This window comes from Homalodisca vitripennis, chromosome 4 (assembly GCF_021130785.1).
Source record: "Homalodisca vitripennis isolate AUS2020 chromosome 4, UT_GWSS_2.1, whole genome shotgun sequence".
NCBI lineage: Eukaryota > Metazoa > Arthropoda > Insecta > Hemiptera > Cicadellidae > Homalodisca > Homalodisca vitripennis.
The window spans coordinates 878,380-950,468 of record NC_060210.1 but is presented as its reverse complement, the minus strand read 5'-3'; the positions used below and the strand labels follow the sequence as shown (position 1 = coordinate 950,468).

Genomic DNA, 72,089 nt, shown 5'->3' with positions numbered 1-72,089 from the left:
CAGTTTTTATATAGTTAATTTGTTAATAAAAATATAAAATGGTGGCTAAACGAAATGGAAATCGGAAAATTTTCTTCATTTTTAGCTTAGAATCTCACATAAAATCTTAAAATGCCAGCCCAACCTTTTCGTTATACACCGTATAACATTTTCAACGATGTTTTTTATAATTTACAGTACGTAAATATACTCTTATATTCTAAATTTAACGTAAATAATATTTAATAAGGTGCAACTGAAATATAAAAGCCATTAGGCGATTTTCATGTCTATTAGTAGAGATGGGATGGAGGGATAAGGAAACTAAACCGATGCATACCATGTAGGTTTGCAGCTAACTGGAAATTTTAATGAAAAATTGCATTTAATAGCCAAAACTGTACAAGGGAGAAGAAAAATGTATACCATTTTTAATCGAACTTTACTATTTGTTCCAAATACGGTATAACATTGGAAAGTCTGTCCTATCCTTTTTGATTGACTGAGCGTCAGCGAAGCGTATAATACGTGGGGATGAAAAATTTAATTTATGTCTGTCTGTCCGCACGACATCTCGAGAACGTAATGACCTGCCTGAAAGTTTTTATTTCTTTACTTCTTTTTTTTCTTTACTTGTTTATTTTTATTTTTATTCTTTGTTGTAATCAGAAGTTTTATAATTGCTTGTGTTATCTTATTATTTATTGGTTGTTAAATATTATAAATGTATTTATTGCTTGTTATAATATATTATAAGATACTTTATTGCTTGTTGAAACTTCATATTCTATTGCAAGTTAGATTTAATTATACAAACATACATATATACGCACACACACACCTCACCCCCCTTCGCAGGCACCCCCCCCCCCCCCACTCACATACATTCATCGTTGCTATGACTATTGCCATATTTTTCTATATGTTCATATAGTTGTTGTTATTTATTTATTGCTTGTTATCTTTAAATATATTATTGCTTGTTATACTGTATTATAAGATAATTTATTTCTTGCTGAATCGGATTTAACATTTGTTGTAAAAAATGGTGTATACCGTATATAAATAAATATACAACCAACATTGAGTTCGATGATTTGAATGGCTTACAGCGATCATCTTTACATTGGTCTTATGGGTAACCGTAATGGCTACGAGAAAAACGCAGTTTAATTGTGTAACCAAACTGAGTACAATCATATGAAATTTAAATGTGTGACACTGTGACACATGTAGCCTAATAGACCTTAAATCGTAAATGCAATCCCAGCGTAGCGTAACGTAATCCAACCTTGTTTTATCCGAGCAATTGATTTTTAATACTGGTAATTTACGTGTTGCTGGTTCTTCCTTACTTATATCTTAAGTGATCTAAAGAAGAAAATTGACTTGCGTTAAACTTTTAAAATACTTTTAACGAAAACATGCTGTTACTGCTGAACTCTAGTGACTGTCTAAATAATCATATTAGTGCTATAATTGATACTATTTTTATTCCTTTGAAATTATTTATAAACTTAATTAAAATGTATACAAAATTACTGTAACGTGTAACTTGTTAAGCACATTATTTATTCCAGATTTATTATCTTACATATATTAATATGTGTAATTATAGTTGTTATTATATCATTTATATGAGTATTTACAGTTAACAATTAATTCACAAAAAACTCTATTTTGGCAAACAGTCTCAGTGCAGTGTTTTCATTATCTTACAAAGTTATCAGTTGGATCAACGAATAAAGAGATAAATTACCAAGAAGAACTATTTTATTCAAAACTAGACTCCAGGAATCGCTTCTATAAATAACCGTGTCCACAAGCAGCTCGTTCTGATTGCATTGCACGGGGATGAAGGCCATTCAGGAGCGAGATTGCGGGTCGCAATCAACTGGGTTTCGGTTTGTTTTTCATCGGTCCGGAGCAAACAGATCCCTATCACATTTGTTTACGACGTATGTGTCCTGAACAACGAGGTGGAGTGTCCTTATCATTCTTGTTCCTTATCGCCTTTAACTATTGAAAATTTGGTAATCTTAGGTGGGCCACATTTAAATCTCGAAGGGTGTTGGATTTGAGCCCTCTAAAATTTCTACTACGAGTATTTAGTATCCGAATTAACACGTAATACTCAACTTCATTACTAGATACAACCGAACCGGAATTTTGCACACTAAATCTCTGTTGAGAGAACCCAAAAATGTTTTTCTATACGCGTCTTCAATATGAATTAACAGTAACTTTAACCGTTATTAGCATATTTATCACTCTTGGGGCTGGAAATTTTAACTTCTGTCAGTCTGTCCTTATGAGAACAAAGTGATATACTTCAACTTCATTTCTACATTAGGAAATATCGACTTCTATAGTGTTGCATGTCATTCCGTAGGATTCGGCTGTGGTTTAGTGAACATTTTTACATTGGTCTTACTGGTAATCATGATGGCAGCGAGACATTGTATTAAAAAAATATGTAAACCATCTGAGTACAATCTTATGACATTTTAACAAGTGATATAATTACAAATATAGCTATAGACTTCAAATTTTGCATTCTAACACAGAGAGGTTTATTAAGAGACAAATGGTGTGGAGTATTCTTATTTTGTTTATAACAACACCTTCATAATAATAATATAATTTCGTATAGTAACATTTTTATTATTAATTTGGAAGTAATAAAGCCACTTTGACGTCTTAAATAATTTACCCTTTGTTTGTCAAAGATAACTGAAACAAGCACTAATTACAATATTTACTTTTCAATCTTGATCATGTGCTAGGATCGTTCAGAACCTTCTTCTTATCGTGCACGTTCTCACGTAAATGTGTGTGATTTATGTGTTAGTTTCCCGATGTTCACTAAGTGGAATACTTACAATTCTTATTACATGTATTCCTTTGGCATCCCTGACACCTTAAACCTGTGCGTGCAATGTTTTCAGTGTAACGGCCCTGATGACGAATTATTCGGAAATCTCAGGATTCCAGTTCTGACGTAGCGAGAGTGGGTGGTTTGCAGAAGTGTGGCGTAGTGTAAATTCCTCACAATATTCGCAACTGACCTCACTGAGGACTGACGCCAGCCTGCCATCTAAATGCGTGTTCGATCACCTGTATTACCTACGATACACTTACCTGAACTTCTCATTTTATGGATTTTAGTAACCTAAGAATATTTTAGCTCTGTTATAAAAGCAACACAGCTTGATCGTAAAGGTTTCAAGAGATTGCTTGCCAGGTTGTTCCTCTAGAATTTTTTTACGGCCCTGTTATGGACGATATAAAAACGTGAATGTCTGTAGGAACTCGAACCTCTCAAACGGCTACCTTTTCTCAAAAGATTGCATTTACCTGCTGGATCTTTATGCTTATACCATCTTTAATCCTGATGTTCCTACTTAATAGATTTCTAGTGCCATAAATAGCAAAGGGCGAAACCTAAAACCTGATAAACCAGATATCCACGTACAGGAACCCATTAGGATGTGGACTCTTGATGAGTTGCTTTTGGTGGATAAAGATGATTAAATGGCTAAATAGAATGAGTTAGATTTCCTAACAAGAATGTTATTTATATGGTTCCTGGATGTACTTGTGATGCGATCAAGCATGTATCTTGTCATATTACCCATCTTCAGGCACTCGTTAAGGCAGCAATGAGAACATGGCGATGAGACGATGGGCAAATGCACGAATCGAAGTCTCATAGAGATATTATATGATGGTATCTGCAATAGACGTGATGATTGGAATGAGAAATACCTCATGTTACTGTAATGACAGATTATTTATATCCATTGTTGTTGTCCATCCATCACATCTTGACCTTGTTGGTTATCTAGTGCATCGGGACAGTCATCTGTCCTTGTCTCGGAGGCGTGGTTCTCCATTCTCTATGATCCGGTTACCTGTGAAGTCTTTGGCCGGATTAAAGATAATAGATTACACTTATAGACTATACCTTACTCAGATTTATCTGAAGACACAATTTCATTATAGAAAATCACAGAAACTCACCTACAAAAAACAAAACTTTAACATACCTTTTCTGCATCTCTATGGCGACATCTCGAGAGTCGTCCTTCAAACCAACAACCACAATAAGACAAAAGACAATCATATACAATAGATCACACCGGACATTCGGTGACTCCTCATCTGATACATCAAAACCCGACGAACTACAATCGGTGGGTGTTAAAACTTATAATAAAGTCTTCTGATTCACATCGCGTCAAAGAATTCCTTTTATTATTGAACTGTTTCGGCCTCACTGTGAGCAACCTTTAGTGCAAATAATAAGCCGTTATCTGTATAGGCGAGTTGAAGGATTAGTTTTCTCGTCAGAGGCTGAAGCGTAACCAACCACTGACCAGTTATGATGATCAATATACCTTCTTTATGATCGGTTGCCAACATTTATACAGTATCTCGCTGTCTTCTTTGTTGAATTTATTTTTGTTCTGGATTATCTCCAAAGTATTTCTTGTTACCTTTGGAAAATAAAAGAGAATTTTCGTCAACTAGAAACCTTTTTAAAAATAATTTTATTTCCAGACACGTGTTTTGGTACTAAACTATCATCAGTGCGAACAATAACCTCTAAATAAATAATAAACAATTAAATACACACATGTGGACCATTTAAACAAATTTTATATATATATATATATATATATATATATATATATATATATATATATATATATATATATATGTCACAGTTGTAATGTTCATTAATATTCTGTATATAATACTTTAATCTTTTCAAAGATTGGGTTTGCCTTATTTTTTAGATTTCTATTTAAAATTTTGTGAGGATCTTTGTTATAATTTACATAGATATGTAATTGTTCTTTCGTGTTTAATTTTTATCCTTTCCTTTTGTTCGATATCCAAAATCTCCATATTCTTTTCAATATTTGTGCAATTATCTCACAAGTCTCATTGTCTCATCAAGTATATAATTCAGTGCACTAAGATATGATAGACACGATCTCTAAGCACGCTGGAGCAATTGTGCCTATCACATTGTAGTGCATTCTATTGTGTACCTGATGAGACAATGAGACAACCACTTCACCTATAGGTGTCTCTGATGTCGAAACGGTGTAAATATTTCGTTTTGAGCTTTTTCGTCGTCGACTTTCTTTGGATCTCTCCAGACAAACATGACTCCAGATTCCAGAAGTGAAGTCTGAGACAGTGCCAGATACCTGATGCTGCAATAAAAGGAAGGTAAACTGGAGCTAAACTCAAAATTCAATTTAATCAACCCTTCCTACCATAGCTACGTTATGTGAAGAAAACTTTTAATCAGACAGTTTATACGTAACTGTTTACTATAAGCTTAAATCAAATATTTTGTATCATAACAATAATTTTTTCTGAAAATCATACAATACTATGAGGAATAAAAGTAAATAATCGTTAAGTTCTATCCACCTATTAATCTATGGAAGTTATAAAATAATATCTGTAGGCTGATGATAAAAATATATCTCAAAATAAATGTTATGAGTTAGGTCTCGCCACCCTCCACAGTTATGGCGATTTATAGACATTGGTTTTTCTATGGCCTCCTGTATGGTCCTGTTATCTCGCTGCCCAGCCATTCTTTGTAATGGAACTACTAACAGCTCACCTACATTTTTTCAAAGCCTGGATTAATCCTGCTTTGAAATGTAATAATATTAAATAGTATTGGTATAAAACGTCAACTTATAATTATTGAATTATGAAAGTTCTACTATATTTTAAAGAAAGTTCCATATTACATTGAAAATAATATTAAAACCTATAGCACGGTACCATTATTAAAAACATTTAATCACAATATAATTGCAAATCAGGTGATATGTCCTTCTTTTAATGAGTAAGAAATGGAAGCTCCTGAATATAATTTTTGTGTATTGTTTCAATTTCGTCTGTCTTTTAGGGATCAATCATTTTTGTTGGGTATCTGTATATTAAAAGGTTAATCCTAGAATACTGTATCTCACTGTAGCCTATGCTAGTGTGATGTGCGATTGTGATCCTCGTACTTGTGATTTGTGCTCGGGGCTTGCATCCTGTGCAGTGACGCGTAGACTGGATTCCAAGCAGCTTTCACCTTTTTCTTTCGCTTCTTTAGTTCTCGTTGTTCTTTATTTTTCGATGTATATTAATACCTCACCCACCTGAAGAAGAGGGTAGATTCCATTCCTCGAAATGTTGTGTTATACCTTTTATAACGTATAACGATGACAAATGTCCGAAATTCTGTTAGCCTTTCAATCCTTCCATCGTCAATAACAAACTTTAAACAAAAAGTAATTATTAATATTTGATATTATGAAAATTACAATTAATATAAAATTTAGCCTACTTTGACGCATACAGTTACGATTGCTGTATTAAATTTTATTATTGTAACATAAAGGTGTTCAAAAAACCTCTTTATAATTATTATTTCCTGTATTTAGTTAATAAATTTGTTCTTTTTTTATTATACTACTTCATTTTTTAAACGGTTTCCCACAGAAACAAACTGATATGAAAGTATTAGATTTTATTGTCTGAACTACTCTAATAAAAGACTGTTCGAGAAATGCTATCTTGTAATTGAAAAGCCACCAGCCATCAGCGCAGGCTTTGGGTGTCCCGCGCTTATGGCGACGAACGAAAATCATTCCTCGAGATAATACCTATTAGTAAAATACTAGAATGTACTTTCATATCATTATATTAGTATTTGAAAGCCGTTTAATTGCATATGTGTTTTTAAATTGATGTCTAAATTTAGACACAAAATTACCAACAGTTGATTCTATTGGTTAGAGTAATTTAATAGCTTGTGTTGCTAAACTTTTTTAATATACTATATTCTGCATATATGTTATTGAAGATATTTTTAAGTGTTTATATGTTTTTGACTGCTGATTTTGTTTAGTCGAAAATATATGATTGTATACTTAAAAAATAAAAACTTCTTTTCTGCTTTTACGTAATGAATTTAGTAATGAATTTTTCAGCGAAGCGGAAATGGCTTACAAATTGGGTAAAGGTGTCCAGTAGTAATTTTAAATTTATTACGAAAATTCTTTTTCTTATTTTATTTTATGGTACTATTCATGAATGGAATTTAATTTAATTCCTACTCTTGTAGTGCAGTATCGAAATTTATACCCGAATACAGACTTATTTCAAAGTAAATTACGCTTAAAACGCTAATTGATGTGTTTAATTGATGGAAGATGTAGTTTTATAAGCACAATGGGCTGTTAAGGCTCTCGGGTATTTATAATATTGTAGACTGAGCTTATTCTGTTCTGAAACAACTAGTGAATATCTACACAGTTAGATACGTCTCATAAATATCTTGTCAACAAAATCCACCAAAAAATATAATAATCAATAATAAATAAATAAAAGTTACAAGTATAAAGGCCATAAGCCTAAAATGTATAATGCTGCTCATAACTTTGAAATTATCTTAAAAAACTGAACTGCATTAAGCATTAGTGAAAGAACTGTTTAAAATGCCTCATAATGCTGCTCGCTCAACATTGACCTACTGACTGCGAGTGTGAGAGAGTACTAGAAGACTAAGTGACATTTTCATGCAAATTCAGGTTCATGTGGCATTATCCCATGAATGACTTGTGTGAGGCGAGGCATGCGAGGTCAGGAGAACCTTTTACCTTCACTCTCACTTGCTGTACAAGTAACTCTTGGACATAAAAGGACAATACAAGAGTGGTCACAGTTCTTACAGAGTTATACAGAGTGTCCCGTAACTATCTGGACAAATGCGTATTCCACGTTAATGCTCAGTTCAAGACAAACATATTTCACCGTATGAACATGAGTATGTGATTCTTAGTTTACCTCCTGTCTATCTGTATGTGTTTTTTATTTTAAAAAATTATATCTTAAAAACTAAGAAGTTCAATTATACCAAATTTTGTTCAAATATTTATGATAACAAGACCAATTACTGAAAAAATCATCATGAAATGATCTTCAGCATTTTCACAATGCCGACCAATAAAACTTTTAAACTTTAAATATCTTAAAAACTAGCAGTTTTTCTCAAGAACTATATGAATAACCATTTTTAGATAATATTATCACAAATCTAAAGACACCAACATTATTTAAATAGCATAATAAATAACTGATTTAGAGCAGATTTACTGTGACAAGACATGGTTTGAGTATAAAAAACAAAACGTATATGTTTAGATTCATTGCTAAGAAAACATTTATAGAAGTTCAGAAATTAGTGTCACTTCCTACATGTAAATGACCCCATCAACTTTGTTTTCAGAACAGTACAAAAAATATAGTTTTTCATACATACCTATTTTCACGATACTCATAACGGAATACTCTTAAAATGAAATTGCTAATAATGCAGCTCTCTAAAAGTTTTGTTCGAAACTGAAACCATGAGAGTGGCCACAGGGATCGTTCCATGTTTACGAAATTGCTGATATAAGTATTATTATTTTATTCGTTTAGATATCTCAAGATAACCATAATTTTGTTAAGTATTAACATACTATTGATCATGATTGATGATTTTCTTGGAATATGTCTGCAGCAGAACAGTGACATATTTTGACATCGACTGGCGTCGAAGAGGCTTACATTAAATAAGATCAGCAGTCAAAAACATATGAACACTTCAAAATATCTTCACTAGCATATATGAAGAATATATATTCCAAAAGTTTAGCATCACAAGCTATTAACTTATGCATAAAAATGTATTGTTCAAGATAACATTTATTAACATTTTTATTATTATTAAAACAGTAATATGTGTAATGCTTTTTGAAAAGTGAATAACCTTTCAAAATAACTATAACTCTATGCAGGAAATCTTCATAATCATGTGCTGAAGAGAGATTAAAAGGATGCTTAATTAATTATCCAATACTATCCCTGCTTCTAGAAAATTAATTACATTTTTAATTCCTAATTCATCAGATAACTTCGTAAACAAACTTGTTATTAAAACGTAGTTCACATAGTTAAAATCAACTATTTTTAAATATCAGATGTATTAAACAGATTTCAAATTATTCTATTTATATTTATTTCTTTTAAGTTACTATTCGTTTGTTATTTCTTTATTTAACTACACATTCTCCAAAATAATACAATGTGATAACCGAAAGTTGAATTACCGACCACCTAGAATATAAAAATGTTGGATGGTAACACATGTGTTGGTAACAGGCTGCGCTGAGGTTGCATATAAGACTTCAAGTCTATAAGCGCATTTCATTCGCGAGATGTCCTGCGGATGGACAGACAGATATTGAACACTTTTTATTCTACCCTGTCAGACAAAGGACAAAATGTGCCAACCTACTGAATGATAGGTTTCAATGAAACTCCAAATACTATGGATGGACATGCACCATCATAAATTTCATTCTTTTCGGTATAGACATGATTTTTCATGCTAGATATAGTCTTCATACTGTCTGTCTCTAAATATTTTATGGGTAGTTAGACTTTTCAGTAAGGCACATATTTAAATTATATATAATCAGTTGCACTCAGTTTGTTTAAAAATGTATTTATTCTGTGATTTTTTTGTTGCCATCAAGATTACCCATAAATAAGACCAATATAAAAATGTTCTCTAACACCAAGCTAGCGTGGCATGTACTTTCATCAAACTCTATGTTGCCTGCGTATATATGAAGCTTCATATAAAATTCCAAGTATATAAGTCATGAAGGAAACAGGATTTTCCGGACATTTGGACATAACACATAATTACAAACTAGGCTAAAATAAACAAATCATATCAGAGCGTTGTGACACGAGTAAGTCAGGAATCACAACCACCATGTTGTGTATTCAACTTCACTAACTCTAAAACATGTACTTAATGAAAAACTAAACACAACACTAATTATTAAAACTGCACTACAGAATACAGGTCACAATACGTCTGCATTCGTCGATCAACCACCTACGACTGACCAATAACAAATGGCGATCGTCACGGTAGAGACAAGATGGTGGCAATGAAAAGGAAGGGTGACAGGATGGGCCTTATATATATCATGATAACTATATATACATATATATGGTATATATATATACTATATATATTATATATATACGTATATATATATATTTACGTATATATGTACGTATATATATATATATATATATATATGTATATAGACGATGTTATTATAAATATAATGTTATTATTAACAATCTAGAGTATACAAAATTAACTGTAGTGACTGTGAAAGCTATTATAATGGGCAAACTAGCAGAAATTTTAGTAAAAGGTTTAAAGAACATACACTAGGTTTGAAAACAAATAACATGTCTACAATAAAATCAAATTTTGCTGAACATTTATTAGAAACTGACCATAACTACACAAACATTGAAAAGAACATGGAAATTTTAGTTATCGAAAGGAAAGGAGAGCAATTAAACACAAAAGAAGAGATACACATCTATCTAAATTATAATAAATATCCTCATAACATTTTAAATAGTTATCTGAAAAATAAGACAAATCCAATTTTTGAAAGAATTAAAATATTAAATACAGATTACTAATCAAAACTACAACTGTCATTTCAATTAAAAATATGTTTAAATGGGCACATGTGTATATATTTAATTGTTTATTATTTATTTAGAGGTTATTGTACACTGATGATGGTTGAATACCGAAACACGTGCGTGCATGGCAATAGAAACATTTTAATAAGGGTTTTAGTTGAATTTTTATTATACTAATATATATATATATATATATATATATATATATATATATATATATATATATATATATAATATATATATAGAGCCCTCGGAGTGTGATATATCCAATTTCCCGTGTACTAATGCAGAATACTCGATGTATCCCCAACACCCAGATGAAAACGCAATAATTGACAGATCAAACAATTCCGTGTGGGAATATAGTCTGGCATCACTGCGCTCCAGGTCTGTCTGTTAATGGGAAATATTGTTCCATACACCTGTCTGTTGTTATTTTTCCCTGTATTGGGTACAGGCTTACAAAATATTCCATTTTATAAAGTGCATTCATTGTTATTGGCTTTTTTAGATCAAAATATCATTTTTACCAAAAGATGTCATAATTACTGTATGGGTAGGATTATATCTATATTACACTATAAAACTTTAACTATCCTCCATTTTAAACGTTTTATCTATGTTTTGTTATACATTTGAGAGTTAATTTTTTTTATTTTCAAGTATTAATAGAGGAAACTATTTACTTGAATACTGAAAAACAATTCCCTAAAGCTGCAAAATTTGTTAGTGAAATTATCTCAAATCTCTTGCCTTAAACAAATTTTCCAACCGAAGATCTTTCAACAGTTTAGAAAGGAATCCATTTCAATTTTGAATAAAACCATTTTAACAATGTATTTTGCAGATTTATTAGTGTTTGAAATGTTTCTAGTCATTATGACTAATCGCCCATTATGTATGTCTGGTTATTATGATTAATGACCAAACTCACTAGTCAAAGTGATAAATATTAATTTACCAAAGATTATATAACTAAGCTGGAATATTTTTGTTTGGCTGTTATATGTATAAGAAACATGGCATATTGTTAGGGTAAGTCTTAGAAAAACTCACACATTTATATCAAGCTAGAATCAAATTTAGAAGCTAGTATGTATATTCAATAGCTCTGGATTTGAAGATTGTTGGCATAGGAAGACTAGCATTACATTGTAGACATTATTTAATAGTAACGCATAAGTTAAATGCAGATTACAATCATGCAGATTACTCATCAATTTATCAAACAAAAGTTTAGCTAATTTAATGCAGAAAATCTCTACGTTTTATTATTGTTTTATGTATCATTTATGAGCTTTCAAGCACTCAGCATATTAAATAAATGGATTTGTGTTGTAATAAAATTTCTTTTAGTGTTATTATATTTAGAACAGGTGAGTTACTATTAAAACTGCACCCATTTCTTGTTGGAGGGTTATGTAAAATAATAATTTTTCTTTCGATATTACACGTCTATTTTTTATGTAGTGTGTCAAGTATCCTTGTTTTAGTGTTCATGTAAATAAGGTGAGAATTTGTAATAAAATACGGACAATTTCGGCCATTCTGAATTCGTTTGTAGGGTTTTCAACAAGTAGGCTAGGTCAACCACACACATACTGTAAGTAAGAGACAGTCTTCGAAATTTAATATTACGTGTATGCAAAATATTCTTGATAGTTTCAATTTTAAGATTCGTATTTCTTACCAAAACTTTTTCTATTTGCAAAGCTATAAAAGTTACAGAATATAAATTTTATAAAATGTTATATTTAGGCTATAAACTTACAAAAGGATTTAATCGTTACAAAATAGTGTCCTTTGCAAGTTGCAATGTATGCCTTAACTTAATATGATATTAAAATAACTAATTACTGTTTATGAATAAGGCTGTGAGGAGTTATTTTCCTTTTATGATTTTATTATTGTATATGACATCACATTTTAAGTATATTTAACTTAGGTTAAATATTTAACTCAGGAGACGATTATTAGTTTATTTATCCACACACAATCATGATGGATGCAAACCACATGTTAATTGAACTGCTGAAAAGATTTCATGATATCAATTAATTTTCTTATGCTTCTGTACTTTGATGGAGTAGGAATACAATTTAAAGAGAGAGAGAGAGAGAGAAAGCGAGATATATAGCGAGTAGCGCAAGGTGCGTGTTTCTGATGTTGATTTTTCATGTTAAAGTGCCCCTTGGAGACACTCTTGTGTTAAATTACTCTTCGTTTCTCTTACAAATAAATAAATCCACTTTACACCATTTATCAATTCATCCTTATTTATTATGTATATTTTCTACTGTTTTTTTAAGTATATAAAAACTATTTTCTGTCTTATCTTCAGATTTTTATTTAAAGAACATTATTTCAACCTATGAGTATTAAGCCTGTATATATCTAGCGTAGTGTCTTATTTATTACAATATACAACACAATTTTTAATTAAGCGAAGCAAAAACACGACTGTGGTTGAAAGTGAAATACAGAAACACTGGACTGGCCAAGTTCACAGTATAACGAATAGTTGTAGAACTCTCAACTTCACGTAAAGATTTGTGGTAATATTGTTTTACATTTGCTGCGCAGTAACACAGATGTTTGGGGTGAAATTTTAATAAGTACGGGGCTTGAAAGTGTTATATAGCAATACTGGACTGGCCAAGTGCACAATACAACGAATTGTAGGACTCTCAATCACACGTAAAGATTCATGGTAATGATTTTATATTTACTGCGCATTAACATAGACATTTGGGGTGAAATTTTAATAAGTACGGGGCTTGAAATTGTTATACAACAATACTGGACTGGCCAAGTGCACAATACAACGAATTGTAGGACTCTCAATCACACGTAAAGATTCATGGTAATGATTTTATATTTACTGCGCATTAACATAGACATTTGGGGTGAAATTTTAAAAAAGTACGGGGCTTGAAATTGTTATACAACAATACTGGACTGGCCAAGTGCACAATACAACGAATTGTAGGACTCTCAATCACACGTAAAGATTCATGGTAATGATTTTATATTTACTGCGCATTAACATAGACATTTGGGGTGAAATTTTAATAAGCACGGGGCTTGAAAGTGTTATATAGCAATACTGGACTGGCCAAGTGAACAATATAACAAATTATTGTAGAAATTATGCGCACAGTGTAGCGGGTACAACGGTTGTCGCAAGAAACAATGTATATCATCAAATATATGGTTTGTTTATTGTTGACCTAATTAACAACAACAAATACCTTTCAATTAAAACAAAACCAGGAAAGTCTGCAGAAGAGGGGGTAGATCCAGACGATGCAGTATTTCGGACAACATTTACGTAAATAATAATATGAGGAAACTGATCGAACAATTCGAAAACAAATTATTGTAAAACACTACTAGGTTAGAAAAGTGTTTCGTTATTTTTCTTATTATATATAATCTTGTATATTATTGTGGTTTTTTATTTCCTTTTTTAATCTCTCCTATCATATTTTTCTTTAACGTCAACTTTTGTTAGTTCATATCAGAGGTTTATATAACGGTTTGTGTACGTTTCGGTAAAGCTGTTATTCTACTTTCAAAGCATATGGAAAAAATAAACATGCGTGACACGAAACGAAAGTTGTTTACCCCGCGCAATACGATAGCCCGCCAAACGAAGTAACCACTTCAACAAGGAGCGACATTTACCTCTCACTAGAGCGCATGGATAGTCACTGAACAGAGAAACGCCCTGACATCAAAATGTCTACGATAATCCCGCCTCTAGCAGCTACAGAGTGAACAAGCGTGACGTTCCGTGATGAGAAAATGAAAGTGTTACCCCGTGCAAAACATACACCCATAACCCGCCAGAAGAAGTAGTCACTTCAATAACCTTATATTTTTCTTTGTATTTTAAAATAGAAAGCATACGAATTTATACAAAAATATTTTATTTACTTTTTGCCAGAAATGTTAATTTAATAAAGTAAAACATGAAATTTGCATATTGTTGCTTCACAATAATAATACACAAGTTACAGTTTTACGAATATATCCAATTATATTGATTTCCCTTGCAGCTAATAAATATCTTATTCCAGAATCTAAGTTGGCATGCCTGTCTAGGAAAACAGGCATTGTCGTGATACAACTAGGCAATACAGACGCAGTCTAACCAAGAATAATACGTTTTCAGATCCCTCACTAAATTATAGTTCACGATGATACATGTTACGGACCTTAATTATTACTGTGCTGTTGGTGCAGAGCTAACCTTGGTGACTCGTTTTCTTGGATATTCCAATCCACTTAACACAAGATTGACTCGACACAGGATAATTCAATGATGTGTCTCTGTCTCATATATTCGTTTATTTTTCAACACAAATGAGGCAGCGGCGTACATCATCAGTGTCAGTCATATATGCTATCTGTATGGTATGTACCAACACGTATCAAGTAAGTACGCAGCTACCGTCGCAAATAGTCTAGTGACTTAATCCCATCTTTATGAATTATTCAATATGGCAACTTCAAATTATGTCTGAGGCAGTCTCCCACATATTTCAGAACAGGTTTCATCGACCTTGTCTTGACCTTGTTTTGATTCCTTTGATTCTAACTTGAATAAAATAACAATAGTCATATCAAGGTATTGAGACATAGACAATTTTCTCCTTCGTTCAAAACCACCTATTCAGCTTTCCATGAATTTTCATCTACATCTTATCTTGCACGTACTTTATAAAAGGTGGTCAACATAGTCCGACACCCAGAAGTATACTTCCTGACACAGTCAAAGGAGACACCGTTGGATCGAGTCTAGTAATCACAACAAGCACAAACAAGCTTTGCAGGCTGCCAATCATGAATCCAATAATGGTAAAAATGAGGACGTTAAAAACACAGTAGGGCACTGTAGTATGGAAGCCCCCCCCCCCCCCCTATGGACTATCATCTATAAACCGAAGCAGGTACACTAGTACCCACTCTAATACCACAAAATACCACCAACCACGTTATTGTTACGTCACAAAGTTAAAATATTGCTCTTTCAATATTTCCGATTAACTAACCGATTAATCGTCCTCAGAGTCAAGCAGGCCACATTCATAACCTGAGGGGAAATGTAAAAGTACCAGCTGATTGCTGTGTTTTCCTTATAGCGTTCCCGATTTCCCTGAAATTATAGCATACTCGCTGACGTCATGAAATGACTACAGTGATATTCCAACCGTAAATCCCCTAAGTGTGACTCGTACTGCGTCATTGATTCTATGCTTCCTGAACCATGCAGCCCTACATAGGTTTGCTGTTTTAGATCATGTTGTTCTCACTGCTTTTATGGTTAACATTTTTCTATGCTATTTTTTTTACTGAAATATAAATGGCACCGTAAACCGTCTTCATGATAGTTACAATATTTGATAATGTTTCTTGTTTCCGAACGAACTGACACTCACGCTAACGACGGTAACGTGGCGAACAATTAAAACATTCCTCGAGATCTTAAATATAGAAATATATGTAAGCACACAAAAAGTTAAAATTCTTCAGCGTCTGATCACGAATAACTTCAAAATTTAAGAAGTATTATAAACTTAACTAATCATAACTTCTTAGAAAACGTTTTAGTTTCGGGGTATATTACGGAATCTAATCTTCTTTATTTTTGACTAATGAAATGTACTACCTAAAGAACCGGTAATTTATATTCAGATACAGAAAAATATAAATATTAACAAGTTTGACTTTCAGGTTGGTGGAAAGGATGTACTATTAATTCAATAACTGAATACATAACTATAATTTTAATAAAGTTTGAATCACAAGCAGTACTTGCACCGCCGGAACTCGTACCCGGGTCTCTCATTTTCCGGGTGAGTGCGCTACCACTACACCACAGAGCCCTTAGTATTTACTACTCAATTATTTTTATTTGGCCGTTTCTGTCGCCTTGAGTTTAAATAACTAAACAAATGGAAGACCAAATACCTGTCAAACGACTGTTTAAAACATTTATTACCTTTGTTTAAACGCCTAAATTAACTGTAATAAAGACTGAATGATAAAAAGTACTTGTTCTGCCAGGACTCGAACAATGGTTTCTAATTTACTGAGTGAGTGCGCTACCACTACACCACAGAGTCCTTACCTTTTACAATTGAGTTACTTTGTATTCAGCCGTTTCTGACATATATGCATCTCTGAAATAGCATATATAAGTGTAAGAAAATCACATATCCCAAAAAAGAAACACTTTAGTAGTGGCCTTAAAAAGCGAAAGTTAAGACCACTATTATATGCCACTAATGACGTCTCTTTAGAGGCATTTTCTTTCAAGCAAGGATTTCAAATGCTTTTTAAATCGCTTTTTTGTAACTTTCAGTGTTTAAATGGAGAGGTAAAACGTTGGAAAGCTGAATGACTATGTAAAAACATACTTATTAAACAAAATTTTGTAGAATGTTAAGGCATTGTTAGATTTGAATGATTATAAAGTGAATGTAAAAGTGTAGTTGTAATGTGGAATTAATAGAATTTTCTATATATAGTGAATGCAAATATTAGAATAGAATAGAATATATCCTTAACTCTTCGTCAGTACCCTGAATGTTTTTTTTTTTTTTACTTTGTTTAAGTTGTATTTTGTATCCAAACTTAGAAAGCAAAAAAGTGCTAAGTTTGTGTAGTAAATTTATATTATATAGTTTTAAATATATATACACCAAGTTGATTACATAATAAATAAAAGTAAGAAAATAGTAAGTAAAAAGTTAAGGGATACGGAGGAGAATATAGAAAAAGATATTTATACTATCAAATATTTTCAAAAATAATACTGACAACAATTAAGAAGACAACTAAGTTATGTTTCAAACAGTCTTTAAATGAATAGTAAAAGTTTGACTTCATTGTCTTTTATAGCACTGGTAGCAGCAGTTCACTGCTGCTTTGCACGCAATTTAGAAGGCGCTGCACGTGAATGACTACAGCTGGATCGAGTGAATTATATTTCCGACGCTAATGTTGTTTTTGCCTTGTTTCCCGACCAATAAAATATATATCACAGATCAGAGAAGCCTACTTCTGTCAAAATTGAACTAATATGGATTTTAAATCAGTCTTTAAATGCATAATAAAAGTTAGATAGTAAATTTGTCTTCTAGATCAAATAATTATTATATTTGGTAAAATATAAAGTTAAAAGTGCATTAACAATAACACTACGCGTCTGTTTCTTTATAAACCGAAAAATATTTTTAATATTTTAGAACATTTAGAGCTGGAATCGATACCTATATTAGTTTTAAAAGCACAATCCAGAAAACTTTCATCTAGCATAGTTCTTGCCGACCGCTTCAAAGGGAGTTAAATTCCGACCATCTTTTGTTTTCGGAAATTTGCTAAGGTAGAGTACTCACCTAATCGCTGAAAATCTAAATACGGGTAAAAACTGATTATTGACTCCTAAGGGAATTTACACACTAAATGTGAACTAATTGAAAATAGTGGTTACATTAATTAAACATATGGTTGTCCTGTCATAAAACAATGTTTACATATAGTTGATTACATTTAACAGGCTATTTTAATTAATATATCACAACTTTTGAGACAAGATAGGATCCTTCGCTATTTTAAAAACCAGCCTAGAGATTTTAGAAATAAGAATAGGACTATATCACGGACCGTAAGAATGTCCATATAAAATTTCAGTACATTTGGTTCAATAGTTCACGCTTGGAAGCAAAACAAAGGCAATTTAGCATTTATAATATTATTATCATGTGCAGAAGCTTTTACTGGGTTTGTTTTTATTGGGTTGTTAACCAACTACAGTAAAATGCCATCGTTTAATACATCTTAAACTTGATAACTGAAAAACTAAGGACTTCGACTTTACTCTTCCTTTGGACTTAAAATTTCTCCACACTGGCCTGTAATAGTTTAATTGTTACTGAAATCGTTGGAGCTAATCAATGAAATGCCATGTAGTTAGAAGGAAGTTTATACTTAAATCTAAAATGCTTCAAGAGATTGGAATAGCTTTCAGTGGCTGTCACTTACATCAGGATTATTTGGAATGACATTCAAAAATAATATGCTCGTGGTGCCCCTTTCTTCAAAATGAAAATACGTGCAAAGCCGCAGGTAATTGCTAGCTATCAAGAAATCTAAAGTGGCTGATAATTTTTCTATTATTGTCACAAACTACTATTAACAACCTAGCCGTGCCAAAAATTATCCAGTACTAAATTTTATACTATTTAATATTTAAAAAATAGTTGTCTATAAATTAATAACGTGACATAAATCCATACCTGACGTGAACACTTGACTACTTGTAATTATATAAATGTAACATTAAACATTTTAAAAAAATAACTAAGTTACTCCAACACATTAACGCTAATTACGCAACAAATAAGATAATACAAGTTTATAAATAGTTCAACCAACGGTCTAGTTGGAAAAGCCAGGTGATGCCTACAATACATTTTGAATGATAGCAACGCATCAAAGATAGCAGATTGCAAATACAAATATTGAAGGCGCATCAACAGGACCGGGTTTAAAGGGGGAGTCCAAACGCTATATAACTCGATGTTATCTTAATGCAAGATCTGTCTGTAACCGTTTAAGATAGAGCATTGTTTTTGTATTGTCTTAATACCTAACTAGATACATATTCTTACACAGAAATTTGTAATTTTACAAAAATGTAATTTTTATGAATTAAAAAAAGCTTGTTTTTGAAGTAAAAAGGTAAAAAAAATTTTGCTATTAAAAAGTTCAAATATTTTTAAAATGCCATTCACTTTCATGACTCCACTGCTTCCTAGCTTGACAAAAATCTTCACGGACTTTGTTGTTCCTACCTGGACACTGAAAATACTTGACCATTACCGTTATGTCTAATAGTTTGCCAGTATCAACAGATGGGATAGAAATTACGCCATTCAAACAGTTATGACCTCTTTTCTGCCACAAACCGTCGGTATCAACACATAATTTTCCCTCCTCAGGATCATCACATTCATTTATGACTTCTTCAACTGCCTCTATCATACATTACGTACACTGTTTTTCACACACACGTTCAAAAAAGGCCTCATTTTATTTTTATGTAGTTGGGGAAGTCTGTAGGTTTAAAATTTCAAGTCGGTAGGTTTGTCCTCCTCCGTAGACTAATGGATATAGTCTCGGCTCTCTAACTGAGAGGTCACGGGTTCAAATCCAGGAGGTCCAATCAGGCATAGACACGATTGATAGAGTACTATGCAAATAAATACCAGTGTAATAAATCAGAGTACTTTGCAAATAAAAAAAAATACCAGTGTAATAAATCAGTGCACATTGAAGCCAGCATAGCTTAAAGCTGAGGCTTAAAAGAGAAAAAAAAATTTAAAAAAATTCAAACTATTTTGAGCAGCGGTTTCACCCTTACCTATGACCTGTAGACCGGAAACTATGATAACGTAGCCTCAACACCACAAATCAACAAGATAAAGGGAGAAAAGTTACAGCCATCAAGATCTGGGTCAGATATGTGTTGTCAACATTACCAACGCCAACAGGCTGGCATTTGTTACATCAGTTTTTATGATAAGATAGCAATAACGCCACGAGTCAAGAGGATAAAGGGAGGAAAGTTACAGCCATCAAGATCTGGGTCACATGTGACATGTGTTGTCAAATTTACCAACACCAACAGGCTCGCAATTTGTTACATCAGTTTTTATGATAAGATAGCAATAACGCCACGAGTCAAGAGGATAAAGGGAGGAAAGTTACAGCCATCAAGATCTGGGTCAGATATGTGTTGTGAACATTACCAACGCCAACAGGCTGGCAATTTGTTACATCAGTTTTTATGATAAGATAGCAATAACGCCACGAGTCAAGAGGATAAAGGGAGGAAAGTTACAGCCATCAAGTACTGGGTCAGATGTGACACATGTTGTCAACTCAACTTTAGCAACACCAACAGGCTTGCAATTATTACGTCAGATTTTATGATAAAATAGCCACGTCAACACGGGTCAAAAGGATAAAGGGAGGAAAGTTACAGCCATCAAGATCTGGGTCAGAGGTGTGTTGTCAACATTACCAACGCCAACAGGCTGGCATTTGTTACATTAGTTTTTATGATAAAATAGCCATAACCCCACGAGTTAAGAGGATAAAGGGATAAAGGGAGGTAAGTTACAGGCACGAAGATCTGGGTCAGTTGCGACACATGATGTCAACTTTACCAACACCAATAGGCTGAGAATTGTTACATCAGTTTTCATGATAAGATAGCCATAACGCCACGAGTCAAGAGGATAAAGGGAGGAAAGTTACAGCCATCAAGATCTGGCCATCAAGTTGACATGTGTTGTCAACTTTACCAACACCAACAGGCTGGCAATTTTTACATCAGTTTTATGATAAGATAGCAATAACGCCACGAGTCAAGAGGATAAAGGGAGGAAAGTTACAGCCATCAAGATCTGGCCATTAAGTTGACATGTGTTGTCAACTCAACTTTAGCAACACCAACAGGCTGGCAATTGTTACATCAGTTTTTATGATAAGATAGCTATAACGCCACGAGTCAAGAGGATAAAGGGACGAAAGTTACAGCCATCAAGTGCTGGGTCAGATGTGACACATGTTGTCAACTCAACTTTAGCAACACCAACAGGCTTGCAATTATTACATCAGATTTTATGATAAAATAGCCACGTCAACACGGGTCAAAAGGATAAAGGGAGGAAAGTTACAGCCATCAAGATCTGGGTCAGATGTGTGTTGTCAACATTACCAACGCCAACAGGCTGGAATTTATTACATTAGTTTATATGATATAAATAGCCATAACCCCACGAGTTAAGAGGATAAAGGGATAATGGGAGGAAAGTTTCAGTCATCAAGATCTGGGTCTGATGTGACGCATGTTTTCAACTTTACAACGCCAACAGGCTTGCAATTCTTACATTAGTTTTTATTATATAATAGCCATAACATCACGGGTCAAGAGGATAAAGGGATAATGTGAAGGAAGTTACAGTCATCAAGATCTGGGTCAGATGTGACACATGTTGTCAACTTTACAACGCCAACAGGCTTGGCAATTATTACATTAGTTTTTATGATATAATAGCCATAACATCACGAGTCAAGAGGATAAAGGGATAATGGGAGGAAAGTTTCAGTCATTAAGATCTGGGTCAGATGTGACGCATGTTAGCAACTTTACAACGTTAACAGGCTTGCAATTATTACATCAGTTTGTATGATACAATAGCCATAACATCACGAGTCAAGAGGATAAAGGGATAATGTGAGGGAAGTTACAGTCATCAAGATCTGGGTCAGATGTGACACATGTTAGCAACTTTATAACGTTAATACCACTGCCATCAGGCTTGCAATTATTACATCAGTTGTATGATACAATAGCCATAACATCACGAGTCAAGAGGATAAAGGGATAATGTGAGGGAAGTTACAGTCATTAAGAACTGGGTCAGATGTGACACATGTTAGCAACTTTACAACGTTAATACCACTGCCATCAGGCTTGCAATTATTACATCAGTTGTATGATATAATAGCCATAACATCACGAGTCAAGAGGATAAAGGGATAATGTGAGGGAAGTTACAGTCATCAAGAACTGGGTCAGATGTGACACATGTTAGCAACTTTATAACGTTAATACCACTGCCATCAGGCTTGCAATTATTACATCAGTTGTATGATACAATAGCCATAACATCACGAGTCAAGAGGATAAAGGGATAATGTGAGGGAAGTTACAGTCATCAAGATCTGGGTCAGATGTGACACATGTTAGCAACTTTACAACGTTAATACCACTGCCATCAGGCTTTGCAATTATTAAATTTTTTTCGATAAACTCGCTATGCATCCACGAGTACAGAGGAAAAGGATGTAGAGAGAAAGGGAGGAAAGTTACAGCCATCAAGATCTGGGTCAGATGTGACACATGTTCGCTAACTTTACCACCGCCAAGAGGCTTGTGATTATTACATTAGTTCTCTATCTTGTGTTCGCCGACAATCGTGATTAAGTTGGCGTTCTGTTTAATGGCCATTTAGAGAAATTCTGGCAATCGGAATTGTTGATTAAATAATTACACAATGTAAATAATGAACAATAAATTACAAGAACATTATGATCGTGCTAATTAAACTAAAAATAAAACTAAGTATACACTTAAAAAATTTTAATATTTCTATTTACATTATGTCCATACACATCTCAAATAATCAGAAAACAATTAAATTAAAAAGTGTTTATAATGTTAAAACAATTTAATAGAAAGAAGACAATTATTAATAAATATGGGTATACAAAATAATGTAACGCATTTACTCATATATAAATTACAAAAACAAGTATTTTATTTTACAAGAGCTATGGTAGCTCGCGTGGAAATGTTACATACATAAATTTACAATTCATATTGTCAGTCAGCGATAACGATCCATGCAATTGTATCTAGCTTAAATAACAAAATCTATTGTGCATATTTGTAATATAAAATATAAATTTAACCTTGCTAAATTGAATATATTAATGTTTAGTAGGTATTCAGTGATTTTTTACATTGTCCAACCAAACAACCTAATTTTTCTTTAAATTTATAGATAAATATCCCCTAATAAACTAACCATTTATAAACCTTGAAAGTGGCGAATTTTACATTCTTTGATGCCTTGTTTCCAGACGGTTATATAACTATTATTTATGTGTCTGAAGTTTATTTTAAAGTGAATAAAATTAAGGAAAAATATAATTTGAGACAAAATTTTCATTTTATGTTTTCAATCTTCTTGATTATCTCCCGTTCATCCACCAAAAATAGCGTAACTGACGATCGATGTAGTTCTTAGTAATAAATATTCTATTGATTTATAAAAAATACCTTTATTTCTCGCAATATTATAATTTATGCACCGTCAAATAAATACTAAATGTATATGAGAACATTAACTATAATAGTGTGTGCACTTTTACTTAAAAAGGTCTGAATGATTATAGAATGTTATTATTCTTTTTTATTACAATGCTTGAGCATTCTTTTACACTCACATACACACAATACCTAAACATTTATATAATACACGATAAGAGAAATCAATATTTACCTTCCAAGCTTAGCCTGTTTGGAGGAACATTGTATACATAATAATATATTCTTATTTATTGTAACACAATTACTACAATGCAAATATTTAGTTTTAAATAATTATAGAACAACTTAAATAGTTTAACCCTAAATGAATTTGTGCTTCTTAATATTTGTTTCTTTATTCCTACAAATTACAGAAAATGTTTTTCAGAGCCAATATTTCAAAAACGCCATCCGTTTTCAATAGATCTCTTCTAAACTTATACTATTACCAACCAAAGCGTAAGTATAAATTCGTGTTATTATGAAATTGACATCAATAAATATTTTTATAAAATAACAATATACTTAAATGTTTATGGAAAAAAAACCCGGTTGTGAGCTCTTACAATACACATTGGGTCTTAAGACTGTGTTCTTAACGAGAAAATGGCAGAATAAATACATTTTTTTAAACTTGGAATTTGGGATTTAACCTCAGCGAAGCCTGTTATGCGAAATATCCTAACTAATATTATAAATTCAATAGTACCTTTGTTTGTTTGTTTTGTTATCACGTATAAACTATTCAACCGGTTGTACTGAAATTTACATGGACATTCCTAGGGTCCCTAGAATGAACATAGGCCCACTCTTATTTCGTAAATCATTCCAGGCTACGCCCCACTGGTCTTTAAAGCAGCAAAAAACCTAAATCACATAAATAGATATTCTTTCGGTGACTGTTGTTTGCATGGACGAATTTTAGTTTACTACTAGACGAATTGGAGCAACCACAATTTTCAAATGAAGAGTTTCGTTAAAAAATAAGAAAAATGAACGCATCTTTTGCTCTAGCCTCCTTTAAGACAGAATATGACAGAAAAATAAAGAGCCATGGAATGTATAGTTTATCGTTTGCGGACAAATATATCCTAAAACGAATCTCAATACACGATTCACCAGATAAAATACCGAGCGAAGCTCGGTTACCTGATACTCCTAATGAACTGAGCTGTAGACTTGGAATTTTGGATTCAACCACAGCGAAGCCTGTTACGCGAAACATCCTAATTAATATTATAAATGCGGAAGTGCCCTTGTTAGTTAGTTTGTTTAGCTTTCACGTTTAAACTATTCAACCGATTGTACTAAAATTTCACATGGACTTTCCTAAGGTCCGTAGGATGAACATAGGCCTATTCTTATTTCGTAAATGTTTCCAGTCTATGCCCCACTGGTCTTTAAAGCAGCAATAAATCCCTTATTGTCCTTTAAAGTTGTGTAATGTGAGTTCAAAGAGCCAGTTAAACGTATTCCATTGTTATGTGTAAACATTGTATTGTGACAGCACGACTATATGTACATTATTTTAACCAATATTTTTAATTTATTTACATTGTGAAATCATAACAAAAATAACATCGCTTCTTGTTTCAACATTGTCGCAACAAGGTAACCCAATTTATTTATTTTGGATCACAAATCAATACACGAGACACTAAATGCAATTTTTATGACAGAAAATCGTCGAGGTGACATCGCATCCATTTCTCACTGTCGATGTATGCGATACTGAGTAGGTATATAAATATTGATATAATTCCTAGACTGGACCGAGCAAATAGTATGATATAGCAACATGAATTGGGAAGCAAAACCTTTACTGCATCATACTTTATCTTTACATATGGATGGCAACTGTATAATTTAAGTATTGAAATGTCTCAGTATTATTGATACTGATTTTAGTTTTTAATTTTCAATAACAATATCTATAACCATACGCTTTAGTAAACTACACTGTTCAGAATCCAACCTCATTACAAAATTATGTATTTAATATAGGTCATGTATATTTTTCGGGGCAAAACAGCAAACACGAATTTTGCGTTGGGAATATTGATCAGAGTTTGAACTAAAAGTGCAAAACCTGAACTAAGAATTACTCATATTTTTGCTTAACTTCTGGTTTTCTATGATGACTGGTACTTGATGCCCGAAATATTACTAATTCCACTTTTAAAATGTCATAGGACCCTTTCGTATTACATTACAAGTGCTTTCACTAAGAAAGCTATGAACTGAAATCGTGAGAGCTATTCAAACGAATACACAGAAAGCTGTATAGAAATTGCGGGAGAAGTCGTGGGTATGTGCATGTAGCATTAATAAATCTTTGTAAATACTTACACATAACTAAATCAGTGACATTTTCGTGGAAGTAGGAAGATGCAAGAGATGCTCAGCTGTTTTGTTTTACCGCTACAATTAGCAAGCGGTTGTTTCTTGTTGACAGTCAATTAATCTCAGGTCCTCGTCTTGGTCTATAATACGTTAATCTTGTCTTGTTTTAAGGTTATTTTTTCATCCTAATTCAACGTATGCTATTGTACTTTGTAATTTTTTAGTTTAATATTATTTCTTATATGGAAATACACTACAAACCAGTTTTTAACGGTAAATACTGACGCTAGAACTCTACGTGAAAGTTGAACACCGGTTTCCAGTGTCACGAGATTTGTTTTCTCACAGAACTACAAGATCATAATATATTCAACACATCGTAGGGAAAATTATTGACTAGGAGTTTAGCACTATTAATACTGGATTACTCAGTTTCCATACATAACTGCATACCAAGTTCAGTAGGACTTGTCAATTGCATTGTCTATATATTACATTAAAATTAGGAATTTTTGTGCGTGCGTGCGTGCGTGCGTGCGCGCGTGCGTGCGTGCGTGCGTGCGTGCGTGCGTGCGTGCGTGTGTGCGTGTGTGCGTGTGTGCGTGTGTGCGTGTGTGCGTGTGTGCGTGTGTGCGTGTGTGCGTGTGTGCGTGAGTGCGTGTGTGCGTGCGTGCGTGTGTGCGTGCGTGTGCGTGCGTGTGCGTGTGCGTGCGTGCGTGCGTGTGCGTGTGCGTGCGTGTGTGCGTGCGTGTGCGTGTGCGTGCGTGTGTGCGTGCGTGCGTGCGTGCGTGCGTGCGTGCGTGCGTGCGTGCGTGCGTGCGTGCGTGCGTGCGTGCGTGCGTGCGTGCGTGCGTGCGTGCGTGCGTGCGTGCGTGCGTGCGTGCGTGCGTGCGTGCGTGCGTGCGTGCGTGCGTGCGTGCGTGCGTGCGTGCGTGCGTGCGTGCGTGCGTGCGTGCGTGCGTGCGTGCGTGCGTGCGTGCGTGCGTGCGTGCGTGCGTGCGTGTGTGTGTGTGTGTGTGTGTGTGTGGCGCACTTTTAGGTGAGTAGATCAAAGTAAGGTACTGTTAAAAAAACGTAAATAATCCAACAGCAAATCTGTTAACCACATTCAACAGACCGAAAACCTATCTAAAACCTACTGCTCAAATTATCATAAATATAAAAACAGTAAATTTGTTAAAAATGACTGAAAATCTGCTAGAATAAATGTCAAATATGCTTGAAAAAACTGAATAATATATCGAATGACAGATCTGCTCGGAATCTATGAAAAATCTGTTACAAACTGAAAAATCTGTCATCACTAAAAATAGTACTGAAAATTCTCGTAAAACCTATGAAAGATCTGTATTCTACAAAATTGATAGTAAAACATTGTTTATCGTTTATTGTCTTTTATCTTTTATTTACATTTTATCTTTTAGTTATTACTTAGTTATTACTGGAAATATCTAGTGATAACTAAGTGTAAATTATCTATTTTGTTTATCTCTTTGACCTTTTTTTTTACCGTCAAGGACAGTCAAAAATCTGTTCGGCAGGTGCACTTTGCAGTTTTCTAATTCCACAATCATTGTAAGCCCGTACTTGCCTTTTTTATTTTGTTCTAAATTCACAATTTTGGACTTCTTTTTTCAATTCCATGTAATTTATTGTATTTTTTGTATCTCAGATCGCATACTTTATTTATCTCTTTTAAAAACTCAATCATTTAGTAATAAAAAAATGTATTTAGTAGTAAATTACTTAGAATTAATTAGTGAAATTCACTCAATATATAAAAAATATCCTCTTTCACTATATTGATGAGGCAACGATTTAACTTGTCTACACTATTTTTTCAATAATTCCAGTCTGTATTGTTCATCAATGTGTAGAATAAAGATTTTCATTAGTTTTACGAAAATTTTCTTTTGAAAATAATAAATATATTAATTAGTAGTCAGTAGTATGAGGTTTCTTGGACACTTTTGGAACCGACATTAAATCAATGCAAATTACTGTTCAAAAAACTATAAATAACCAGCAGGATATCTTTTAACCACACTTTAGGAGCCAACAGTATATCAATGTAAAATACTGTTCAAAGGGCCATAAATAATCCAAAAGTAAATCTCTTGTTCAAAGCTATGTGTTTCTTGTCATTTTTATGAAAAATCTTTCTAAAATATAATATATTAAAAAGCCAGTGAATGTTATGTAAAAAAATATTTTTAACGTTGATTAGACAACATTTATAGCCTAATAGATTTTTGGAGCAGATTAGATAACATTAGTAATGGATTCGCCATTGATTTTGAGAGATTCTTGTAATTTTTTAACATTTTCTTCATAGACTGTAGCGATAAAATTTTAATTTTTTACCATGTCATTGTTACTTTTTAATAGATTATTTTGTAGTTTTTAACAGATTTCTGATTAAAACTTTAAGAAAACTTACACAGCTTTGAACAAGAAATTTTCTGTTGGATTATTTATGGTCTTTCGAACATTATTTTATATTGATTTACTGTTGGCTCCTAAAGTGTGGTTACCATATTTGATTTTGGATTATTTGTGGTTCTTTTGATCTCTTATAGTAAATGTAATGGATGTCTCTAGTGTTTGTATCTTAACGTACTTAAGTATCAGTTATTTTTAGAAATCAGGCTGAAAGTCATTAAAGCAAGCCGCTTTCATTAGTACATAAATTATTATTTAACCAAAATACAAAACAGTTAGCACCAGTACATTAAATATGATTCAAACTACATTGATAATGCTATTTTCTGCAACCTATTAAGGCTTTCGAATGACACAAAGCACCATCTTCTGTTTGATGGAAGTTCGCTCTAAGTTGAGTACTTCCATCTGATCCATCACTTGAAGACAATCTCTGAGGTACGAGGCTTTCAGGTCGACCGGCACATGGGCTATGTCCGGGTCCAGAGACTCCACTAGTGCTGAAACGAAAAGATTCTGTTTATTTTATTTCATTTTGGAAATTAATGCAATAGTAAGTTATTAATCAATTCACAATAAATGCATTTATTGTAAGGATCTAATCCGGTACAATACAAATTTAAAGATAATTAAGTAACATTTATCCTATTCGAGTTACGGAGCTAAAAGTCACCAGAAGTTCTAAATTTGGTCACTAAAAGTCACTTATTTTGTTGTTGTAGAAACCCTAGATTACGATTTTTTGGGCCTGATGCAGTGAGACACAAAAATTTCAATGTTGGACATTTCTACAAATGGACTTCTTCACAAAACTACGTCGTTTAAGGATTTTGTATGGAAGTTATGTAACACGGGGCGTCCTCTATTCTACTATTCTCGCCTCAACACATCCTCAAAATGTCGAATTGCATTATACAACCATCGCGACCACAGTGTCATATTAATAGATGGACAACATTAATGTGTTTAATACATTTCCAAAGCCCTATCATTAATGTTTACTAAATATGTACTTGTAGAGGAATTGGAGTACTGAACTGAATTAGTTAATAACTTGTATTCCTGTTCATTTCATGGGTGTGAAAATCAAACTAAAAATATTTATAAAACTGTACGAGTGACGAGAATTTAACAAAGGTACTTGGAATTCAGCCCGAGGATCAAAACGTTTTTTAGATTTATCTGTTACAAATTTTAAACTTTAATATGGACTTACAACAATGTATGTATCCATTCGAAAACAAATCTTCCAAATTTTAACTCAAACCAGCCACAAAATCTATACTTAATACTGTAGGATTATAGCTATAAAATATGCCCAGTGAGTATACTGTTAATTACAGTAAAATTATTTATCGCTAAAATATTTATTGGTATATTAATTAATTATTGAATATCGTGGTAATTCGAATTGTTAACAACCACTAGGCCTATTTCATAGGTATGTATGTCAATATACTAAACAAATTATTGTTATAAATTCGTGTTTCATTATTTCTATTAGGATATATTGAGCAATTTGTTATTGACAAATATACCTGTGACATCTTCAACTGAGGGAAAATCATCAATATGGTCTCTAATTTCACTTTTCATTATTTCGAATCCAGTATCTATCAGCATAGTTTCAAATTCAGCTAATGGATCTTCTTCTTTTGGAAATGGTGGTATCTTTCTGGTTACAGTCTAAAAATAAAAAAAACATTACTACAATTTATTTCTAAATTGTCAGTTCTTAATAAGTAAAATAAATTTTGTGACTATTTTTGTCTGTAAACAAACTATTAAAAATGTTTAAATTAATAATGTTGTACTAATAATGCCCACTATTTCAATTAATTTATCATATGAAATTATGTTTACTATCATTATTTTATGTTATTATTGACATATCAAGTGCTCACAAAGTCAGTTCCTGAATAAAGCTATTATTTTGATTATTGCAAACTCAAGTGGAAAATTAATAGAAATGGAATTGTTTAACTGCCATGATAAAAATAAAATATTATCATGGATAAAAGATATTTTGTTAGATTAAACATTGTGTTACGAAATAGTAAGAACGACTGACTACAGTAGTTAATACTCTTGGAATATGACAGCCAATTGAGTAATAATAATAGAAGAAATGTATCAGCTTTCTGAGAAGTTATGCCTTTCAAAATTTCTGGACTTTTTCAAAGTTTCTATTCTTTAATAAGTCCTGATGAAGAGAGCAATTATAGTCTCGGGTTTGATAAGGTTCTTGCTGCAAAAAGAAGGCTTGCTTGCATTGTGATGCAATGTCAACTTTGTATAAATGTAATAAAAATGTATTTGTTGTAAGAAAAGCACGATTGAAGTTACGTCACCATCTACAGATGTCACGAAAGCATTTCACTGCTTAACTCTCTATCTGTTAGACGACTAGCGACTAGTCGCTAAAAATGTTTCTCCAATGTTAGACGACTAGTCACTAGTCGACTTTTCAGTCATATTTTTAATCAAACTTTTGGTATAAAAAATACGATTTAAGTAGGACAAATATTATATTACATTAATCAGGATGTTTTCACGGATTAATTTTATGTATAGTTTATTGAATAATAATGCGTAATAACTATGCAACGAATTTTTAAAGTTGCGAAACAAATTTTGGTTTGTCATGTCTGCTCGCGGACTTTGACATAACGCGAAAAAACCCGGATTTTCCCTAAAAAATGTATGTATAATATGTACATATGAACATATTTACGTACATATGTTCTTTTTATTATAATACATTTTACTTCATTAGAAATATTATCTTCCAATATATTGTGTGTTTTTATAAACTTTAATTTTTTTTAGTCTTCTTACGATTTGCAACAAAACCTTTTACAAATAAACCCGTACAAAATAACAAAAAATATATTTTTCTTTTCTGAAAATTTTAGGCTCTAAAACGTAACAAAAGGTGTAAAAATATAATAAGCATACAGAAAATATCTAAACTCGTAAAATAAGGAATATGTAATTTTTTGATAAAAAGAATATTTCAATATTTACCCCAAAAACTCTAAAATATTTTCAAAAATAAGAATTTTCTTTGTTTTCTATAAAAAACCCTTCCATGGGAAATTTTTTATATTTTTAAAAGTAATAAAACAAATTATTTATATTTTTATAAAGCTTTACTTTTGGATATTTTATTTTTACTTTTACTTTTTTTAATTGTAATGAAACAAATACTATTAAATTTTCGTAAAAAAATTATTTCTACTGTACAACAATGTTCCTGGTTTTATACTGTAAAAAATATGTGTGTGTGTGTGTGTGTGTGTTTTCACAGTTCAAATATGTTTATTTATTAACAGTTTTTTTTATTTGATACATGATCCCATGTGCATAACACAGCACGTGCAGGATTCTGAAAAAACAAGCATCTTTAATACACTTATTTCATACGGCTACTATATAGTGCAATACTCCCAGGAAAGGTCTACTCTAGAATGAAATTACTTTTTATAACTAATAATGATAACAATCTATAATAACAATTTAAAACTATCAGATACAACATTTTAAAACAAAACTATACCCCAACAAAACACAATAAATACTATTACAATTACACCAAAAAAAAACACATTTTCTGACTAAAAGGCATTCCAAGTGACTCCCAGTACATGTAAGCTCTCTCATGAGTGTACACCCATATGTATAAGTTATTGCTTAATAAATAAAATATATAAATAACAACAAGATGAACAAACAATAACTATCAATAAACATCTAAATTCATAACAACAATAAAGATCAACAATAATAACGACAATGAACAACAACAATAACTAACAATAAACATCTAAATTCATAACAGCAATAAATATCAACAATAATAACAAATAATAAACTTCTAAATTCAATAACAGGATAATAAAACTTTAAACAAAAAAAAATCAGTAACAGAACTTAATAAATATAATTAAATGTATAAAACTGTTCAACTGCAAAGCCATAATCAGGAATCACATCATGGAGCATTTCATTATATTATAATTTGGCGAATATATTGTTTAGCTTCCATCTTAAATTTTGGTTTGCTTTCAACACACAACAACAACTCGTCGCTGCCTTGTATGATGAAATTATTAAATATTTTAATTCCTGCATAAGCAAACTGTTTTCTAGCCATTTCCTTGTGCAGGTTTTCAGTTTTAATTGTAAATTTAGAAGACAGGCGGGTATTTTTAGAATACTCATTAAATTCATATCTGTACAGATTTTTATGAATATACAATAAGCAGCACAGTGCATATAGTTGATTGAAAGTAAATATATTACATTCCTCAAAAATATGTGTTACCCTGTCAAATTTTCTTAGATGATGAATATTTCTAATTGCAAATCGTTGGATCATAATAACATTTTTCAGGATAGTACTGTATGTACCTCCATAGTGGCTAATACCATATCTCATTGTCCCCTCAAACCATGAAAAATAAAGTTGCTTAAGATGCTCCGGTCTGAGAAATTCCCTCATATGATACAAGGCATGGTTTATTTTACTTAACCTTGTAGTTAAATCCAATGCATAACAATCCCATTTTAAATTTCTATCGATAATTAACCCAAGATACTTGATTTTCTCGACTATTTCTATTCTTATGCATTTACAGTCATATATACATTGATGATTATGACAAAAAAGTTCATATTCATTTTGTAGATTGCTACAAGTCTTAGTTCTATCAAAAAAAGAATACATTTAGATTTGTTGGTATTTACCAATAGTTTATGTTCTATTAACCAGTTTGATATAGACTTTAAGTCACTACTTACTAGTTTTTTCAAAATGTTTTTATTATAGGAGGAGCAAAATAGACCAATATCACCCGCATAAGCAACAATTTTAGAATTTAATTTTAGTTTCAATAATTCATTTGTATAAATGATGAACATAAGAGGTCCCAGTACTCCAACCTGAGCCACCCCAAATTTCAGTTGTAAAACATTACTAACATGATTACCTATCTTTACAACTTGACTTTTATTTTTACAAAATGAGGTTAACCATTCCCCGGCCCTACCTTCCTATCCCATATAACTTTAACTGTCTTAACAATAAGTCAATATCCACCAGGTCGAAGGCCTTCTGAAAATCGAGATAAATTGCAATTGTATATTTACTTTTATCAACAGATTCAGCGATATATTGTATATGTTTCTCAATCGTCATATCCGTACCTTTGTTTGGTAGGAAGCCAAATTAATTTTGTGAAATTAATGAACTATTGATTAAATAATGTAACAATTGAGTTTTTATTAAGCTTTCAAATATCTTTGCTAAGGTATTAATCAAAGAGATAGGCCTATATGAGGATATTTCCCTGCTGTCACCCCCCCCTTAAAAATAGAAACAACACAAGCAATTTTTAATTGTTCCAGGAATACTCCTAGATCTATAGATTTAGAAAATATGTTATATAAAATTGGTACAAATACCTGCAAATTATTTTTAATAGTGACTATGCTGATGCCATCCATACCACAACTATTTTTGTTTTTCATCTTAATTATGACATTGTACAATATGTCATCAATTTAAATGTTAAAATATTCTAATATTGTCTCTTTCACTGCTTGATCTTCATTAAATAAATCATAACCGAAAAATTGTTCTTTTAATTTACCCGAAATATTCACAAAATATTTATTAAATTGATTTGGTACAAATTCCTCATTTTTACCTACATCAACAATTGTGCCATTACAATAGATTTTGATCAATGTTTTTCCTATTGTTACCTAAAATTGATTTAATAACTTTCCAATAGTGTTTGGTGTTACCCTTATTTTGATTAATAAGTTGAGAGTAATAATTTAATGTTATTTTAATTTGTTGCTTAACTATTTTAGACATCTGTTATACTGTATTCTTAATTCATAATTTGTTTTAATTTTACAACATAATTTATACAAACAATTTTTTCATTTATTAGGGAAACCAAATTGTAAGTTACCCATGGACGCCTACTCCTATTGCTACTAGTGATCCTCTTTAAGTCACATGAAGCATTGTAACAATTATTATAAATATTATAAAACCTAGACAGACTAATATTAACTTCATGACATTGATAAACAGGTGCCCAATCAGCTCTTTATAATTATAAATTAACCCTCCAAGTGATGACTAAACCACTTCAAAGTGCTAGGCCATTTTCGAGCATATGACATTTCTTTTTTAAACAACTTTTTATATACAAACATATGTTCAAATTGCATGTATTACATATGGTTTTTTACACAAACATATGTTCTATAAGATCAAGTAAAAATAAAAATGCTTATCTTTTATCATAAAAAAATCTGGTACTGCTAACCGGTTGTGTAGTTTTTTTATATTTTTATTTTCAAAATCCTTGACGTATAGTTTTTACAAAATGTAGTAGTCCTAGTTCTAAAAATATGCAAAATGTTCCAAATATAATGCTGAATAAGAAAAATATCACTTCTTAACCTTTTGCACAACATATCACAATACTAATTGGTAAAAAACAAAACAATGTTTTTTCGCAAAAATTTTACTAAAATGTTTACCACATCAACAAGTGGCAGTAAGTAGTTGAATAGTGATTATTGCCTCAAAATAAACACATATTTAGTTACTGATATGAGTAAAAGTAAGAAAAATGACAGATAAAGTATTAAAAATACAAAAAAATGGCTTATATACATATTTACATTAGACTAAAAAAAATTAGTCTGAGTCACTCTCTGGTGGGGGTGCTGCTTGCATCGCTATCATTTCCACTAAAATCGTCATCAAAACAGCGCCTAATGGCACTTGAATTACTAAGTTCATTCATAGCACAAATAATTACTCAATAAACAATAATATAAGTCACTTACAAATCAAAAGAACGAAGCAAAACAATAACGTCACAGAGCGTCGGCCGCGAGACGACCGTAACAGACAAACACGCATCGAAATCAGCTGACTATTCTTCTTACTCTTCCTCGTAAACTTCTGAATTACATAGTTCTAATTACGTTACTGTGGTGTACATATCTGAATCTAATATAAATAGTCAGCTATCTAAAATATATTTGTTAAGATAGGAATGTTGATTATCGATCTGGCCGTTGGCGGTTATATGTATGTTACGTCATATGAGACCATACTGTTTGAATAAATCCTATTGGCTACTGAGGTCACGCCACTTCTCCCCGCCAACGTTCCTTACCGTTCCAGCAGCGAGTGTTCTCCCCAGTCCAGTTTTACCCACGGTCCGTGAAACCCGCGTCCTCCCGACCAAGATGTAGTACAATAGTTTTCCTGAATTGGTGTAATTTTATTACCCAGTTTCATTACCACCGGCCACGAACATCACAAATGGCGACGAGGATTTGTGGAAATTAGTATTAGTGCGAAATTCCGAGTGTACATCGCCGCTGGACATCAACAGTGAACACCACGTGCGCGAACAACACGAGGACAGTTTTGATCGAGTGAACATCACAAAATGGCGAGTGAACATCACGGAGATTAACAGTACGAATTTTCTTTAGTTTCAAACCAATTAGTGTGGGAGGAAGTGTAGTGTGCAACCAAATTATTTTAGCTACGAGTTGATGTGGCAAGTACAATTAGACGAACTACCGTTTCCTGTAACTAATATAATGGCGCAAATAGGCGTTATCGGGGAATATGACGGGTCAGTTGAAACCTGGGCGTCATACATCGAACGTTTTGGGCTGTATGTGGACTGTAATAGCATTGACGCGGGTAAAAAGGTCAGTACGTTTTTAACTGTGATAGGGGTAAAAAACGTATAGTTTGTTGAGAGACCTGTGCACTCCTAATAAACCGTCGGAAAAGACATTTAATGAACTGGTGCAACTTGTGCAAAAACATTTATTCCCGACACCTAGCTTCATCGCGGAGCGATATCGTTTTAGTAAGCGAGTACAGTTGGAAGGCGAGTCGGTTGCCGAGTATATTGCAAATTTGAAAAAAATGACAACCCATTGTGACTTTGGCGCGTCGCTAAATGATTACTTGAGAGACAGACTGGTGAGTGGCATCAGAAGTGAAAGTGCCAAACAAAAACTTTTATCGGAAGCCTCGTTAACGTTCGAGCAAGCGACCAAAATAGTGCTTTCAATGGAGCAAGCAGAAAAATCGGCGGCAGCTCTATCAGTCGGAAGACCCGAGCGGATCCATCAGTTGAGCAGCGTGGTGGCCAGGAGGGGGAGATTCGGAAATGGCGCACCGCATTCCCAGACGCATTCCCAGACAGCACGGAGCGACAACGCTGGAGCGGCCTGGAAGGGAGCAGGGGGAACAGCCAAGGTCAGCGGCGGCACGTCACCAGGGCCTTCTGGATGGCAGCGGCGATCTCCGCCAGGTGGCAGTGGCAGTGCGCAATGTTTATGTTGTGGCCTCACAGGGCATTTCCGTTCACAGTGCAGGTTATTAGGTGTGAAGTGTCATTTCTGTGGTAAACAAAACCACATAGCAAAAGTGTGTCGTTCTAAGTTAGCTGGTCGGCAAGGTACAAATGTAAATAGAGATAAGACTAATTTTAGAGATAGTAAAAGCATTGGGAATTCCAAAAATTATCGCAAACATAACTACCTAGAAGGTGTTGATGACAGTAATCAGGTGTCAGGGGACACTGAGCAATTTGTGGAGGATGTAGCCAATTTATTTAGAATGAATGAAAAGGTGACTGACAGGGTCAAGGTAGACCCAATTCAGCTTGATTTAATTGTTAATGGTAAAAGCTTAACGTTTGAGGTTGATACAGGTGCTTCTGTGAGTGTTTGCAGTGAGGAATATTACAATTCTCATTTCCAGATGTGTAAATTAGAACCTAGTGAGTTGACACTCAGCTCTTATACCGATCAACCTATCACACCTGTAGGCAAGATCAAAGTTAAAGTTAATTATAACAAAGTAAACAAAGTAATGGACTTGTATGTCATCAAGTCCGGTGCTCATCCACTTATAGGTAGGGAATGGTTAAGTGCTCTAGGGGTTGAAATTTCGTTTAAAAATAATGACAGGTTTATTTGAGATAAGTAAAACCGATGCCGATAGTTGTCTTGAACTTAAGAACAAGTTGTTCAAAGAATTTCCTAAGGTATTCAGTGACGAGATAGGTTGTTTTAAAGGCGAGCCTGTAAAGTTAACAGTAAAAGAAAACACGGTTCCTAAATATTTCAAACCTAGGCCAATACCTTTTTCCCTGAAAGCCAAGGTTGAAAACGAACTAGCTAGGCTAGTAGATGAGAAAGTGTTAATACCTGTAAGTAGCTCAGATTGGGGTACGCCCATAGTTCCTGTATTAAAGAAATGTGGTTCAGTCAGGATTTGCGGTGACTTTAAAGTAACATTGAACCCTTGTTTAGAAGTAGAAAAATTTCCGTTACCAAGAATAGATGAGTTGTTCGCAAACCTGCAAAAGGGCGAAAAGTTTAGTAAGATCGATTTGTGTCAAGCATATACCCAATTAGAGTTAGATCCAGAGTCTCAGAAACTGTGTACCATAAGTACACACAAAGGTTTATTTTGTTATTCCCGTGTTTCCTTTTGGCATAACGTCAGCAAGTGCTATTTTTCAAAAGAAAATAGAGCAGACTCTCCAGGGTATAGATCAAATTGCAGTATTTTTAGATGATATTCTAATAACCGCTGAAAATGATAAGGCTCATTATGAGAAGTTAAGAGAAGTGTGTAAGAGGTTAAATGAGAAAGGCTTAACTGTCAAAAAGAGTAAATGTACTTTCTTTGCTAATCAAGTAGAGTATTTGGGGTTTGTCATTGACAAACACGGTTTGCACACCGATCCCAAGAAAGTAGAAGCAATCAAGAACGCACCTATCCCAAAGAATGTCACAGAAATTAAATCGCTAATTGGGCTAATTAACTATTATTCTAAATTTCTTCCAAATTTGTCAAGCATTTTAAGCCCATTGTACAATTTATTAAAGAAAGACGTTCCATTTGATTTCAACAGGCAATGTGTTCAGGCATTCGATAGAGTAAAAGAACTGCTAAGTAGTGAGACTATCTTAGCGCACTATGACGGCAAACTTCCGTTGAAGCTGGCGGTAGACGCGAGTTCTTTTGGACTAGGTGCGGTCCTGAGTGTTGTCACACCAGAAGGTATTGAAAAACCACTAGCATACCAGTCTAGAACGCTAACTAATGCTGAAAAGAACTACTCCCAGATCGATCGAGAGGCTCTAGCAATTGTCTGGGGCGTGAAGAAATTTAACCAATATCTGTATGGTAGGGAATTTACTTTATGTACGGACCACAAACCGCTTCTATCAATATTTGGTCCTCATAAGGGTTTGTCAGTGTTTAGCGCCAGCAGATTGCAGCGCTATAGTTTATTTTTGTCAGGGTACAAGTTTAATATAGAATATATAAAATCAGCTGATCACGGTAATGCCGACGCGTTCAGCAGGCTACCACTGACAATGAAAGAGCCGGAAGTGAGCGACGATGACCACTGGAAGGGCAGTTATTTGCATTGTCTTTTGGAAAGCTCTGTGCCTTTAACTTTTGAAAATGTACAAACAGAAACGCTAAAAGATCCAATTTTATGCAAAGTTATTGGTTATGTAAGGCACGGGTGGCCCAATAGCATCCCTGGAGATGACAAGGAGTTGTTGCCATATTTTGCAAGGAGGGAGGAGTTGTCTATAGTAAATAATATATTGGTTTGGGGTTACAAAGTTGTCGTGCCTAGCAAAATGAGAAAATATGTGCTGGACGAGCTTCACTCATCCCACATGGGTATAGTCAAAATGAAATCGATAGCTCGTAGTTATGTTTGGTGGCCTAATATTGATGATCAAATTGTGTCCTTGGCAAATAATTGTTCTTCCTGTTTAATGGAGAGAAATAAACCCTAGCAAGTGTCAGCTGCATACGTGGCATTATCCCTCAAGTCCATGGCAAAGGCTTCACATGGATTATTTAGGTCCGATTAATGGAAAAATGTATCTACTAATTGTTGATGCGCACAGCAAGTGGCTGGAAGTGTTTCCTGTAGCTTCCACTTCAGCCAATGTAGCCATAAATCATTTAAGAGATTTGTTCAGTAGGTTTGGTCTGCCAGAGACTGTCCACAGTGACAATGGTCCACCATTTTCCTCATTCGAATTTCACAATTTTATGTCAAACAATGGTATCAGACATACTTTGAGTCCTCCATACCATCCCATGAGTAACGGTTTGGCAGAGAACTCTGTCAAATATGCTAAGAATAAGATCAAATGTGCTTTACGTGATAAGAAAGATGTAAATATAGCTTTAAGTAGAATATTGTCTGATGACGGTATCTTGGATATCGAAAGGCCTCACAATAAAATGTATTAAATATTGGTTTTGTATTTTAATGTAATTTAACAGTGACCAATACAAGCTCCATCTACAGCATTACATTACTTACTAAAAGAAAACATCATTTCTTTTTCGCCTATTTGAGAATTGTATAATAATGGGTTTAACACCAGATTTTCGCTTTGTAGGAACACGGTGACAAGCGTGAATATCCTCATTATAGTTAATGGGTACATTGATCACCTCAGAAAGTTTATTTACAATATCAACCATTTTTTCATTAATTTTCTCAGGGACACCATCCAGTTGAATATTTCGATTTTGATTATACTGATCTAGGTTTTCCAAGCAACTTTAGACTTTCAACTTCATTGGTCAATTTTTTATTTTCGGACAAGAGATAAGTGTTAGTTTTTTCAACAGCTAAAATTTTGTAGTTAATTCAGCACTGACTGTGCCTCAAAACATCAATCTTGTTCGAAAAAAAATCAAGTGATTTATTAAATTCATCCATCTCTTTTTTAAGTTCTACTGATTGCAAAGCAAATTGTTCTTTAATGGTAGCCTCAATAGTTTGAAGACAATCTGCATGTAACTTACTCACAACGTCCAAGGTACCACCTGAAGCTGGAGTTGTCTTACTGGAACAAAGTTTGGACTGCCAATCATTCCTTCTCTTGGCACCAATTCTCTTCCAATTGTGCTCCGTAATTCCAGCACAAGTAAAATGCAATTTACATTTTCACTTACTGAACACAATGCAAAATCTACTTCATTAGGAATTGGGCCCTTACAAATAGAACATATATCACTCATTTTGAGGTTAAGTTGGGAGCACATACTGAACTTAACCACTGCCAGCAGGAGTGTGTGTTGTGTGTGTGTTGTGTGTTGTGTGTGTGCGTGTGCGTGTGCGTGTGTGTGAGAGATAGTCTATACTTTATTTCAAGAATAAACTTTCTATATAGGTTTGAATAAAGGTAAGCACAACTAGCAAAATAGGGCCTGCCATTATAGGAATTTCAACTGCCAGATGCAGGGTTACGCCATTTTACATTACCAACGATTAGCCAGCGTTAGTAATGCTAATTGGGTTTCAATATGGTATTCAAGTAACAGATAACAGATGGCAGTAGATGATGAATACCCTGGCTGGGGGATCCGTTGTCATAGATTTTTTTGTATTGTCTGTTGCGTTTTGAAGGTCGTACCTTAAAATAAGGCCACTAAGATTTAAAATCAGCGAGTCAATTCGTATTCTTTCGCTGAAAATCTTATTTAATTGGAATCAAAGAGGGATCTGCACGTAGATCTAGTGTAGGCAAGGACATCAAACGAGCTTATATAACCCTGATACAACCACAAAGTTTTGTCTTTGTCCAGATCTTCAAATTTAAGAAAAGCGGGTGTCACATACATTACATTTTTCTACACGAAGTATGGATGAATTGTCCAATACGTGTCCATCGTCAAATTCTTCACATAACAAATATTTCTAAAATTTTTCTTCTCGCGGCCGAAGTGCCAGTCAGTCCAGGCAAAATGCACCTTTTTTTGGACGACTTTTACTTTGAAAAACAATGCAGAACTAAAATGTTCCAATGAGTAATGAATAAGTTTGAATTTGTATTTCCGTAATAGTTTATGTTAAACATTTCATTATCTCAATCTAAAAAAGAATGTATGCTTGGAACTTTTAAAAACAGAGAGTATGGTTTATTATGAAAGTTTTCCTTGAGAAATGAGTAGGCATAGCCTATACCTGAGCGCAGACTCGAGTTACTATTGCTGTTTTACTTTCAGAACTTATATTATTCAAAATATATTTAAAGGAGTAAAACTTGTAAGTATTTAATTAGTAAGTGTTAACACGTTATTATCAATGGAAAAGTAGTCTACAGTTGTGATCAACAAGATAAATAGGGACCGCAGCACATAAAAACAGGCATGTTGTAGTGATAAGAGTGATGCAGAAAGGATGGCTGTACATAGGTCAGATAGTCCCTCCTTAATTTGTAAAAATCACTGCCTCTGCGTCCTCCATACACAATGAAAACAATCACTGGTTCACTTTTCTTTTAAAAGAAAGTAGTAATTGCCTCCACTACATGTATGGACAGGTCACAATCCCAGTTCTCAATCTGGATGTTCAACACTATACCGGTTACCATGGGTTTTTGCCGGTATCTCACTACCAATACTGAGTCTGCCACGATAAGAGTTACCAATTGATGGTAGTCCAATTAAAGGAAATTAATGCAACAGATTGGTAGTTCTAAATTCGACAGTGATTGGTCACAAATCGTTAGTGGGCAGTTACTAATACAGAGAACCTTGAAAGCAAGCATAGTCTTTGACTATTCCTGCTTTCAAGACTATTCCTATGACTTTTAAGCCAGGGCTTAAAAAGAGAAAATGTGCTTCATCCTCTCCTATCCTATTCACGTTGTTTTCCCTTTCGTTTTTTACGTTGCTTGCAGTGAAAACAAACGAAGAAAATTAATTTAATTTAATAACAATTCACTGACATACTTTGAAGTCTAGGAGACTACTACAATGGTGTCTTGTATTTCTCCAAATTGGACCAAGGTTGGTCTTATTTTTATTCTTCCTTTCCTATTTACATTCTTTTTTTTCTCAAAGCTTTCCCTTGTTTCTAAGAACACTTAAAATAGTACTAACACAAGGAGGGTTTAGCGATATTTTACCTGAAAATATCTACTCCAAGTTTCAGACGCTCGAACCTTCTTGTAGGTTCTTTGGAAAATACGATCAACTGGGAAAAATAGAAGGGCTTGCCCTCTGGTTTTCAGCAGTGAGTGCAGGTTCCTAACTCCTTTCCTGTAAAATTATAAACACATACAAGCACAATATACGGCTTATTGAATCATGACTACTTTTAAAATTAGGTCTTAAGATTAAACTATTTAACGTTATTAACAGTAAGAGATTACATATAATCCAGTACGGATTATAAAATCTCGTAGTATAAAAAATTGAAATCAAAACTAAAATTGGTTAGTAAATTAAATCCTTTAAAAAATTAAAGTGCTACTAATTTACTATATTTTTAAAATATCATTTCTAAATTATGTCGTTTATTTTTAAGATATAATTTTGCGATGTTTTATCATAAAACTTTAATATTTCATATTGTATAAAAGAGAATTCATTAGATAGAATACTGTTTATAATAAATACCCGTTATAGAAGTTTACCATCAATTTTGGAATACGTCTACCGATTAAGGAAGACACTTTGCAAGTATTCAAAAAGGTTACATCTTAACTTATTGTGTGTGTCAAAGAATAGAGCAACCACAGTAATAAATTCTATATACAAACGCTGAAATACGAGTTAAAATACTAAGATAACATCCACAAATAATTTATTTACTCATTCAAATACTCACTGTAGAGCCGTAAACCAATCTGCTTGTCATATTTGCAATTGTGCCAAAATATTGAAAGTTTCTAATAAAAACTGATTAGTTCATAATCTGCTTTAGTGACTGATAAGTCAACACATATATCTACACTTAAAGTAAATTTAATTTCAATAAAGATTGAACCGCAAAAATTACTTGCTCCGCCAGGACTCGAACCCCAACCTCTCACTTGCCAGGCGAGCATGTTACCTCTACAACCAAACGACCCTTAATTTTTACAATAAATTTAGTAATTTTTTTATTTGACCGTTTCTGTCACATATGTGTTTAAATGAACAAACTAACATATGATCGGATAACCCAAATACCTGTCAAGTGACTTAATATTTATACACTGCAGTGTGTGTGTGTGTTTTTTTTTTTATTTGGCTGTTGTGTAACAGCAACAACATCCAAGCAAGTAAGTCTATAAACTGGCAATTAAATAATTTGTTACATTTTTCCAAAATTGGTACAAAAGATACGACAAATATTTTGACAAATTTTCATGAAAGACAGCTATGCATCACAGAAACTTCAAAAACAGTACTATTGACCATTTATTTAGCAAATTAAATACACATTTCAATAGTTAAAATACCCACCCTAGATCTTGTAGCCAGTGCAATACGTAGAACGAAAACACTTTGTCGAATCCGCTCGCGAATTTCCCGTTTTTCAAAACGTCTGTGACCTCCTGCTCAATATCCCAGGTGGCGAACGTAAGCTTGTTAGACGCATGGGCTGCCAAAGCATGGTCCACCATTGTAGGTGACACATCCACCCCCATTACCAACTGGAAATCAGGTGGAAGCCAAGGTATCAACGCGTTCACAGTGACGTCACCAGGGCCACATCCGGCGTCCAGAATTTTCTCTTCCGGACACCAATCGAACAGCTGTTCATTATCTCGCAGGATTTTGGAAATCTTCGAGTACTTCGGAGAATTCTTGTTGTGGGACAAGTACGTTTCTACGTCCTGCATCCTAGATTGAAATACACATCCAAATTTAATTTAATTACTTTAATTACTTACAAATCATATAGATCCATTAAGCTTAAGTAATTTTGTATATATTAATGTACATTTTGTGTTATATTAACAGGATTGTGCTTATTATATGTACTTCTCCTTTGATCTAGACATAATTTAATGCCTTCAAACATGTCTTATTAAGGACTATTATTGAAAGTCTTCTGATATAGTGTTAATATTCAACATACTACATCATTTTTATATAAAATTCTATTTTACCAACTAGCAGATATTAGACAATTTACATAATCGCAATAGTTATGATAAAAATGAGAATTTGTTTAAGATATATTATAGATAATAGTATAATATATAGAATATAATCCTTGTGGAACATTTCTTCTTAGGTTTTACTGTGTGTTACAAAAAAGATAATTTTTCTTTCCATCTAATTACACATTATCTTTGATCTTAATTTTGTATATTTTGATCTTTAACAAATTTCAATACGTATCATACTTTTTTAATGAAGATCTATTTCAAATAATTTCACACGTTTTAGATTATTGTTAATTTTAAGCTCGTTTCCTAACATAATCTGTGTTTAGTTACTCTAAAAGGGAAATCTTAGATGTCCAAATAGAATTTTTGAACACAAATTCTACGAGCAGTGTTTTCTGAATAGTTTCTATGGAGACATTCGTGTGTCTACATAAAATTATCCATTTCATGAATTCCCGTAACTATTTTAAACTACAATATTCTAAGAAATTACAAATGTAAAAATAAGTAAAAGTGTTTCTTAATTTATATTCGTTTAGCACCAGCAATATCCTGAGTCATAACGTTGACAGATTGTTAAAAAATATTGAAATTTCCTAAAAAATAAAAGAAAGTTAAATATTTTAAAGATTGAAGTTTAAATAAAATTTAACCTTATTTAGTTATGGCTTATTTCTATATGATACTTTATGGAAAAAAATATTCCTAATTAATTAAATATACTTCTTAAGTAATAAAAGTGACGAGCCTTCAAATAATTCTACTACGGTACATCAATGCAAGGTTTACGTGAAAACTTAAATATACGAGGAAGTTCAATAGTTTAATAGTCATTTAAATAAATTACTCGTACGTTTGTTGTTTTCACCTTGGGCGACTGACCTTGTTTGATGAAGTGAAGAAGATTGTAACATAGACATTTTTGTGAAATGTTAACATTACAGTTATTTATCTTAGTAAGATAAGTGGCTTCTGTGAACCTTCGATTTACTTCACTATCATGTTACTTGCAAAGCTTTGCTTTTTCAGTGCATTTCACAACATCTGCCAGCAAGCACGTTGTTGTGCAATCTGTCATATTGTTTAAATGGGTAAAAGGCGTTAAAATATTTATGCTGATTTACTTTATGTTTCAAAGGCAAGAAGGTATCTTATACATTTTTATGGTTGACATGAACTTATTAATTTCATGGACCCTATGTGTTACCTCCTGATTATCCCATAACCTAAAAAAATCGGAAATTGTGTAATAACAATAATAGCAATACCCCAGGATAAACTATTCGTAAAAGACGTAAACGAGAACTATATTGTAACCTAAAGTCTTCCTGAGAGATGCCTGCAAGTATGTCATCGGTACGTATAAACAATACTAATGGTATGTTCCAATCAAAATAAGAAAGATAATATTTTCATGCAACTTAATTCCTGAATATGCAAAGCAGTTTACTAATGAAATTTGTATGCCTTGTAAATTAACAGAACTGTAACTATTCATATCAAAGTTGAGTCTTTTGATATGGGAATCTCCTATTGCTTGAAATTTAAACATAATCCTTTATTATAGCTTATTTGTTGTAAAAAACAAATCCCCAAAAAGGTGTTTTTAATTTAATAAATTAATTGTATAATTTTCAGGGTAGCCACTCAAAATCTGTTTTCGAATTCCCGGGTTTTCCCGGTTTTCCCGGTCGAAAATTTCCGACTATCTAGTTTATTTTCAAACCAGATAGACAACTGTAGTACTGTACTGTATTTAACCCTTAGGCCAAGTGCAGCGATGACGTTTTATCGTCACTAGCAGTATTTGCAAGAAATGCCACAAAGCTGCGGTGCTCTAGCATTTCGTCGCTAGCAATATGTGAAAAATCCGGTGACGATTTATCGCTATCACCTGTTTTAAGCTCCTTAGTTTTTATCTCTGTGTCTTTCGATGTGTCGACATAACATTGTGTATACCTAATATACATAATATACAAAAAAAACTTACCTTTTTGTTATGTTTAGCATATACATGTTTCCAATTCGGAAATACAAAGATAGCAAATAAATACCAATACAGCGCTACCGGTACGAACGGCGCGGCGGTGGACGAACTTACGAGACGATGAAATCACCGGTACTCAAGGTCGGTTCAGTACAATCAACAAATAAACCAAATACTTTCATCTGTACTGTACTTAATTAATTTATCTTTTGTGGGGGGGGGAAACCTAAGAATACCACGTTACTTCAAAAGAATTTGTAGAGATAAATGAATATATTTAAAATCCCAAGTTTTTTTCCTTTTTAAGTCATAGAAATGATAGGTTATAAAATGAGCTTCCTGAATATATTACATTTACGTAAAAATGTATGTATGTATGTTTATAGAGAATATATTTATTTACAACTAACTAAAGTACGAAGTACGGATAATATACAATAATAAAATTAGCAATCGTCTGTTTACTATCGAGGAGCTACAGTCCGAGCATAGAACCAGCAGACACGCTAGCGTTGAAAATTATGGACACAGAAACAACGAACTTTAATTATAATATTATTTATAAATTACGTTATTCTGTTACTGTATATTTCTAAATAGTTTTATACACAAAGAACTACAAAAACATGTTTCACCAATCGGTAATTTGAGTACTGCCGATCGTTTTTGTCCACGAATAGACAAAAACTCAATCAGACTCAGTTGTGAAGACTCAGTCGGTTAGATTACAGTCAAGGGCTACGAAACAACAAGACATACAGATCCTCATGCACGTTAGACTATTTGGTTTGAACAGTTCGAATCGTCCGAACGATTGTCAAGTGTGCGTAGAAGTCGTTCCAGTAAATAGTTGACCGGAGAACTGGCGGGATTTCCAGCCGTCGTCTAACCAATGCCGCTCGACGACGAAAACTGATGAGCGTGGGTGATTCGATCGGCTAGCCGTCTGCCGTTTGTAGACTGGCAACAACATTAAGTTGCGTTTACACTGGCAAGTAAAGTTGCAAGAGAATTTGCACAACTACTGTAGAATAATGTGAACAATATACGCAATTTTACTCACGAGAACTGTCGCGCTACAGTTGTATCGCTGGTTTTTCCGAGAGTCAAGTCTGTTCACACACGACAGTGATGTCTCGGCAATGTGTATAATTAAAATTTTAATAGCCTACACTGTTCTCAAGTTCTTGTAACCAACTGTCCGGCACTGGTTGCCGCAGCGCTCGCGAGGGCTCTTGCGCCCGTTTAGTCTAGCGATGTTTAGTTGTTTGCCGGTGTAAACGCAGTTCAGTCGAGATTTGGATGTGATCGTGATATCAAAACTTGACCACTTCCTTTGTTTTAACCTATGTGATTTGATGACAATCGGAACATGTGTGAGGAGCAATCGTTCATAGACCAACCGAGGCCTCGGCCGTGATACGAGCGGTTGGCGGTGGACGGTGAGCGCTAGGTTGGGTGGAGACTTAAGCTTAATGTTTGTGTTTTACATATGGGGAATACCCGACAGTAGCCATGGCAGACGTGAGCAGCAGTGCAGTACCACACGATGGCGCTTATCCGCCGCCAATTTTAAACATTAGATGTTTTTCCTGCCGCTCAACCCTCAGCTCAGTATGTCATTCTGTCATTGCTGTGCAACAGGATGCAAACGTCCCCTTCTCGACGTTACTTGTTGTAACTAACCCGCTACTTTCTTCTCCAAAAGGTATTTTATTAATCTTTGTATAAATTCAACTGACATTCTGGTGCATTTAAAACCCCGGGCTGCACATCCTATCAAACCGTCAAACATTATATTATTCAACGAACCGAACCCTTAAGCCTGTTTATAACACTGTACATTTTGCTATATATATCTAATACACGTCTTTCCAAAACACTATTTTCTCTAAAGAATAAGAGTAAACGCGCACTAGCACGGCCAAGACCAAGATCACGACCCAAGACCAAGACCAGTACTGGTCTACAACAGCACGACCACAACCTCGACCAAGACCAAGACAGTTTTGTAATGAACTAAAAACAACAGTCAGTCTGAAAATGGATGTCAAGGAAACCATTACTGGTCTTGGTCTTGGTCGTGATCTTGGTCTTGGCCGTGCTAATGCGCGTTTACCCTAAGAGTTGGACAACTTCGTCCGGAGACCCTACTTCGGCGACTGAATAATACTTAATTACGAAAAACCCGTTTGTATCACGGTTACTACCGCTCTGCCGCGTTTCCTCTTAAAGCGTACCATTTTAATTTTTAATGCATTGCTACGTTTTTTTTGGGGGGGAGGGGTAGCGGAGGCTTGCCACGGCACAGGAGTAGAACCAACATAGATAAACGCATTACACTAGTGTAGGTAACCTTAGATCGATCTGCGTCAAATGTAGCTCACGAACGTATGTCGATCTTCATTCGCAATTTCACGAGACACGTCGCGTAAAATACGATGTTTCGTGGTTAACCAGTTCTTGATTCAAGAAGCTGTCAAATTATGTCTTGATTTTTTAATTTCCTAGAGACAGAAGAATTATTTTTGAAATTTTCCCGGTTCTAAAAAAAATCCCGGCTTATTCCCGGATTTTAATAAACACAATGTTTCCTTTTAATACAAATTTTGGTTACTTTCGTTTAAGTGAGGGGGGGGGGTGTCAGGGTTGCATGGCATACACACATTTTGGGCAATAAATAATGTTCCCATAATGTTTGGGAAAACTTTAATTAGTTTGGATATTAAGAAATACTGCATTATTATCATCCTATGTAAATAGTAGAATTTGCAAAATACAGTATTATAAAATTACACATCCATAAATAATGTTTTTTTTAAATATTTCTGTGAATATTAATAAAAAATATACTGCAAACCGTAAAGTTTACTTTTACTAATTGGTATATTAATGGAGGTACTCGTGACTAATGTATTCCGATAAGCCCCAAGTATCTTTTCAGCGTGCAAGAAATATTAATGTGCGTTAAAAATGAAAGCCCTAAACATAAAAAAGTTAGTTTGTAAATAACTCTTTATCAAGAGTTACCATTACCAAGTGTTTCCCTTAGGTCCCTCCCTTCATGATTATTATTAGTTTTACTTTTTGTCCCCTGCCCAATGGCCGTGAATTGCACAATATTAGAAAGTTATTGTGGTGTTATTTATAGCTTTTATTCAGTGAGTAATCACAAGAGAATCCTAAAATTCATAGTAATCTAACTGAGTACGAACTGCTGTATTTCCAAAGAATGTAATATTATTTGCTTTTAATACATTACCTTGCTCCTTTTTATCTACCTATTAAAAATCGTATTCTTTTAAATAATTCACAAGACATATACAGTGGTGCTGAAAAGTCCCGGGACGGTCTAATAACTTTTGAACTAATTACAATATAAGAACCAAAATTTACATCAAGCTTTTGCTCATATAAAACTATTATTTTGTGTATTTCACCATGATATCCTGCTTATGGGGGACGTCCCGCTAGGGGTTGGTGAAAATTCTTAAATAGAAGCATAGGTCGATTCGTACATAAAATTAAAGCTCTTTTTTAATTAGAAACATTTTGGCGAAAATCTGACGTAAAACAGTTGACGCATTACAAAATGGCGGACACTCAAAGATTATAAAATACAGAATTTTTCAAATGCAAACATTCTGGTTGTTAGAGAAAACTGAGGCACTTAATCTTTTATTTTACTTCAAATCACTTACCAAAACAGTTATAACAAATGTTCAAAGTGTTTGCCTTCAGTTTGCTGACAATATACCAATAGTTTTATATGAGCAAAAGCTTGATGTAAATTTTGGTTCTTATATTAGTTATTAGACCGTCCCGGGACTTTTCAGCACCCCTGTATATATATATATATATTTAGGAGTTGTAGACGGATTAAAATGACTGGGCTTCAATTAATTAATATTTAATTGGAAATTCGAGTCTTTTAAAAATGATTGCTTTAAATATCTTAAACGTTTTAATCAAGACTGAACAGGTTCCTATAAGTTCCGAAACAAGTGCCTACTTTTAGTTGACTACAAAAATGTCAATTGAATAGTTTTATTAATTCAATATTTTTGAAGAAAATGCTTGCTGACTATAACGACTTCGATTGTATATAATTATATTCCAGAGTATTAATAATTAAATTATCCATGAGACATCCAAGACGATATAAAATATTGTTTGGTTAGTAAGCTCCGAGTGAATATTCAGTACAATTTATTACTAAATTGTTAACTATTAAATATTATCTGGTTTGTCTAAAATAAAAATCACAGTTCCAAATAAAAACAATGGATTTATTTTAAACAGGCAAATTAATAAGTTCAACGTTTCAGAATTTTCATCACTCTATTTTCCACAAAGAATTGACAAACCGTTTAGTAAATTTAATAGTTCCTTTGGCAAGAAATAAAAATATTAATCAAATATATCAAACAAAAAATCAGAGCTCTCTTCTAAAATAAAATAATAAAGTTAAAAAAAAAAATCAAATACCACTTGGAAATAACTAAAATAAAAATGTTCACTTCTAAGTTCACTCGAATTCAAAATAAAAAATTTAAACTTCTCTTTCCACTAGTTGAACCTTAACTTTCAAGTCACTGCAATTCAGATTACAACTCTCTCAAACAATTATTAAATTTCAATTAATTACCAATTAACAATTCACAATAAAACAGTTCCAATTAAATATTAATAAATTACCAAATCTCAATTAAAGTTATTAACGAAGTTCAATTTTAATTCACTTTTCTTGCAAGTATGAAACAACTGTAACTTGTATGATTCTATTATGCTCTATTGTTTATCGAGAATTAATTATGCAGATTGCTCTGTAGTTTCTATGAATTTAATTTTTTCCTATAAAAAAAGACATAAAAATTAATTTAATATCAGATCTGGAAGACTATTTCAATAAAACGTACAATAAATTTGGTGCTTACCTCAATATCCCTCGCGGAAAAAAATTAAGAAACACGGCGCACTGTAATAAACTTGACTCACGAAAATAACCCAAAGAAGGGCGAAAATTATGAGTTGGCGCTTTTATTCTCCCTCCCTCCAAGCAACTTTGCAGGACATCCGCGGTGTTCTCTAATTGGTCCATCTGTATCGAACAAGGTGAACAATAGTCGTAACAAGACAAGTTCTAATCAATTCAAGGCAGTCAACCTGCCTTCCTAACAATTTAAAACTACCAGTACTAACTTGCCAAAGGATTACATGTTCGTTTTTACCCTGACTTTTCACAATCTAATTTAAAATTAAATCCCAATATCTCGTTCCTAAAATTTTCATTTAATTTAAGTTTTAATAAAAAAAATATAAACCAATGGAGCTTTAAAAACGCTACACTGACTATTAAAAAGAATATCGACACGACACATTCTAACACCTGGCAAAGCCAGTCCTAGCGTGTACACCCAGACGTGGATCTTGGTGAGAGAACAGGCAGTCATTTTAGACGGCCTTCGTTATTTAAAGGTAATAAAGCAACTACCAAAATTCAACTTTATCCCCCAACCCAAACATAAAATTATAAATATATCCCTTAGCGCAGCCTGTCATACACCTTCCCCTGAACTACCTACAATTCTACTACCTCCCTCTCCCTCTCCCTCTCCCCCTCTTCCCCTCCCTCCCTCTCCCTCTCAAACTCTTACACATTATCTGAAAATTACATAGAAGTCATAGTTTTAATGTGAGATCTGTATTAAAGAGCTATGACATTTCATCTCTTACGTTTGCTGTCAAAAGTTAGAACTTAAAAAACAGCAGAGAAATTTCTAAAATGCCTCAGTCGTCTAATTATATTTACTGCCACACGATTACTGTAAATTATAAATAATAACACCTGCAAAAAAGGAGAAGGAAAATAATTTGAGTCTCGAATTTTTATTTAAGAATTCCCGCGAAAGAAATCAATTTTCTTATGTGACAATTACATAACACCTGACGCGAAATATCTTACCTTATAAAGGAACTCGCTCTAGCTGATAATAGAAACTACTGAAGCGAGTTTATCGTATATATCATGCCTGTATTCTTCCTTTTCCCCTCCTTACAACAGCGTCAGAACCTGTTCGGAATGATAGAAAAAAGAAACGTCACAATCAATGTTTACCTTAGGTTACCCAGATAAGAGAGGTAAGGTAGCTGTAGAGAGATCCGCAAAACCAACAAAATCTCTTTACATAATTGTTTTATTAGTTTATCTGTACTTATTCTGTATTAAAAGTGAAACAGTTGGCAAAGATTCAAAGTGAAAACTGCAATTAAACTATATTCCTTCAAAAACTATTTACTACAAACATGAAATCTTTTATTATTATTGAAATATTTTAGTTGAATTTATATTGCAAATAATCTTTAACTAAAATAAAAGTTTCACTATTATTAACATTATTAAAAACCAATATTTATAACGTTAAGTTTTTAAAAAATATATTGGACTTTTATTTTAGGTCTAAATATTTCGGCTAAAAGATAGAAATGGCAAATCGAAGAATGAATAAAACTGGAAGCACACATGAACGAAGCTTTAGGTTTTTAACCTTCAAATTTAACCAAAAGACTTAGAGTGCAGAATGAAAACATAAACAAATGAGATTTTTCTAGTTTATAAATCATTAAATTTTTTATCTTCTTGTTTAACGTGTTTAAATCGAGAAAAGTTGCAATTTAATACTGTGTAAAGGAAGCTCAAATTATACAGTAAAAACTTAAAATTGTAAATAAATAATACTGTACATTCAATTTCGTACATAATTCAAAACTTAGGTAGCTTAAATCTTGGAAGTTACAAAGAACGTTGAAAACAAGAAATAGGTAATTTTAAAGCTATTGTCGTTATAAACATGTCTAAGTAAACGAGACAAATTTATTACTAATATTTAATTTATTGATTATAATAATAAGTAATTCCTTTATCTCAGCGTGTCGAGTTGTAACAGTTTATTATAGTAAACATAATTTATGCATTAATGTTAAATGGGTGGAAGCAAAATCAGTCTAAATATTAAATTGGATTGATAAAAATGGTCTGAGAAAACAACTGATGAATGAATACCCTACCTAGCCTCCCTTCCGCGTCACACCCGCTGTACAGTTTTAACACTTTCATTCTCTCTCCCACCCCCACCCCTATACACCATCAGCCTTATCAGCCACCCCTATCTGTCACACTGATCTTCTCTTTTTCCTCTCTGTTTCACTATCCAATCCCTCCTTGATTATAAAGAAATTCTCAGTTTGTCAGGGAAAATTCTACATCAGACTCATGTTCATGCATATTCCAACACAGATATATACAAGCGTACACATTACAGGCTATAGGCTATACACATTAAATTTATACACATATTCACGAATGTTACCATTATATAGGCACCCTATCTCACCATTATAATCAAACAATCCGTTAATTGTAAAATACTTCAAGCTGCAGCGCCCAATATCTTTAATTTCATATGAATATTTTTTTTAATAACAACCAATCTAAGTATGATAATTTTTTACTTAAAACGATTTTTGTTACATATCGTTTAAAGCCGAGCAGCGCAGGCACAAGGGTGGTTCGGCCGTAATAAGTCTAGAATAGTTATTCTAGGGACAACAGCTGATCCCTCTCGTTCACTTTTCGTTTACTCGTATGTTTAATTTTAAATAAGAATATTACTAAATGTACTTTAAACTAAACAAGTATTATAAAGATCAGTGGTCTTGGCTGTCTCTCCAGCGTGCGATAGTGTTGTTCAAACGACATCCTTATGTCCTATTGTATTCGATTGCTATTATATATATATATATATATATATATATATATATATATAATTTCAATAAACATTCAATTACAAAAAGTACTTGCTCCGCCGGGACTCGAACCCGGATCTCTCACCTTCCGGGTGAGTGTGCTACCATTACACCACAGAGCCCTTACTTTTTACGATTCAATTATTTTGTATTTGGCTTTTTCTTTCACATATGTGTTTAAATAACCAAACTAACATGTGATCGGAAGACCAAATACCTGTCAAATGACTTTTTATTTATATTCATTTGTATAAGTATAAGGCCCTAGTGGTTAATTATCTATAACCAAAAGTGCAATGATAAGTATTATTATTATTTTTTATTAGTTTTGTTGTTATTTGTGTTTTAGCTATATTGTGCCGTTTATCGTCATTATTTGTGTATATATTTATTATTTTAAATCTTAAATTACTCTTTACAAATCTACCCGCATCATATTATACATTTCAAATCTATCTTCACAGTTCCGGCCTAACTAATGCCTTCCAATTATTACCGATTACGCTACCTATCGCCATAACTAAACAACTACAGTTTTATACACATAACGTAGCTATGGTAGGAAGAGTTGATTCAACTGAATGGAAGGTGAACTGAAGCTAAACTCAGAATTCAACGATAATTTCCTACAAATCCCAACAGAAGCACCTTTAACGGTTTATCAAGTTAAATAGTCGATCCCCGTTACGCTATTCATGAACATATCACGCTTACTTACCGCTCACATACTTATCCAAGTCTCTGTAATATTTTATTTTGCCATTTGCATTTTTATATTGAACATATTAAGCAACTAATTACAACGCGAGTGTTTTTATTTGTCACCTCTTCACTTCTGCTCCGCTTCAGGGAAAGGGTGCACCCTCCGCCACTTCCAGTCTCAACGAAGGTTAGTGCTACTCACGCCAAAATATTCGTTTAATTTATTTTTATATTTCTTTGATACATTCCATTACTCTTAAAGACTTCACATACATATATTCAGTTTTATTTTACGCAGTTTAGAAAATCATATCAGGTACATGACGTCCCCCATTGTTCATTCACTGAACAATATTAATTATTGTTTTATATAGTCTATTTAATTGTTATTTCCATATTAGGAAGAATACTTAGACTGAATAAAGGATTTTTGGCTTGGACTTTGACTTTTTGGCTTTTACTGAATAAGACAGCTTCTAGCAAATGCTAGATTTGTCTAGAATGTGCAAAATGTACATTTGTACATAGCAGCACACAAGTTATCAATTTCTGTCCTTATTAGTATAAGGTCCTAGGGCCTCAGGCCTTGGAGAGTCCTTCGAAGTTTAGCATAAACGCGGAATTTCAAAATTCCTGCAAAACATCATAAGAGGTAAAAAAATCATGCTAGTGTACTGGCCAATCAAAGTCGTCCCATATTAAAATGAGACGTTCTGGAAAGTGTTTCCTCAAAACAGCCATCGGTGCCCTTGAAATGTGAGCCGTATTCACATGCATCCTCCAAGATTCAAGTCACTTTTGGAGAGTAACTGCCCAGTCGCAAAGACAACAGTCTGCCATCTTCATTTTCGGTTTAAGATATATTGACTGAATATGGCTCTCCGCAGGGAAACCGAAATATTTCTAGAATTTAATTGTTTATCAATGTTTCAACGCTGTGTAAGCCGGAAAATATTATAGTAATTCATTGCCCAGTTGTATGTTAATGTTGATGATTTCTGTGAAACATCTTTAAATCTGTCATTTTACATATTCTATATGTAGTTCTCCCAGATCTTATATGTTACTTTCGAAGTTAGCCACTAAATGAACTTACTCCCCCAGACCGATAATGATATCCCTAGACATTACAAGTACTAACGAGTTAGCGAAAACAGATATTGTTGGTTAAGGATGAAGTTCAGGAAATTCTCCTATATTACTATTACTTACTGACTAAAATATCTACACCAGTGGTTATGTTCAATCAAAAGATATGACATAATTTCAATTCGTACACCTATTCAGCAACCTTTTACAGTTCTTAGTTCAATAGTGGGGTCATTTTAATGATTAAAATAATTCTAAATTCTACTTGACCAATTAAAATAGGTTTTGCATTATCATGTACAACAATTCATAATGTCGTAAACAAACTCATTTCTCAAAATCTCAAGTTACACAAAGTAACGCGCCTCGTTGCTACGTTATAGTACAGTAATAACACTCTTTAATTAATTTCTGAGTTGCGGTTACTAAGGTTATAGTAACTATTGTGCATAAGAGGTGCACAAGAATTTTGTATTTGATAAAACAATTTTTGTGAACAGCCTTTTTTACATAAAACTTTTAGTGATTTTGCACACCACCATGGACTAACATGCAGACCCTATGCATTAAAATAGCTTAACATCGAAAATAAAATCATTCACAAAGAAGATATGAAAAGTAAAATATCTGTCTGATCTTCTGATAAGTTATGTCTAATTTCAAAATGACTGCGGTGTATGGTTTGTTTAAACTCGTAATATAAATGACTGAGCACTTTTGTCAGTTTGCGATGAGTCATAAGCATACATGTTACTTTTAGGGTCAATACTAATATAAGCCTACTTGCTGTTTCTTGTCACTTAATAAACCTCGGAACTATTCCAATGCTAACCCCCTGTTCTAAGAATCAAACGCTCTGGTATGATTTGTTTATTTTATTATATTCATGTATTTGGTTAGTTATTCACCTGAAGAAGAGATCAGATTGCAGATCTCGAAACGTAGTGCTACTGACGTCGTATCACTAAACGATGGCAAATGTCCGGTAAGATGCCGTTTCTTTGGTTTATACGTCGGGAGTTTGGATCTGATTGAGAGGTAGCACATGTTCAAATCCTGCCTGTATCCGTAGCACCTTTTATCAGTATCATCGACATTGAATTTGCATTGGCTCTCAACCTTGATAAGATCCTCGTACAGGGTAGTTGCTCATGGGGTCGAGAAGAATAAGGAGATCTTAAAATTACATTGGCCTCCCCTTAAAACAAACAAAATACAAAATTGAAACCAATTAATTTGAGTTGTACTATTCTAAACTTTCATGACAACATATAAACCAGAATGTCCTTACACAAGGTAAATAATAACATCAACTGATTTTATTAACTAATTACAGTATCTAATATCAACAGCAGGTTAAGAAAATGTTTTATATTCTACATTATTACAAAACTCCTTAAATATTTGGTTTTCCTTAAAGAACCAGATATGTTAATAGAAAATATTTTAAGGCCAATAAAATTAAAGAGTGCTTAAATCTGGATTTGTTATCTTAGGTGATCTAATATTTCCTCTTGCGATTCGATATATTAAGTTATTGTTGATATTTCTACTTCATGTATAAAATAGTTCCGGAATTCTAAAATTAGAAAAATGTAAAAATAATTATGAAAAAAACAATTCTCCAGTAAAGTACTTTGAAGTCCGCCAAAACAGAATATGCCATAATGAAGACTAGAGTAAATCAAAACGAAATAAAGTTATATTGACAGTGAAGTGGTATAAGAATTGTGTAAATAAAATATTCTAATAACATTGGACAATATGTAATCATACCATATTGAGTATGCTATCAAAGATAATACCCAGCTAATAGCAAAACTAGTTGGGCCAGAGTTTAATTATTTTGTTTTGCAAACATTAACGTGCATTTTATTAATTTTTCATCATTATCTAATTTTGATACGATTAGTAATCACATGTTTAAATGTCTCCTATGACTATGAACAAGAAAAAAAAACTAATTACATTTTTTATTTGCAACATTTTTGTCAGTGTAAAGAGGAAACACATGTAATTGGATAGGTCATCTGCTATCCACGTAATCTTTAAGTAATTACTAATAAACATTTCAAACAAACTTGCTAAGAGTTCCGATCCTTGTGAACGACACCTAATAAAATTTCTGTTTGATAACTTTTAGGGTTAATACTAATGGTACATGACATTTCTTGTCTGTTAACACTCTTCGGAAGCATTCCAATGTTAAACCCCTAACACAAATAGACTAATGTTGTGATCAACAAGGCCAAGTCTTTTTAATACACAAACATACCTGAGGTTTATTATTTGCTTTAAACTATAGTAAATTTGTTCGGTGAAAAATCAAAGCATCTTCAATTGATTTGTGTTTAGTAAACCCATATTGCCTATAGCTAAAATTTTAATGTACCTACGAGTATTTATGGAATCTAACAGTATTTTCGACATTAATTTTTTTAAGTCTTTTAAGAAGACGAAAAGAGCCTGGTGGGTCTAAAGTTATCAAGTTTCAATGTAGGTTCCTTTCTATGAATGGGAATAACAGTGCTTTTGTCCTTTTACTAAAAGTTAAATTTTAACTATCTTCCTACTTCATGTTTTATTAAACAAGAGCTGTCTGTATATTTTCATGTTTAGGCTTTTAACAATCTTCCCGCATTTTAAGTACAGTAGTGGGATAGATAAGAGTACAGGTAGGTAAAGGAAGCACGATTGTTGGACCTTGTCGACAGTTTGCAAGTCTTAACACGCTAAAAGTACAGATGAAATAATTAGTCTGGGCGCGCGGCCGGTCGGTGGTAGGCTATGGCGCGGGGGAAAGGGGTGTGTAATCGGGTCCATATCCTGAAAAACATCACGCCCGGCCGCCACGGTGGCGGACTTCAAGGTCGGGCCAGCCGAGGCTTGCTGACTTGTGACTCATCTTTCCCCTCCCCGCAAACCTAATTACTTCTCGTTACCTTTTCGCCCATCCCCCTTTTTTCTATACTTTTTCTTTCAATTCTCCTTCTTCCTCGCTTATCTTTTGTCTTAAGTTTTAGAGATATCTTTTTGGTCTCTTCTGTTTTGACTTTCACCTTTATCAATTGTTCTTTTTTACTGCATCCTTTTGTTTCCTTTCCGTCCATTTATCTCTCTTTTTTCTTTTACTAACTTTTTTTCAGTCTTTCTTTGTTTTTTTAATTGTTCTTTTCTTTTTACACTTACCTTCTTTGGGGTAGTATGTGTAGTTCTGTTTTTGTTTTTTTTTTTTTTTTCAGCAAACCTTTTATTCTTCCTTTCCTTCACCTTAACCTTTCTTGCTTCTTTGCGATTTCTTTCTTAACCTTCTTCCCTTCAACCTTCTATCTTCATAATTTTTCCTTTTCTTGTTTTCTTTTCTTTTTCTTTTTAAACCCCCCTTACTTTTTTTTCACTTCCTTCCTTCTTTTCGACCTGTACTGACCTTCTCGTTCTCTCTTTTTTCCATATTTCTTTGATTTTTTATTTTTTAAATTTGACCTTTCTTGCTGCCTTTTCTACTTTTAGTTCAACCTTTCTTTTTTCCCTTGCATCCACAAACCAACCTTTCTTACTTTTTTAACCTTTCTTTCCTTTTCTTCTTCTTTTTTTTTTCTTCATTCTTCCTTTACCATTTTCTTTCTTTCTTTTCAACCTTCTCTTTATATCTTTTCTTCTTCTTCTTTTTGCCTTTTTAATCTTATTTTTCTTATTTGATTTTAACCTTGTTTCATTGATGTTTTTTTTTTTCTTCTTCTTTTTTTTCTCCTTTTTTTCTTTTTTGAACTTCTTTTCTATTTTCTTTAACCTTTTTCTTTTACCTTCTTATCTTAACCTATCTTAAGTTTAACCTTTTTCATCTTTCATTTATAACCTTTTTTTTTTTTTGTTATTTTATCTTTCCTGTTTTCATTTTTTTCCTTCATTAGTTCTTTTTGTTTTCTTACCATTTCTTTTCTTTTCCTTCTTGTTTTTTCAATTTTCGCCATCCATAGCAATATAATCACCATGGGGAGGACATCGGTTGTCATAGAGTGAGCATCGTTAAACATCAGATATTTAACAGTGAGTTGAATTCTAACTGTGTGTAATTTACTGTGGCACTTAACTTGAAGAAATTATTACGTTCAGTGTTTTTGTATTGTTTATTTTGGATTTAATAAGAAGCTTTTTCAAAGCAATATGTGTGACTGCTGAAATCAAAACTGAAGGTAAGAGTTTGCACAGACCAAGTCGTGAAATATTGTCAGTAATGTAAATTCAATTCATGAAGAAAAAAGGAGGCTTGATGAAAAACTTTAAGTATTTCCCTTGCAAGGCCCGTGTCCGAACAGCAGTAGCTACAGGCGTCTCCAACACGTGAAATCCTTCAAGAATTAATAAAAGCTTAAAAATTAACCGTTAATAATGACAATGGTGAAAAGTAGCTTTCTTACCCCAAACAAATGAAAAGGAAATCTAAAAGCCTATTACAGATTGATGACTTTGACAAAGCTCTGATAAGGCGAGATGTGTAGCGAGTTCCATCTTCTAAAAAACCAAGCTACCAAACTGTATCTTTGTTACATGAAGAATTGAAACAGCGGATCGACTTAAAAAGATCAAAATCAGCCTCAACAACATTCTTAAAGAACTTGGTTTTCGATGGAGAAGGACACAAAATAAATAACTACCGCAAGCTTTTGATTGAGACTAATGAAATAAGAGAAAAAAAAATTCGAATTTCGTAAGAGCACTCACGTCAAACGTTACAGAGATGAAGTACGTTCGAATTATATACTTAGACGAGACTTATATACTGACATAGTCAATTCATCGTGGTCTGACAATCAACTAAAGGAATGCGTGTTCCCATTCGAAAGGGGACCGTTGATCATGATACACGCAGGAAGTGAAGCGTGGTTGTCCCAATGCATTGACAATGTGGAAGGCCTCGAGTCCATTCGGGTGATTACCTTACGTAAACGTGAATAGGAATTCAATATGAAAAGGATGAGAGAAAAAACTTCTGCTAACTTACCGACTCAAGATCATTTATTGTTGTTTGATAACGCCCCCTATCACAAGTACAAAAAGGACAAAGCACCTACATTCAAAAAGTAAGAAAACCAATTGATGAAAGATTGGCTTTCTAAACATCAAAATAACCGTTTTTTTCGGATGATTTGCTAGTCCCGAGCTGTAACAGGGTTATTCTCACTAAAATAAACGAGATTTTGTTATGATATGACTTGATGAACATAGTGACCAGCAGTGGAGGACATTTTGCTTCGGCGCTCCCACGATACCACCCGGACTTAAAACCCTATGACTCATTTGGGCTGAAGTGAAAAACTACGTACCAGTAGAAAATATTCATGCATGTTTTCAAGTAATTAAGTCTTACGGAGAGAAAAGTTTTCACTTATAGGTGCAAGAGAATTGGCTAGAAAGTGCGAACACGTGGAAAAAAAATGAAAATGATTTATTCCTTCAGCGAGCCCCAAAATGACAATCTCGTTGGACTCAATGATCATTTCACCGGCACATTAAGAGTGACAGCAGTGAACAACTCGCCAGATGACTTGAGCGGCATTGAAACTTTGGTGATTGACGGCATTGAAGATTTGGATTGAACGATGTAATAACGTTTACAAATTTTATTATTATTTACTAACATGTTTTACATTACTTCTGTCATTAAAAAACTGTCGGAGAATGTTGAATGGACAACACTTTCTGTATTCTATTCTATTATGTAAGGATCTAGCTTTATATTTATAAGCCATTTAAAGACAGTTTAAATTTAAATGTTAAAACTGAACTTTTATCCTTATTTTTATCGCTAGATAAATATAATAGTGGAGGTTTATAGTAAGCCTAATTGTCGATACTTTCACCTAAAAGAACGAAGACCGTACTTGAGATCAGACCTGTTAGAAGTTCCGCGCGCCGAGTGTTTTAAATATTAAGATAACGCTTAATTTCCCCGGAATGAGGGGTACGTAGAAAAAAGTTTTTTAGACAAAGAAATCGCAGTTTAAATTAATTCGATTTTCTAAAACTTTTCCACGGGAAGTTTGATACTGACAAAAATAAAAAACTCTCCTCGCAGAGCGAAAATTTCATGTCATAAAATCAACCAAACTTGAAACTGTACTTGGTTTTTACTAATTTAGACATTATTATTTTAGAAATTGACATTTTTTAATACGTATTATGGTTGAGAAGACCAAGAAGTGTGTTCTTTAATTGATATAACTTTTTATACGATAAAGGTAATGGCAAAAATGCTCATTTCCATGTGTTTGAATGGAATAGTTTTTTGTGAAAACGTTCGCGTGACAGCGAAATAGAACCTCGCGACGTGCCGAACCTTTGTGAACGGCTTTAAGTGCCAGAGCCGCGAGCCCCAGACTATAATTCAAATAATTATTTCATCTGGTATCATTGATTACTTCTGCTACTGCGGGAAGCTACTCACGCTATCTACCTCGACCTTTGCAATGCTCTTATCGCTCACAGAACACATTAATTCACTGATTAATTTTCAATACCCACTAGAGTAGTTCTTACATTGTAAAATATTTTATAGTTGGTACAGTCTTTAATGGCTACTGCAACTATATCTGATAATTTATTTAATGAAAACGAGAATCACAAAGTCCTATTCTTATATTCCTCTATAACTTTTTTTTAATTTTATTTAATATTTTTATATTTGTTCAAGGTTGTATTAACTTAGCTTTATTTAACTTCTTAGCATAATCTAAAGTTTCAAATTAATATAACTTTTAATTAAAATATTCATAAAGATGTCACAACACTTTTCAGCTAGCATTAGTATCTAAAAATATGAAATCCTAGTCAACGTCATTTAAATTTTGGTTCTTTTCCGTTAATTCACTACCATTAGTTTTATGGTCTGGAATTCCGTTGTAATATTTTCCTTGTTTTCATGACGTTTAAGAACGCGCTATATATATATAATTTAGTTAGATAAATTTAGTAGTAACAAGTCAACTTTAGTTAAATTCTTAAACATTTTCGTATTTTCGTAAAATAATAATTATTTTTAACACTAAATAAAGAGTTTACACATCTAACACCACGTGTCTTTTGTCGACCACTACATTTAGAAAATCTTTCCTTGGTGTCATTTAGTTATAACACAAACAATTACAATTTCTTCTTAAGCTTCTGATGTTTGTATAAACTAAACTAATAGCAGAATTGTTTCTCAGGAAAGCTAAGAATTTATTTAGATTAAAAACAGAGGTATAACCTAAAGTTAACGTATAGTCTTATTACTTTATGGTTTCCACACTTATTCAAAGGCAATTATAAAATATATAATACACTTATTAAATATTGTTTATTGAGTATTATTTTAACAAAAATATGGGAATTTCTAGGCCTACTTAATGTTATAAAGCTCTCATAACGGTTTTATGAACTTTCTTCCCACCGATTACCAATCAATCAATAATATTTTGGTTCACCAGCCATTTTAGCCACAATATTCAAGTAGATTTCCGTTGGACTTCGTATCTATACTCCCTGTCTTTTGAAAGACTAGAATCTTTGTTACGCTAGCCCGGTTACGTAACATTCTAAGTTCCCAGCCTTTTAAAGCTCCTTATTTTTGGAAGCTCCCGAACTGAGAGCTTCCAACTTCAATTCATATATTGCTTATAAGAGTAATAAGTATTAAATATTCATTTATTTGTAGTAAAAATATTGATATGGACGGATTTGCAAAGAAAACCTACACACGACGGTGGATGGTGCCCGTCAAGAGGCAATATAGGACAGTTACAGTGATCAACAGACAGTGATTTGATGTTACTAATTATTAAATCAAGAGGAATACTGTTACAATTAAGAACATCATTTTGGGATTCAAGATCGTGCGTTGCCGTAAGGCGAGAGAAAGTTTTTACTACAGTGCTTCCAAACAACATATTACAGTTTAATCCTAACTAATATTACCAAATTATTAAACATAGACTTACTTTTAAAATCCTCAAAAGAAAGAAAGTAGTTATCATACAAACAGCGATTACTGTTAGGAGGAAAACAAACAACAGTTACACAAACAGATACATTTGAGTGACGTATGCGCACCTGCAGCCAAGTAGATTCAACCAAGATCGCGAGGAATGAGCTGATCGCCAGCCGTCACACACACACTTTACATACTTGTAGCCGCCAGCAATTAATACCCCTCCCCGCCGATCTTTACCAGTTAGCAGATATCTGTCTCGTCTGAATACAACATAACGGTTATCAAATAGTTTCCTATCACATACATATGCTTTCTGTCAGCCACGTTTATGTTAAGGCAATAATATCATATTGCTCGCTTAACACAGAATCAAATAATGCATACGTTTTGGTACGCAAACATCTTACATTCATTATGATTTGATCCACAGGATTCATTCTAATTTATGACTACAATCCAAATAAACGTGATAAACCAAATGGCGCATAGAGTAAAATTCGCATGGAGAGTGGGTGATAGTGGTCATCATCTCAAACAAAAAGTTATATAAACATAGTTCGAGAATGTCTCGTTTATCCGCTGGCCGCAATTTTCTATAAAATAAATATTGTCTCAAAAATTTCAAAATAAAATTCTAAAAAATATTCATGTTTAGCTTTAATTAATATTAAAAAGTTACGCTGAAATTTTTTAAAGTTAAATAATAAAAACACCATTATAGTTATAAAAGGTCTACTGGATACCAGCTATATAGAGAGAGAATTTATGTACGTCCATAACAGTCCTAAGTTACACGTTCTCTCCGGGAGATGCTAAAGAACAATGAACAAAAACTTTTGTTAGCTATGCTCTCTGCGGCTCCCCACTATAGACAAATATAGCTATTAGTCTATAGCAGCTTGCGGATTCAGACCTGTAGGCCTCTAGGAGGTTTTAATCTCTGGTTTCTCAAGGTTCCCGAAGGTTTCCATAGCCTCGCTGATCCTGGCCTTCAGCAGCACCAGGCCTATGGTAGTACCACACTTTTACAGTATTATTTCACTGTATACATTGCCAAATATATGATATACAACATACGAGGTGTGACAATAAAGTAATGAGGCTTATGTGCAAAAACAAGTTGCTTGCTGTCTTAGTCAAGTTTAGTGTGTTCTCCTTTAAAGTAGTTCCCCTCTGATTGCACATACTTTTCCCAGTGCTTCTGCCATTGATTGTAACATTTCTGGAACTCATCCTCTGTAATATCCTATAAGACCCTCGTCACAACTTTTTGGACATCTTGTGTTGTTTGAAAATGGTGTCCCTTGACCGCCCTTTTGACTTGTGGAAATAGAACAAAGTCGCACGGAACGATAACTGGTGAATAAGGTCACTGTGGCTACTGCAATTTGTTTTAAGGTTAAAAATTGCTCCCAGACAGAGCAGTATGGAATGGCGCATTATCGTGATGCAGAATCCAATTATCAGTAATGTTGGCACGGACAGGAAAATTTCTTTTTAGTAATAATGGTTAACTGTCCAGGATGCACCCACTCTTTATGAACAATTCTCTTTGAATCAAAGTAGCATACAAGCGTGCATTTCACTTTTTAATTTGACATGCGAGCTTTTTTGGTCTGGGTGATCCCTTTCAGCACCATTGCGAACTTTGACGTTTTGTCTCTGGATCATGCTGAAAAACCTAACTTTCATCGCCAGTGATAATATGGCTCAACAGTTCTGGATTGATTTCCATTTGTTCTAACAAATCGGCTGCCACATTTCACTGTTTCTCGCTTGTTGTGGTGTGAGATTTTTGGGAACTATTTTTGCACAAATTTTTCTCAAACCAAAATCTTCAGTTATTATTAGACGAACCGTTTCTTAATTAATGTTCGGTTCTTCTGCAATCATTTTCATAGATAATCTTCGATCAGATCGTACGAGTTCACTCACCCTGGCCAAGTTGACATCCGTCCGTGAGGTCGTCCACTGCGGTCATCATCTTCAACATTCGTTCTGCCTTCACTAAACATTTTACGCCAACGAAAAACTTGAGCTCTTAACATAACCTTCTCTCCAAAAGACTTCTGAAGCTTGCCATAATTTGTCGTCGCATTTTCACCCAATTTAACGCAAAAATAAATGCATATCGTTACGCAATATTATGCGGTTACATTTCTGTGACGAGGGTCACAAACACGTGTTAACTTATTGCAGCACAACTTACGACTGAGCAGCTGCATCGATGGACTAGAAGCAGCTTATAGATCAAGGTCAAAGATTTTGTGCCTAGCAAGCCACTTTTTTGTAGGGTTCCCACATCTTGCGAATAAAATCAGTCTCATTACTGTATTGTCGCACCTCATATGCTTAAAGGTTTTGATACTAACAAAGGATTAAATTTGTCCAGAATTGCTTAATTTTACTCAGGTCTATGGATTGCAAATTCTTTACACAGTAGTAGAGGTGGTAAACTAGTGGAATAAGATTTGTCTATGCCAAAGTTAATGTTTCTTTACCATAAAAAATTGTATTATACTCCGTTATGTATCAACAGTGCATTAGGATTGGAAGAGACAATGGAACATGTAATATTTATAAGTTTAAGACTTGAATATGTCAGACATAAACATTTGATAGTAATCCAGACAAAATATAAAAATAGTTTAATACAGGCCTTCAAATCATTAGACAGTAGTGTATTTGAGGAAATCAGTGATTTTAAAGATCTATTACTAGAGTAAATAAAATATACCAATACAAACATTTATGCCATTCCGTCTTGGGTTTCTCCGTGGCCCCCTCCTTTTTAACAGGCGAGTCTGAAAGGCCTCTGACTAGAAGATCCTTGTTATCACTACCAATCATATTTTGCATTAACATTGAATGCAACATATGTATGTGTGAATGTGACACTGTGGGATGATTGCAAAGTTTTATTCTAAATGGCTGACTTTTACCATATAATTTATATTGTTTACGGTAATAAAAGATTTGAATTTGAATCATACCTGCTTTTACATCCTCTAAAAATGTTCTCTTCTTGTAATAACCCACCTTCCACCCTCCCCACCCCCAAAAAGACGTAAAAGCGTTTCCGCGTTTACACTGGAAACAAAACATGTTTATAAACATTGTTTTTGGAACTTTTGTTCCAGAAACAATGTTCCTGGAACTTTGTTTATAAACTTTGTTTATATTTTGCTACTATCATGATATTTTGCACACAATGTTCCTAAACATTTTAGGACAGCCACTCTTGAAGATGTCATCTAACGAGGAGGATGTTCTTCTTCTAGCTGCCGCTACCTGTGTTTTGTTATGTGACAGAGAACCCAGGAGGTTCTGGGTAAGGCCTTTCACTTGCGTCACAAGGTGTTTATAGTGGAAGTGACCTATTCAAAGACCTTAACCCTAGAGAGCTAACGTGTTCAAAAAGTTACGTTAAAGCTAACGAATCGTAAAAATTACGACAGGATTCAAAAAATGTACAAATACATTTTATTTTACAAAAATGTCATTTAATTGCGTATTAACACTTATAATACAGCTTAGTAAACCTTTTTAAAACTAAGTCTATGGTTAAATCTCATCTATACAATGGACACAGCATCTTGCGCGATGCTCGGAACAGATTGGCTTGGCACATCGGCAGCAAAAGATTGACGTCATCCTCCGTTTTGCTGATGGACATATTCAGCAAATTGTTCGACGGGGGTGTTGAGGGACATTAACTTTGTTTGTTTGAAGAGGTGCCTTAATTATTTCAGCAATTGATTAGCGGAGTTTTCTTGGTAAGTTTGGGTAGTTCATACGGTGCTGAAGCCATGGTGTGATGAGGTCATATTGGATTTGCATTGCAAAGTTTCTCCTTGAAAGCGATTTCGGGCCCATTTTCACCATGTTACTAGTGTAAATAACATATAAATTTTACTAGCATGATATTTATCATGCCAAAAAATACGCATGATGGCTACCGCCTCGTCTTTCGGCTGCACGTCATTTGATGGCACATTTGATCCAAAGTATCAACTGCACCTTTGGTTGCGTTGTATGTCTCAATGATTAGAGGTTTTTTTGAGTCCTTATCAATTGATGGCTTTTCATGACAAGTCGATAGAAGCAACACATTTTTGGAATTCTTGACTTTGTATGACACCATTGTTTTCATTCCATCGAAACAAAAACATACTGACAACTTGTTCTACCAACAACAGAACGCATAAAAAAATTATTGGTAGAACCTGATGATTTATGTTTCTCAAACAATGTTCCTATATCTAAACGTCTTGTTATTTCGAAACATTCCACAATGTTTATAAACACCCTTTGATCTTACCGCTTTCTACGGGAAACAAGAAACGTGTGGAGAAACACCGAATTTCTGTTCCGAAACATTGTTTATAAACATTGTTCCAAGTAGTTATTCTTCGATTTGAGGAACATTGTTCCGAAACACTGTTTATAAACATGTTTTTGTTTCCAGTGTAAACGCGGCTTAATGTTAATATTATTATTATTTGAATTCGACAATGGATTTCAAAATGTCTCTGAGGATTCTCACTGTCATTTCGCTTTACATTCAAGAAGTAATAATGTACGCTGATGGGGAGAATATTCCAAGGACCAATGATGTACACCACTACAACACCAGAAATGTACACCTCTACAACCTTCCTGTACATCGTCTGAGGCTTTATGAGCGAAAACCATCATATATGGGAATGAAGCTCCACAATCTCCTACCACCTCATCTGCTGTCCAAAAGAGGAAAGGAACTCGAGATAACACTACATCAATGGCTTCTGGACCGGCCATTCTACACGCTGGAAGAGTATCTTCAAAAAACCTTTTCCTGATGTTAATGTATTTAATGACACTGTTTATAATCTCAAAGATTGTAAATAAAGATATTCTCATTCTCATTCTCATTCATTCTCATTCTCATTCTCATACAATGTAATAGTTTAACGTATTTGGTTATTTGCTCTGTGAATTACATATTGCATATTACAGAGTCCATTTGGTCTCTGGCGTTACTTAGTAAACGTAAACTGAACAAAGAAGAAATAGTGCGATTTATCACCAATTACGAGGAAGGCAAAAGCTGCGTTTACACTGGAAACAAAACATGTTTATAAACAGTGTTCCGGAACAATATTCCTCAAATCGAATAATAACTACTTGGAACAATGTTTATAAACAATGTTTCGGAACATAAATTCGGTGTTTCACCACATGTTTCTTGTTTCCCGTAGAAAGCGGTAAGATCAAAGGGTTTTTGTTTATAAACATTGTGGAATGTTTCGGAAACACAAGACGTTTAGATATAGGAACATTGTTGAGAAACATAAATCATCAGGTCTACCAATAATTTTTTATGCGTTCTGTTGGTAGAACAAGTTGTCAGTTTGTTTTGCAGTCTGACCAGTACGGTGTACAGTGTTGCTATGAGTTCTGTAGTCCAGTAATGTTATTCTAGTGCTATGGAGTGGAACAGGGAGCAAGTGACTTTACTTATTGATATGTATAGAGAGAAAAGGGAAAGTTGGGACCAGTATGTTTTGTTTCGATGGAATGAAAACAATGGAATTCATACAAAGTCAAGAATTTCAAAAATGTGTTGCTTCTATCGACTTGTCATGAAAAGCCACCAATTGATAACGACTCAAAAAAACCTCTAATCATTGAGACATACAACGCAACCAAAGGTGCAGTTGATACTTTGGATCAAATGTGCCATCAAATGACATGCAGCCTTAAGACGAGGCGGTGACTATCATGTGTATTTTTTGGCATGATAAATATAATGCTAGTAAATTCCTATGTTATTTACACTAGTAACATGGTGAAAATGGGCCCGAAACCGCTTTTAAGGAGAAACTTTGCAATGCACATCCAATATGACCTCATCACACCATGGCTTCAGCACCGTATGAACTACCCAAACTTGTCAAGAAAACTCCGCCAATCAATTGCTGAAATAATTAAGGCACCTCTTCAAACAAACAAAGTTAATGTCTCTCAGTACTCCTGTCGAACAATTTGTGGAATATGTCCATCAGCAAAACGGAGGATGACGTCAATCTTTTGCTGCCGATTTGCCAAGCCAATCGGTGCCGAGCATCGCGGAAGATGCTGTGTCCATTGTACAGATGAGATTTAACCATAGACTTAGTTTTGAAAAGGTTTACTAAGCTGTATTATAAGTGTTTATACGAAATTGAATGGCATTTTTGTAAAATAAAATGTATTTGTACATTTTTTTGAATCCTGTCGTAATTTTTACGATTTGTTAGCTTTAACTTAATTTTTTGAACACGTTAGCTCTCTAGGATTAAGGTCTTTGAATAGGTCACTTCCACTATAAACACCTCGTGGCGCAAGTACGACGCCTTACCCAGAACCTCCTGGGTTCTCTGTCACATAACAAAACACATGTAGGCAGCTAGAAGAACAACATCCTCGTCGTCAAACGACATCTTCAAGAGTGGCTGTCCTAAAATGTTTAGGAACATTGTGTTCAAAATATTTCATGATGGTAGCAAAATATAAACAAAGTTCCAGGAACATTGTTTCTGGAACAAAAGTTCCAGAAACACTGTTTATAAACATGTTTTGTTTCCAGTGTAAACGCAGCTTTAGACAAACAGCTGATCTGAAAATTATTAATTTTATTATATTGATGTATTTAATTATTAATGTGTTTGGATCAAACACGGATTAGACACACATTTTTACAAAAGTACCTAATATAATAAAAACAACTAATCTACAAAAGTGAGGGTTGGTTTGTAAATTCATCGGTGTTTCCTATTTTTCAATAAGCTCTCTAAAATATTATGTTTCTTACATTTCTCAAAGGCCTTTAAATGTAATCAAGAAATAAGTAGAAGAAGAAGAAGGTGCAATAGAACAAACAAACAAAAATATAACACTTTGTTAGTGTTACTGTTATATGTTAGGTTAGTGTATTTTATTGTTACAATTTATACTGAACGAGATAGTATGTGTTTTACGTTAATTTATAACCGTGTTTTATTTCATTAAAACTTATCACAAGGTCGAAAGTCATTAAATTTCTGTTTCTAAGTTTTATAAAAATATTTTTGGGTCACTCAAATAGTTAGTCAATTTATTCAATGGTCTCTCAAATGCACAAATATGAATATATTATGTATAAACTCTTACATTTTGTTACAGTAAAAATTACTGAGAGAGTAAACCTTTGAAGAAATTTACCGTTTAAAAACTGTTGGCTAATCATCTGAACTACTACTACATTAGGATTAGGATCAGGTAAGCCTACGGTAAACAATATCAGTTTCTAGAGTTTAAATAATCAATAACAAGAGATTAGTTGTAAATTTGGTAATTGTCCATTTTAGCCACTTCACACTGGACTATTTGTCAAAATTTTAATTTAAAATACGTAAAGGAATAGAAGAGTAGCTTAGTAAAAGACATAGGCTATAAAGGGGGAGGAAGCCTAAATAATAACCGAGTTGCCTTTGGCCTTTGGCAGAATCCTGCACTTCTAATGTTCTTATTTTGAAATCTGATACGTACGCATCAAAACCTAACCAATCAGAAATTAGACAATAGGCTAATTTAATAACGAGATGTGCCTGTAAGATGCGTATTTGCAAAAAAGACTGAAAGTATAGAATAAATAACAACGGTTTCTATCTGATTAAACGGAGATCACATATTCAAAGCACGCTGCGGCTGATATGGTTAGGCGATTCAGGTTTACTAACCTAACCTAACCGTTAGTATTTATTGTGTAACTGTCCAATCAAAGTTGCTAAATCCCGTTTATTATTGGTGGCCTTTGTTTAGTCAGAAAGTCCCAAAACAACAAACTATCCTATAACTTCACTATAGAGGTATAAACTGTTACCAAAATGAGCAAAAAGTACTGGAATAACTTTTAAATCCACCTCATATGCAGTTTGTAGTCCTACTCTGACCTCTAAAATTCCTTTGTACTGGTATCAGTGGGGTTAACAGCCTGAATATCTAATCAAAATTTCAATGTTATTAATGTATTCTCCTCATCTTTCTAAACACATATATATAGATATATATGGTTTTAGGGGGTGGAAATTGCAATTAATTTTGTTATTTAATAATTGAAATGTAAGTTTGTGTACATATTCTTTTTATCTCTTTTGAAAAGACAAGAAATGTCCAAATAAAATGTCAAACTGTTATTAAACATT

The 72,089-nt window shown here is 33.4% G+C and overlaps 1 protein-coding gene across 1 annotated transcript; it reads right to left on the bottom strand.

Moving 5' to 3' along the window:
* Positions 1–28,549: 28,549 nt before the first annotated feature.
* On the bottom strand, positions 28,550–64,176 carry LOC124358885 (juvenile hormone acid O-methyltransferase-like). Its single transcript, XM_046811126.1, has 5 exons — positions 64,002–64,176; positions 43,677–44,057; positions 42,353–42,485; positions 29,857–30,004; positions 28,550–28,818 (listed from the first exon to the last, which is right to left on the bottom strand). The coding sequence occupies exons 2-5, from the start codon at positions 44,054–44,056 to the stop codon at positions 28,655–28,657; spliced, it is 825 nt and encodes a 274-aa protein (XP_046667082.1). The 5' UTR covers position 44,057; positions 64,002–64,176; the 3' UTR covers positions 28,550–28,654.
* Between the last annotated feature and the right edge of the window lie 7,913 nt (positions 64,177–72,089).

Coding starts and splice junctions, on each gene's coding strand:
- LOC124358885 (XM_046811126.1), bottom strand. CDS start 44,056: ATGCAGGACGTAGAAACGTACTTGTCCCACAACAAGAATTCTCCGAAG. Junction 42,486..43,676: donor CACTGGCTACAAGATCTAGG/GTGGGTATTTTA, acceptor ATAATTTTACAG/GAAAGGAGTTAGGAACCTGC. Junction 28,819..29,856: donor CTCAGTTGAAGATGTCACAG/GTATATTTGTCA, acceptor TTTTCGTTTCAG/CACTAGTGGAGTCTCTGGAC.